The sequence below is a fragment of the Ascaphus truei genome, chromosome 3 (assembly GCF_040206685.1).
Source record: "Ascaphus truei isolate aAscTru1 chromosome 3, aAscTru1.hap1, whole genome shotgun sequence".
Lineage (NCBI taxonomy): Eukaryota > Metazoa > Chordata > Amphibia > Anura > Ascaphidae > Ascaphus > Ascaphus truei.
In genome coordinates this window covers 307796929-307869017 of record NC_134485.1, presented here as the reverse complement: position 1 = coordinate 307869017, position 72089 = coordinate 307796929, and positions in this window count along the sequence as shown.

Here is a 72089-nt window from a genome sequence, read left to right as displayed (position 1 = left end):
CGCAAAGCGTGGGAAGTGTGATGCTGGTGTGAGTGGTAGTGCTACTCGTGCGAGTATGCGTCGGAGTGAACGTACTGTTCAGGGGAGTGATGTTGCTAGGAGTGCGAGTGCTGTTGCTTGGAGTGCGAGTGCTGTTGGTGGGAGTGCGAGTGCTGTTGGTGGGAGTGCGAGTGCTGTTGCTGGGAGTGTGAGTGCTGTTGCTGGGAGTGTGAGTGCTGTTGCTGGGAGTGTGAGTGCTGCTGGTGGCTCAGTTGCTGATGGGGTGTCTGGTGGTTGCGTGCTTGCTGGTGGCCAGCTTTTGGAGTCTCTTCCATTGGAACAAGGAGAGTCCAGTCAGCAGCAGGCAAGCTCTGAGCCTAAACGTGCTCGGAAGAAACGTGTGGAGCATCCACGTAATCCTCGCTTCAATGACCAGGAAAATACAGCTCTTGTCACTGGGATTCTGGAGCACTATGACAGTCTGTATGGACATTTAGTAGGTAAGTGTACCTTTCCATTTATTCTTCAAATACATGTGATCCTAGGTCATGTGAGTTTTGTTAATATGCAAATATGGGTCCATAATATCTTTCAATGTTAATTATTGTGGAAACACATCTTTTTATCATGCGTTACAAGGACAAGAAAACTCAGGCGTTCAATATTAATGCAAGCTTCCTTACATGTCTAGGTTTAGTAGTGAATGTTCATGTGCTTCACATATTACACCTAAAACAGCATGTTTGCTATCTCTTGGAACAGCTAGCAGTGTAGTAAACTGGTGGTTGTATTATTATGAATTAACGTCATATATTTTGTATGTATTTCAAGCGCGGACAAGTTCATCAAGCAAAAAAGAAATGTGGGACACAATAATAATTGGTGTAAGTGCGTGTGGGAATCGTGTCCGGGACAAGATTAATTGTCGCAAGAGATTTGACAATATTAGGGCTAAATTAAAAAAGAAAATACAAGACCAACGCGTGCATGCTTCTGGCACTGGAGGTGGGCTGCCACCACAACGTTTGATCTTAACTCCATTGGAGGAGCTGCTTCGGGGAAAATTACTTCCCGTCATCGTGGAGGGTTTGGCCGGTGACAGGGACATCAGAATTTATCCCTCACAATTTCCACCAGGTGAGAAATGTTACTGTACTAGGCGTGTCGTTGCTTACAATTATTTTACACATTTCCGCTGCTTTTTATACTGTCTTCCCAATATAAGCATACCTATATCTATATATGTATATGTCTGTTTCTCTCTCTCTATATATATATATATCAAAATATACATATATGTTGTAGTCCTACTAAAAGCAGTAACTAATACACCACGTGGCATTGCGTGGTCATTTGCATGTGAATTCCCACAATGCTTTGCTGCAGTGGAAGCAATTTATGGTGGGCGAAGATGGGGAACAACAGGGTAGTACACATGTGTAAGACATGCTAATGAGAAATCATTACTAGGTACTGGTGCAGAACATAAATATATATAATATTAATGTGTATATTATTTATTTAACTCCTACAAACACGACATTACTGGCTATTCAAATCATGCATCGAATATATTGCATGCAACGGCCAACAAACATCACTTGCACTAACAAATGTCTTGTTGTTTATTAAAAGGTCCTTTTTTGCTTTATGTCATATACAGACAGCATAATGAGGCACACGTAGCATATGTTATGTCATTGTGTTCATAACTTGCACACTTCAGACGACTATTTTGCTCCTCTACCATTGTGTTTAAGCAGCTGCAATGAATATGTCATCACAGCATACACGTCAACAGAGGGGGTGGGGTTCAGCACACAGGCCAAATTACAGGGTCATCTGACGGTCAACTTTGTTGACACCATTTTCACCTGCTTGAAGTAATTGAAAGGTCTGGCTGATTACTGTTTTTGGGGGAGGGAATACCGTTCTTACAACCTGACTAGCAAAACAGAAGGTAATCACAGTCATTTGAAAGGTTAACTCTAGGTACTAATTCCCCCAACAAGTCATTAGTTATGAAACCGTACGTCACACATTCGTTCACTCACATCTATAGTTGAACTGATATCAACACCACATTATCACACACTGCATGTGTTGTGTTGTTGAGTGGCAGCCACATTCAGGCGTGCCACAGCTTCTATTAATGTACCACACATATCCTCTACCAAAAATGATTCTTTTTCCAATATGACCACCTTCATGATAACCATTGTGAATGTTCATCTCATGATAGTTATGTACATTATTATAGTGATATGACTACACAACATATGCATTGTATGTACAAAATTAATCATTTTATCCTAACGCATTACTGCAGAAACATAGTATGTTGAATGTTACTGAACTCAAATGTCCTAAGTACACAGGCATGTACATTGTAATTACAACTATTTATGTTCACTTTCACAAACACATTTTCGGTTAAGGAACTGATGCTGTTAGTTAGTCATAAATACTGAACATACAGTAACTCTATGTTCAATATTTACACATGTAAATTAACAACTGATGTTATTGTTATATATAGTTGCCCCTGGAGGACATGTGTCACCTGAGACGGAACAAGTGTCTTCACCTGGGTCATGCAGCTCATCACACCTGGAAGATGAGTGTATGAGGTGGTGGACATATAATATGTTCACTTCTATATGTTATGTTGTCATGTTCATTATTTGTTTTGCACATGTTCTTTAAATAGGATTACTTAGTGTCAGTGAAAATGAAGTTTTTTAAGACAACATGTATTGTGTTTGTGATGTTAAGTATCATGTAGGAGTTGTGAGTTTTGAGCAACTTTTCATTCATTCTTATTTTATACTGAGTCCAAACATAATTCGTAAGTCAAGGTAGTTTTTAATGTGACGTTATAAAACGTATGGAAACATGTTAGGTGTAAGTTTTCACAGAGTATAATTACATAGTAAAACAGCAGAGATTAACATGCCATTTCATAATGTGTACATTTATTTATAGCACATGATGATGATGATGATGCCACCATAGACACAGAAATGCAATCAAGTGACCATGACGAGGTTCCCATTGAAAGAGTTACACAGGCAAATCGTCCATCAAGTAACACATACAATGCAATAGTAGCTTCTGAGGAAAAAATTGTTGAAGCAGAAAATCGTCACCATTCAGATCTGATGTCAGTGCACAAAAGGATGATATCACTGCAGGAAGAAACGATATCACAATTTTCACATCTCCACAGAGTGTTCATTGAAGTGCCTAAACAAATGCAAAAAATTAACACGTCATTAGAAGCAATAGTTGTTCAGCTAACTCAAGCTAATCACTTGAGAATGACTACAGCAGCACACCCATTCAGCTTTACACCATCAGAGGATGGATGTTTACATGCTACTACTTTTTCACCCCAGTCATCTGATGTTCATTCCCCAGGTCGGGATGTTACCGGTAAAGTAGCTGAAAGTTCTGTGCATGTTCCTGACAACATCCTACCGCTGCCATCTGTAGAAATTCTGGAGCTGACACCTACAAAGGAGGTGCCAAAAACAAAAATGCACAAGCAGTTACTACTGACCAGTTTTTGGACACAAACCAAAAAACCCAAACATGAAACGGACCAACCATCAGTTGTGCACTGTGTACCAACTTGGTCACATGTGTCAGTGGGCACAAGCCCTGCCCGTGAACAGTCACTGGCCACAAGCCCTGCCCGTGAACAGTCACTGGCCACAAGCCCTGCCCGTGAACAGTCACTGGCCACAAGCCCTGCCCGTGAACAGTTACTGGCCACAAGCCCTGCCTGTGAAGTGCCACAGGCCACTCAAACTGGCTCTGTTGTGCCTAAAGTTGTAGCTAAACGAAAAAGAAAAATCCAAGAGACAACAAGCAGGCCTGTGACTCACTCTCAAAAGGAAAAAAAATAATAAATGTTATAATTAAGTAAATATGTCTTTGGCCTTGTTTTGTTGACTTCAGATTATCTAATGAATATTGTATGTATGCTGAAGACCTGTTGTTTCCAAACATTCAAGTATGTCCTTTTACACATGAAGTTTTGGAAATGTTAACAGTCCTAATGAATGAATACTGTTATTAATATTTATGTATTAATCATCTGTTCAGTAATGGTCCAACATGACCCAGTTGCTATGTTTAGAGAAGCTGCCATTGACTTACCTGCAAAACATTGTATTTGGGTGTGTTTGATAGTTATTTGATGTAATCATTGCATGTTAATATTATTCACATGCAATTAAAAACAAACATCTATTTAACTGCTAACATCTTTATTCTCCGTGTACAGAAGGATTAAGTGTAAAATATTACTTACCTTCACCTTGCTTGAACATTCGTAATGTTGTCCTTTCATCATGTATGAGTACTGGTTTCAAGAACATATCTGTGAATGTTTAGTAATATATATAGTATGTATGGATATATGTACACACACACAGTGTGTGTGTATATATATATATATATATATATATATATATATATATATATATATATATATGCAAATACAGCTGTATGCTTTATATATATATATATATATATATATATATATATATATATATATATATATATATATATATATATATATATATATATATATATATATATATATATATACATATATATATACATATATATCTATATAGATATATATTCATATTATTTTAAATCTAAACTGGTATAGATGTATTTTCTGAAAACATACACTTCATGCTTCCTTGTGAAAACACAGTATTATAATAATACAGGCCTAATGTTTGTGAAATATACTTACTGTGAGCCTATAACAGTATGGGCCTAAAATAAATATTATTCACATAATTCACTCATGTTTATCACCATTTAAATAGGTTTCATACAAGGCCTACTTACTGCCATCAATATGTTCTGTGTATAACTGGATTACATAGATATATTATTGGTTGTAACACTACAGCCCTTCTAAACTCAAAAAAGGCCTTGTTTGATGGTAAATCACAATTGCACACAGGTGAATGTAATAGGCCATCAAACATAGTAACCCTGTAATATTTTAACCTTTAAATAAATCTGAACAATATAAAAATCCCTCTTTATATAACAGCCCTTAAATATTGTAATATACACACACATTTAAAGGTTGGTTTTAGAGACATATACATATGTATATTGTACTATATATATATATATATATATATATATATATATATATATGTATGTGTTTATAAGATATATATATATCTACATATACACACGTAGTTAAACTCTGTGTTGCAGACAGGGAGTTAACCAGACTGAAAGATACACAGTGAAATGTTGCAACAAAAAAAAACAGACTAAAACATTTGCAGGTGTGTGTGTGTATATCTCATTATATGTCTGTGTAAGCACTATTTTCATAATGCGAACACTGTGTATTTCCTCACCCACATTGTTTTTTAATTAAAATTCTACACTTGTTTTGAGAAAGTAGATAAAAATAGCTTAATGTGCCTTTCACAGTGAAATGGCTATCAGAAACCACAAATGTCTGGCAATTATTTCTACACTATCGAATTGGTGTTTGGAAAAAGGAGTGAAAGATGTAACTTTTTTCCTGACCTTGAATTGAAACACACAAAATAGATAACATTGAAATAGTTTCACATTCTGAACACAGAACATAGAAGTACACTCACATTATTTCTGAAGCTGCAATGGGTGAGGATTTATTTCTGAACAGCCATCCACACAAAGGGTATAAAATTATGATTGCGGAGGCTATCATATCAACTGCGGAAAACAAAGCCAACGTGGGCCAGATCTATGATTTGATTAGAACAAAGTATCCTTATTACCAAGAACCTGGGCGGGCGCGAAATTTTAAATCCTCTGTAAGATTCACTTTATCAACTAATGAATGTTTTGAACGTGTGCAGGATAACCTACATGAAAGGTATGGTTTTTGGCAGATTGCACCGCAATTTAAAATCACCATGGAACACGGCACATATCTTCTGATAAATGGCATATTTATTCCTAATAACAATAGCAATGGATCCGCTACTACTGTTCCGTGTGAATCGATACCTGCTGCAATATCTTTACCCTCCATTCCTGAAACACACATTCTACAAGAACATAACTACTATGATTTTTTACCAAGCCTTTCTGCTGCAAACGCATTCGAATGGGTACCCGAAGAAATGAACGTTCCTCCGGACCAATTGTTTGAAGAAGGCAGTGGCGATTCCTATGAGCGCCTCATGGAGGAGATGTGTGTCATACAGGATTCAGCGGTTGGGTCAACCATGGATGCAAATGCATTGTCTTTCTGGAGCGACCAGTTGCAGGCAGACAAAGTGTTACTTCTACAAGAATGGTAAATATAACAATCGTTATGCGTTGACTCACCGTTAAAAGTTTTTTTTTTTTCTAACCACCATTTTTACTTTAAAAGTGTGGATACAGCGTAACACTGCAGACTGCATAATATGTAGCGATCACAAACACATTGTTTCCTATTACAATATAGTAGAACCAGAAAGATTAGTACACATTGCTCACGGAATAAATATACGTACTTTCCTATCTCTTAAAACATATAATAGCAACATGTTACCATAACTGTAACACACACCTGTTTGTTTATCATGCAACATCTAAAAAAAAAACGTGTCGGCCACGTATGACGTGGGACCCTTGTCATGTGCCAAGGCGTCCTTAAAAAGGATTACGGATGTAAGGCCCGCCCCCAACTGACGTGCCCGCGTCAAAGGCTATTGGCTGTGTCGGTTTGTTATAGTTACGGTTACTGCACTGTGTCATGCGCGCGCCTCTGTGATTGTGGGCGTGCACTGAGCGTTAGCCCAATGTTAATTCTGTGGGAGGAGTGTTTGCGTGCACTTCACGCTGCCTTAACATTACGTCAGACGTATTGGATTCCATCATTGTGTGATCGGACGTTGTTTCAGTCCACACACGTCTGTTTAAAAAGATTATAGAAGTACGCGTTTAGAACGAATGTATTTTGGTCTTCATTGGATTTAAAATAAGTATTATATGGTTCATGGTAGTTACAACATGTATTGAACGCACAACGTACGCATTGTTTAGCGCATGCGCTAACACTTTGTCGACCCAATCGTGAATTGCGTGCGCACACTAAGATGTGCGCACACATTATTATGTATACAGGCAATGTAAAGTTCATATACATAGTTATGCGTGCTACGAAATGAACAAAAGGATACATAATGATGTATACTTGTAAACTTGTACTTCTAACATATAAGTGACTGACATGTGTATATACACAATCATATAGATATGTGTAACGCGTTGTCACGGATACATATATATTAAGGTGCCATCTTTGACCATCATGTGTTTGCTGTATTTCAGAGATGTCAGGGAAGATTCAATCGGATCAATGTATGATTTCTGAAGAGTCTAACGTTTTATGAGATGATTGTGAGGAGGAGCCACCGACTACTATACTACATATGGAACTAATATTATATTGCTTGCAGCGCTTATTAACAAACAATTAAAAATGTGATACCATTATGCCTATATTGCATAAGCACTTAATTAACATAATGATGTTGCTAAACAGTGCAGTTAGAAAATTTATTGAGTGTTCTTTAATTAGTACTAACATTATATGCCATGGTGTGTTTTATATATAACAACCATTCCCACTCTGCAAACACATTTGTGTATTCTATTGTGTAATGGAACGTATGACTGTCGAAACTATGTAAAGGATACTTACAACCAACTAGCCATTTCATGTTAAAAATCGCTTGTAACATGGCTATGTTGATAAAATGGTTTGGGACTGTTGCAAATAATGTTATTGGCAAGATGTTGTGGTCACCTACAATGCATGATGTTATGAATAGTACGTCAACATCATATAATCAAGTACGTTTATGTGTATATTTCATGTACCAAACTAACTATAGTTTACTGTGTTTATTAAACGTTCAACACATACATAGTACAGTCAATATGATGGTATAAGCTACCATAATAAACCTGCTGTTATCATTTGTCGGTGTTATACATGCATCATACACAAATTGATACAGACACAAACAGTTGTCTTAAAAAGTGTGCCTATGCTAATGAGCACGTGATTGACGTTTATATTTTGAGAATACTTGTTAATTATCATCATGATAATGATGAAGTGACGTCAGTGACATTCCAAATATATTAACAACATTGTCATTGTGGGAAATTATTAATGCAAAATTACAGTAACATTTGTGACACAATTGTGTTTTTGTTTACAGTTTGACACTTGTTACATGTAGGTCACATCAACACACATGTGTGACTTATACATACACATGTGACAATGTTTAATTAATGTTGACAAATAATTTATAGCATTAATAATCACCTACATTGCTAAATATAAGATGTACAACGCATTGTTGTGATTACAGGCATTCATGCATGGAGTGTTATGATCAGTCAATTGCATCCGTGATTAATGACCTCCCGTAAGTAAAAAAATATCAACATTTATCCCCTTCTCTCCAAACACCTCTATATTACATTAATGGAATTTATAAGGGAACATACATTAAATGTGATGAAATGGGAGTAATCATTTTATAATACAATGCACATGAAACCTCAATAGTAGCTAAATGCATGTACATGATACAGAAACTACATGTATGTAACATTTATCGTTTACCAATATGTTGGGTTTTTACTTCAATTAATTATACGAATATTGAGGTAGGCACATCTTATGACAGATGTCAGCAAATATACATACCATGATCAGTCATACTGGAGATATACCTATAATACAATGGAACAATATATAAATTGCAAACATTGACATGCCATCTTCAGTACCGTAAGCAACACAGCAAAGTGTGTATTTGGTGTTAAATGTGCAACACCATGTATATTTTATCACATTCAAAATGTAAACCAGCCTGGTGTACACATCATATGGATGTACATGTTACACTGCAACAATAACATTGTATGTAACCATACTGCAAGAATGAATGACTATGGCCATACTATGTGTATTGTGTTTGCATAAGGAAAAACACAATGCTAAAATATTACTGATTTGTTACACCAGTTGTATTCACATACACACAACTAATTTACAATGGAAGAGGGATAATATAACCTGTGCAACAATAACATACCGGTGCCACATCCCTTTGTGCACACAGCAGAGAAAAGAAAGCTGTGCAACCCATATTCATCTGTGTCCTAACAGAAGGTTATATAAAATAAAATTATTGTTAATATATTATAATTAATATATAAAAGTAATACTAGGAACATATGTTTGTATTTACAAGAAAAAAACGAATGTATGAGATTCTGGCGTGTCTGACCACCAGTGGCTGTTTGTTCATTTTCATCAGCGAAATGGGTGGGATGCTCCTCTACCAAAGGCTCAGCTATGTCTGATTGTACATTGTGTCTGAGTGCCACATTGTGCAAAATGCAACAGGCAAGGATAATATCTGACACTTTTTGTGGCTTATATTGAAGAGCCCCACCAGTTCTGTCCAGACACTTAAATCTGGTCTTGAGTATGCCAAATGTCCTCTCTATAACAGATCTTGTAGATATATGGGCTGCTTTGTACCTCTCCTCTGCTTCAGTTTGAGGGTTTAGCACCGGAGTCAAGAGCCACGGCCTAATTCCGTATCCTGAGTCACCTATAATCAATGGAGCACACATAAGCTTACATTAGTTATAAGATTCTACAATGAAAACATTCGTAAACAAATATGTGTTTTGTGTTACAACATCCAAATATGTACTCACCCAGCAGCCAACCATGTTCAAAATGTCCCTCTTTGACAGCATGGAAGACTGAAGAATTCCTCAGGATAGAGGAATCGTGACTGGAACAAGGGAATTTGGGTACCACATGCATTATCCTCATCGTGGCATCACATACCACCTGTACATTCAGTGAATGGTAGTGCTTACGATTGCGGTAAACATGCTCACTCTGACTAGGTGCAATCAAAGCAACATGTGTGCAATCGATTGCACCCAGCACACATGGTATCCCTACTATGTTATAAAAGCCATTCCTGACTTCCAGCCACTCTGTCGCCTCTGTAGGAAAATGAATATAATTCCTAGCGCGTCTATTGAGTGCATAGAGAAACTGGGTAAAGGCCCGCGAGAATGTAGATTGCGAGACCCCGCCAACTATGCCCACAGTTGTCTGGAATGACGCGGAAGCAAGATAATGTAATGAGCACAGCATTTTAACAAGCCCAGGGACTGCACGACCTCTGGCTGTCAAAAAATCTAAATCTCCCCTTATCTCTTCATAAAGAGCTAAGATTGCTGCTGAACTCAAACGATAGCGACTTACTATCTCCTCCTCACTCATCCCATCTAACAGGGTTCTCTCCCTGTACACACGCGGACGAGGCACAACTTGTCTCCTCTGTCTTCTCCTCTGATCTCCTGTCCCTCTACCTCTCCCTCGGCCTGTCCCTCTCCCTGTCCCTGTCATAGCCGCGTGCCTGTCCTTGTCACTGTCCCTGGCTCTGTCCCTCCCTTGCCCTATGTCATTCTCTTGATCAGCAAGCCACTCATGCAAAAGAATGTTCCGACGTCTCCTAAACAATCGCAACATTTTTAAATGAGTAGCTGTGAATGAGCAGGTAATGGGTGTCCTTTAAATAGGTATGTGATGATGTCAGGTGACATAGTAAAATGCAAGGTGTTACATTAACATAGTATGTGTATTCAGCAGGGAATCATGATATTTGACAATGATGTAACGTGAAGCTTTATACAAACATTGTTTGAAAAGTATTAGTGTAATGTGCAATGCATGTAACACTTCTGAATGCAACAGTCAGTCATGTAATTAGACAAAAAGCCTGAGATTGACGTGGAAAAAGTTTGCTGTAACATGTGTAATTAGCCATGTTATTGTCACATGTTCACAACAATGAATTCTCGTGTGCATATGCATACATTTATGTAATGAGGATAGTTGCTATAGAATCAGATTGAAAGGTGTCACAATGATTAAGTAATGTACATGTGTGTACAAGTTAGGTTGAAGTGCTTGTAATGCAACGGTTACAATATGAACATGCAATGTGATTGACTGTCCAATAAGTGACGTCATGAAAAAAGGGAGGACCCAAAGTACATGTAAACATGAGAAGAAAGATGTACATGAACGTTTAAAGATGCGTTACACATTACAAGCATTGTGTAATGTAAAGCAACATGAATATACGGTGGATGTGTTAGATGTGTGACATGTGTAACATCATATAAAGAATTGTCGCTCAGTTCAGTAAAATGTGTGATATGATGTAAGGTTCTCCTTTAAGAGTTGAGTATAGGATTTTCCCTTGACACATCATCACATGATGAGTAATGTGACACGCAAATGATGAAAACATATAAAAGTACAATGTAAATCAAATAATACACGTCAGGTGTGACACAATGCAGTGAATGCCCCCCACACTGTAATGCTAATCACATTTGTATTGTGAGCAATGGAACGTAAACAGTACTATAATGTTATACGTCCCCGCTCCATTGACTCCATTGATGTACAGATGATTTTTTTTTTCTAAGTGCCGTTCCGGCAGCCTTAGCGATCGTTCTCCCCTCCAACTTGCCAACTTTAGTTGGTGGGAGAAATTGGCCATAAAGTCTCAATTTCTTAGTGCCGATCAGCCCCGATAAGCTGATTTTGCTACTTGAATCCAGCCGAATTAAAAAAGTGGCGATAAGTGCCGAAAACAGGCTTATCGGTAGCAGACTGGCCATAACAAAATTATCGGCTACGAAACCTGCCGAAATCAAGCACATATCACACATGTGTGTGTATGTGTGTGTATGTGTGTGTGTGTGTGTGTGTGTGTGTGTGTGTGTGTGTGTGTGTGTGTGTGTGTGTGTGTGTGTATGTGTGTGTATGTGTGTGTATGTGTGTGTATGTGTGTGTGTGTGTGTGTATATACCACACTTATTAAGGTTATGGTGGGTTAAAAAAGTGACAAAAACCCTCCACAGTAAAGCATATAGCAACTGTAAATATTCCTGTATGTTCATTTGCATGTCTTAGACAGGTCTGCAACCCTGTCTTTCACCATTTTCACCCAGCACATAGCGCTTCCAGTGCAGCAAGGGATTCTGGGAAATGACATGCAAATGAGCACACAGTGCCACCTTTTATCTGAAGCTTCTATTACAGAGCAACCCTTAAGCCAAAGTATGCTGCTTTAAACACAGCTTTTAAGCAAAGGCTAGGGTAAGATGCAAAGCCAGTAAACCCACTCACAGACATGTTTCAACCTTGATGGGTATCATCAGTGTGAGGTTGGTTGCTGGCTCTGCTGGTTTGAGATTAAGAGTAAGTATTCACCACACGTAACACACATATTCCCAGATAGCTCAAACTCCTACATCCACCACATCATGAATATATATTTATGCCAAATGAGTGCTACTGAGCATGGCAAATGCATACAACAGAAGACAGGGGTGCCCAATGCTACATCAAATTGACAAAACATATATGGTAATGAGTATAAAGTTTAAATACTTGAATAATAATTACTTGTTTTTTTAGTTAAACCCTTTGACCAAAGCGTCGTAAGTATGAGGGGAAGGAACTGCAGCGAGTCCTGTCCATTCAGCAAGTTGCCAGAACCTCCCAAGTTAAAAAGGTGGGGAGGGACGAGCTCTGGGGGGAGGTGCCACCTAACCTCCATAGACTGTTACCAGTCAGAAATTGATTAACACACATATTCCCAGATAGCTCAAACTCCTACATCCACCACATCATGAATATATATTTATGCCAAAATGAGTGCTACTGAGCTTGGCAAATGCATACAACAGAAGACAGGGGTGCACAATGCTACATCAAATTTGCAAGACACACTGTATATGGTAATGAGTATAAAGTTTAAATACTTGAATAATAATAGTAATTACTTGGTTTTTAAGTTAAACCCTTTGGCCAAAGCGTCATAAGCCTGCATACCAACATCAATGTAAACCAAAAATGCAGGTCCTAACACTAAAACTGTGAACCCTTCCTGTTACCTCTGTACAGTGGCGGCCGATCTGAGTCTAAGTCGGCTAGATCCGCGGTTCTCAGATTATCCCGGTTATGTGCGTTTTTTTGTCATTTTCGCCCGGAATGAACTGCGTTATTTTTACGCTCGTGATATTAGCATTTTATTCTCGCTGTCTGCAATACTGCAATGCCGTGTAAAAACTCAGGGGGGCATTTGCGAGCTGTTGTCTTGGAAGTCTAATACTTTCGCGGTTCAACCTAGGTCAGTACTGTACACAGTCTGTGTGTGCGCGCGCAGTAATTGTAAATTTGCATATTTAAAGTATACATGCATTTGCAGTGCTGTTCTGCAGTATAGTACAGTATGTCTCATTTGAAAATTGTTGAAACGCATAGGCGTGTACTGTACTGTAACAGTGTCACATTTCGGCATATACCGCGCTCTCCCCTCGCTCAGGATAATTAACTGCACTGCAGGGTATTTCAACTTCTTATCTTCTGTGCAATGCAGTACATCTCTCCCACACCATTCCTTTGAACGTGTGTCTGGTTTCAATCACATTCCTGCTTGACAGCAGGAATTTACTGCGCATGCGCCTGTAACTTCGTCCACCACTGCTTGCTTGAGTGAGTGAAAAAAAATTTTTTATTGTAATTTTTTTTCTCCACAAGCCTGCAAAAACCATCTTACTGTCTTACGATATTCAATCTGTGCTGTAGCTTTTGTCTGCGACCCTGTGCGTTTGACTGCACATGGTTGATTTGTGTGCTTTTTACGTAACGTATTTGGGGGTGTATTATTATGATTAACTGCCTTTTGAAATTAAAGAATGTCTTTAGCTTTGAACTTCATGCGGCTGTCTTTAATTTTTTGAATCTTGCCATTGTGTTCTTAATCCGTCCATAGCCGAGCTTCAAAGCCTCACTGCGCCTGCTTATGATCCTTTTTCAGATGGGAGCTATTTAGCAGCTTAGCTGCTTACTGCACATGAGTCACCCAACCCCCCCTCTCCACAGAGTCGTTAATTTTCTGAATCTTGCCATTGTGTTTTTAATCCGTCCATAGCCGAGCTACAGTACAAAGCCTCACTGCGCCTACGTGTAATTCTCTTTGAGACGGGAGCTTTGAGGCTTTGTTTACAGCAACATTTTGGAAAATCCCTTCTCGAATTTTATTTGCACAGAGCATCACCTTGATATTATAATAATAATAATAATAGCATGTTTTTGTATAGCGCTGTTAGTTACAGTATACAGTACGTAGCGTTTTCCAGAGAAATTTTGCAGGCACAGGTCCCTGTCCCGTGGAGCTCACAATCTATGTTTTTGGTGCCTGAGGCACAGGGAGATAAAGTGACTTGCTTTTTATGTACTGTATTTGGGGGTTGTATTGAGGGTTTATTGATCAAATTATTATGATGAACTGCCTTTTGAAATTACTGTACTCTAGTCTACAGTATGTCATTTCTTTGAACTGCTGCACAAATAATCCATCATCCCTCCCCCACGCACACACAAACTCTTTTCGACAGGCACCTCCACAGAGTCATTAATTTTCTGAAGTTAGTCATTGTGTTTTTAATCTGTCCCTGGCCGAGCGCCAATCGCCTCACTGCGCCTGCGTGTATTCTAAGCCTCTTTGAGATGGGAGCTAGCTGCTTACTGTGCATGAGTCACCCAACCCCCCCCCCTCTCCACAGAGTCATTCATTTTCTGAAGTTAGTCATTGTGTTTTTAATCCATTACTGGCCGAGCGTCAATCGCCTCACTGCGCATGCATGTACTCTAAGCCTCTTTGAGATGGGAGCTAGCTGCTTACTGTGCATGAGTCACCAAACCCCCCCTCTCTACAGAGTTATTCATTTTCTGAAGTTAGTCATTGTGTTTTTAATCCATTACTGGCCGAGCGTCAATCGCCTCACTGCGCCTGCGTGTACTCTAAGCCTTTTTGAGATGAGAGATAGCTGATTACTGCGCATGACTCACCCAACCCCCCGCCCCCAACCCTTTGAGGCTTTGTTTACGGTAACGCTTTGAAATATCCCTTCTCGAATTTGAAATGTAAATCTGATTTGCACATCATTGTGAGAATTGAGAGTAAAAAAACCCATTAACTGATTCATGTTGTTTTGTCATTCATTCTTATACTGTAGGGGAGGGGGGGTGGTTGTTGTCAATGATTATGATTATCAGGAATGTGAATAAATATTTATTTAATTTTTTCAGGAACAAAAAAATACAAATAAAAAAATAATCATGAATAATACATAATGCAGTCTTTATTAAGTTCTTCTGGCACATTGAAATTGGATAAACATTTAGAAAACATTTGTAAAACATGGAGAAACAGGAATTATGCACAATTATAAGAATATTATTTAATAATATATACTGTAATGTATAATATATATATATATATATATACTGTATACATAGTAATATCATTTTTTCCGTCTTTATCTTGTTCCTTATTCTGTGTACAGTACAGTAGTTCATTGAGAGAGGAGAGGTTTTGTGTACATCAATACTGCTGTTTATATACTGTACATTTTACTGTACAAACAGATTAGACTGGACACAAAACCCCACCTCCCCCCAGGCCACCCTTTTTTCCTGAAACGACAAGAAAACAAAAAATTAGTGCAGTTATGTGCGTACTGTATTATGGCATTGTGTGATGTGTAGTACTACTGTAGATGGCTGGTGCTGCTTTCTCTGGAAAGAAAAAAATTGAGCAGTTAGTAGGCAGTTACTGTAGTACTGTCAAACTAGTCTATACTGGAACTACTGTATACTCTGACTGCTGTTAAATACTATGTACTGTAACCTGATAACTGGTGCTGCTCTCTCTGTAAAGAAAAAAATGTAAATACTGTATACTCTGACTTTTGGGAAAGAAAAAATCTGTGCCATACTTACCTGTATCATACTGTACTTAGAATACTACAGCACAGTACTACTTTCCTGATGCTTGCCCATTACGCGCGATCACAATGGGCAACACAGTGGCAATATGGTCTATATATTTATTGCAGCATTCCACGATGAGTACATCGTTCCAAAAACTCATTATGCCTTTCAACAACTCGTCCTTTTTGGAGGGTTTCGCCACTTTCCGGATATGGTCCTTCAGCTGATGCCAGACCATTTCGATCGGATTGAAGTCTGGCGATCTGTCATTGGAAAAAAAGGACAATTAGTTTAAGAGATACAGTACAGTACACAGTAAAAACTGTGGGAAACAAATGAGACACGGTTACCGCACTTACTCCGCTGGCGTCTTCACCCAGTTTATACCGCGCTCAAGGATATGCGCTGTTGACGTGGTGTGCTTCGGATCGTTGTCCTGGTAGAAGCGGTGACCATTCGGGAACTCGCGTGTGATGTATTGCACTCAGGGACAATGTTGTCTTGGAAGAAAGCTTTATTCATGATTCCTATAGCAAGAAAAGAAAAGTGCTCAAAAAACTGCACAATAGTACAGTACAGTGCATAAGACTACATTATATTTTATATATTTTACCTTCAAAGATGACAATGCATCCTGGTCCACGCCTAGGGATTCCACCCCACACATGCAGCTTCACGGGGTGTTTTGGCCGCGGCTTCAAAGATATGCGGCCTTTTTTGTGGAATGCAAAGCTTGCAAATCTCTCCAGCGACACAGTAGACTCATCAGTGAAGATGCAATCCTGGAAAGTTTCCCCACTGTCGATCCATGCCTCGGCCTGGACCACTCTTTTGATTTTGTTTGCGTCCCGTATCATGGGGTACGCTCTGTAATGACAAGGAATAAATCATTTTAGCGGGACAGTACAGTTTCCTAAACAACACTTTTACCTCCTGTACTGTCCAGTCCTAACCTCACACGTCCATATTTCCATCCAATGCTGCATCTCATCTTCTTTATGCTGGTCTCGGATACAGCGAGATTGTGATTTTCCTGCAGAGTGTATTTGACCCTTAAGGCACTCCTCTCATCATTCTCCTCATTTATTTTGTCCACCAGAAGAGTTGTCTCCCTACAATGTAAAGAAAATCTATTGTTTTGTTAATATGCAGCAATATAAAAATTATATATACTGTTGTACTGTAATATAAATATAAACAAAATATATACTGTTATATAAATATAAAAAAAATATACTGTTGTAATATAAATATACAAAATATATACTGTACTGATATAAATATAAATATACAAAATATATATACTGTACTGATATAAATATACAAAATATATATACTGTACTGATATAAATATAAATATACAAAATATATATACTGTACTGATATAAATTTCAAAATATATATACTGTTGTAATATAAATATAAATATGTATACTGTTGTAATATAAATAAAAAAAGTATATACTGTTGTAATATAAATGTAAATATACAAAATATATATACTGTTGTAATATAAATATAAATATAAAAAATATATATACTGTTGTAATATAAATATAAATATAAAAAATATATATACTGTTGTAATATAAATATAAATATACAAAATATATATACTGTTGTAATATAAATCAACAGAAATAGCAAAAATATTCGATTTAAATTAAAATTAATTTTTTTTTAAGTTTAATAAATATACTTACGCGTTAGTTACCCTTGGTGCCCTTTTGCGGTTTCTGTTTTTTCCGTGTGCATGATAGCTCACGGTGGTTGCTGGCACAACGAGGCCAGAAGTAGCTAACCAGCGTTGGATAGCAGCAATTCGGTGTCCGCTCGTGTACATCTCCTTAATTCGCATGCTGAGATCCTTGGAAATATTTTTAACAAACATTGCTTTGAGTAGAAAGAAATACAAACACAAGAATGTATATTCGATGTTTAGGCGACGTGTATTCAATGTGCAGTGAATCCACAAAATGGATGGTGTATTTATACGGTAATGACTCACATTAGAGTACGTCCACTTTCAACACCTGTACCTCGCTGCCATGCATAAAAGGTTACACACTTTGCATAGCCCACCACTCGATGATCTTTATCTGAACTTGCCCTTGTCCAGATACTGCATTGTGCCACCTGCTTCCATGGAGCAACCCCGATTCTACGGACGCAGGAACCCACTCGCCCCTGCCGTGCCTGTCATGCAGAAAAAGCAAAAGGCGGTTGCCATTTCCACGCCAAGGCAAAAGCGACAGGCTAAGGCCAATAAAGAAAACCTTCTGCTGACCCCAAAGGCTAAGGGTTTTCATAGACATCAGCCTTATTATGTCAAGAAGATATACGGTGATGTACTTTCGACGCAAAACGATTGGCAGCCAACCCTCTGCCGCCGCTGTCCCGGAAATCTTCAGCCCGTCTTCTCCACCTCTCATCCTCGACGCTGCCGCCACCCTCCCGGAAACCCACTGGCTATCCTCTCCAGTTCTATCCAACGATGCTGCCTCTGAAATCCACGGGTCACTTTCTCCTTTGCTCTTAGACGACTCTGCTTCTCGCCCGGGAATCCAAAGGTCACTTTCTCCATCCCACTTCGACGATGCTGCCGCTTCTTCTCTACCGGATATCCACAGGTCACCTCCTCCACCCTTCTTTGACGTCGCTTCCACTTCTCTCCATGGAACCCCCATCTCATCCTCGGTTGCACCCATCCACCCAGATTTCCAGACACCATGCACAAGAAGCAGCTCGTTAGACCGGATACTGAATGGGATAACTGTGGATCTCCCCGGGAACTCTATTGTGCTGGCAAAGATAGATTTGCTTCTTGAGACCATGCTAAATGTGGAGCAACGGATGATACATATTGATCAACGGATGGATCGAAGGATGGAGAAGATAGAGGCTGACATAGCGGGTATACATTATTTGCATGGTGTTAATGCCCCTGTTTCCCCGACGCTGGAGCAGGGGTGTGACATGGATGTGATGAAAGGGATCTTCGACCCCCTTCCATCACCAAGCGCACCCCCTCCACCAGAAGATGTAGTGTACATGTATGCCGTTGAGGAGGACATGACAACCCCGTCAAGACCACGCCAGGAGACAACACGGCGACCAAGACCGGAGGAAAGCTTCCTCCCAGACAACCTACCATCGCCCGGCGCTTCAAGCACACCCACTCCCAAAAGACCTACATTCGCTCGCATTGATACGGTGCCCGACATCACCCTGTGTGATCTGCCACCGGCGCTCAGGGAGAAGTATAGGGTGAAGAGTGCTGGTGCACCCCACAAGTATGCCTTGTTACTTTTTAAGCACCATGCTCCCTACTCGTTGTACTGCGACTGGGCCTTCAAAGTGAACTACGAAGGAAATCGCATGAAAAAGGCGCTTCCTGCCAATTTAACAAAGTACATTCTGGATGAAATGCGGCGCTTTTATCCAATTACAGATCCTGTAATGAAAGGCATTCGAGACTGCATTAATGGCGTTTTGCGCCATGCAAGGAATCGGCCATGGACGGACAATGTGGAGGACTTTCTGCAAGACCATACTGTTGTGCTGAACTGTATTGTACTGTACTGTACATGTTTTGACCTGCTGTACTTGAATAAAGGAGATGTTGTTGTGTGTTTTTTTACTTGTATTTATACAGAAATGTTTTAACTTGCTGTCCACACACACAGGACCTGCACAATTCCAGTCCCTGAGGGCCGCAAACAGGCACGGTTTTCAAGGTTGTCCTGAAAACCTGCCCTGTTTGCTGCCCTCGAGGACTGTAGTGGTGCAGGTCTGACTGACAGTTTTGCACACCATCCCACTGTACTGTATATGTTTCTTTAATAAAGGAGATGTTTCGTTTGTATACTGTATTTTATGAATAAAGTTTTTTTTGTAATCAAAGGTAAGACCATACAGTTGTGTGGAACTGTATTGTACTCTACATGATTTGACCTGTTGTACTTAAATAAAGGAGATGTTGTTGTGTGTTTTTTAACTTGTATTTATACAGAAATGTTTTAACTTGCTGTACACACACACAGGACCTGCACAATTCCAGTCCCTGAGGGCCGCAAACAGGCACGGTTTTCAAAGGTTACCCTGAAAACCTGCCCTGTTTGCTGCCCTCAAGGACTGTACTGGTGCAGACTGTTTTGCACACCATCCCACTTTACAGTATATGTTTTGACTTGCCGTTCTTTAATAAAGGAGATGTTGCGTTTTGTTTATTTTATGAATAAAGAATTTGTTTTTAAAACATGTGACTGTAAACCATACTGACTGACATAAATGTTTTCACAACTGTAGCAGTAAACCATACACCTGTTGATGTTTTGAATTGCTGTGCACTTAAAATGTTTCTACATTGTACAGTATTTGTAAATAAATGTTTTTGTACTTACTCCACCAATAAAAGAACATGTTTATTTATTTTAGATTGTTTCATTGACTCCTTTGCTACTGTAACAAAATACAGTGTTTCTAGAATGTCGAGGCATACTGCACTGTATACTGTAGGCATGCTCAGTATAAGAGTAGTAAAAAAAATAGAAGACACATACTGTACTGTACTGTATGTACTGGCACTGTAATACATGTAGAATAAATGCATAGTTTTTATTTTTTCAGGTTTATTACACAGTATGCTGTATATAAAAAAGTATTGTATACTGTACGGCCGGAAAACATCAGCATACTGTTTTAGGTACAGTATTCTATCCTTATCAATAACAACGGCCACTAAACTGTAGACTCCGGTACGTGGGTTTTTAAATCTGATTCAGCAATGTGCAGGCATTGTTACACAAAGTGATATTATCCATCGAAATCCCTCCATTAGCCGTTTTCTTTTCTGAGGAAAAACAAAAAGAAAAGTTTTACTGTAATGGTCAGCCCCCTAATGACTCTCCCAGCCAGTCCCACCAATAATTTTCTCGGGGGGCGTCTCCTGTTCACATGCGCACGCGCCTACCGTCGATGTAATGACACGCATATGCGTTTCAAGAAGGTTCCAATGCGCATGCGCCTAGCGTTCCACCAATTGTTCAGTATCTGCAGTACAGTACTGTAGAAGCCGCTCAGCCAATGATATTGCTTACAGGAGAATCGCTTGACTTTCGAATCGCACCGATATTGATACTACATTGTCAAAATAAAAAAAAACACAGAAAATAATACGGCAACAATACTAACAATACTCACCATAGAATTTCCCATTCAGCTGGCACCAGCGCCGGACCACTGCCAGTTCAGTGTTCTTGATCATCCACTTCGATAGTTTGCAGCGGGACTAGTCCACCTGTAGTCAGCTGATGAGGCTGGAAATTGCTTAGTTACATGCAAGCTTGATCGAAACTGCACGCGAAATCCGGCTCAGGCTCAGGGTTGTCACTGGCGGTGGGACCGTCATTGGAAGCCGGGCTGGTGAATTGCTTGGCAGCGACTGTCGTTTCTTAGTTGGTTTTAACACGACCCTTCGCCTTTTGCCATCATCATGATCATAGATACAGGAAAAATCCGTTGATACACACCAATACCCTCCAAAAAATTGTGGCTCAATACGATAAAAACAGGGATCGCTACATAACCTTTTCCTTATTGCACGCTTCCACGTATGAGGAGCTGGCGAAAATTTGTAAAAGTCATAATTTTCGATAAAATACTGATAAATTTGAACAACTGTTGCCATCTTATTCTCTGTTGCATTAATCGCAGCCCATATCAAATACACGTAACTTCTGTCGGGTTTTTGGAAAGCTGGCTGCACGTGAACACTCATGGCGGGCGGCGGGTCTCTGGAGAATACTGTAACCGAAACTGGTCTTTGTCTTTCTTTAATATGAAAAGCCTAAATTGATACATTTTTGCAACCTCTTCCTTCAGTCTCAAGGCCAAGTTACAATAGCACACTGTGGTATCTTTTTTACACGAAACACCTGCAAGTCGACACAGTACTGAAGCGCATGCGCATTACAATTCATGAATATCTGCCATCTGGCGGACACGTGAAGAATTGCAACCTATTAAATCCAAACCATTCACAATAAACGCATCAACCGTGCGTCAACCGCGCATGACCCGTGGCAGAGAACGCCAAATGAATGCGGCATGCTCCAGGTGAAGTGCGTCGCATTCCTGGAAAAATCCAGGGAAAAAACGGTGATGTGTTAGACTCAGATGCACCGCAGCAGTATGAGGGGAAGGAACTGCAGTGAGTCCTGTCCATTCACCACACTTATTAAGGTTATGGTGGGTAAAAAAAGTGATATATAGATATCTATATATAGATATCTATCTATGTGTGTGTGTTTGTGTGTGTCGTTTTTTGAAACCCGCTCAATTCTAGTAGCCCCGAGCAGCTTTTCGCAGCTGATCGCCATTCTTGAATTGAGATTTGCCCAACAATCCGTCCCGGCAACTAAAGTTGCCAAGTGATATATATAAATCTATATATAGATATCTATCTATGTGTGTGTGTATGTGTGTGTCATTTTTTGAAACCCGCTCAATTCTAGTAGCCCCGAGCTGCTTTTCGCAGCTGATCGCCATTCTAGAATTGAGATTTGCCCACAAATCCGTCCCGGCAACTAAAGTTGCCAAGTTGCTGGGGAGAAGTATTTTGGCCTTTGTCCTGCCTCGGATTGATGCCGGGGGAATCCGGAGCTGATACCCATTTATACCAGCACCGGAGCCCCCGGCATGCATCCGAGGCAGGAAAAATGCATTTACAGCCCACTTCATTACTTTACCGTCTAACCGCTAAGGCAATGAAGGGGTTAACCACCGGTGCCAGGTTTATTGTGGCTAGCGGGGGTGGGAGAAGGGGGTATTTGGCCTTTGGTGGGTGTTTAGGGCTTGCGGGGGTTGCGGGTGGACTTAACCCCTTCATTACCTTAGTGGTTAATACCGCTACGGTTATGAAGGGGTTAACCCACCCCCCAGCTACCCACAATAAAAAAAAACTACACACTACAGCCCCACAATAAATATATATATATAAATATATATATATATATATATATATATAGACACCTGCGGGCCACCGCCGGCCTATAGTATCATTGATGTGCATACCAAAAATTAGATATTTGTACTGTATGAAAGGGGGTATAGGGATTGTTGGTGGCACAGGGGGTGTGTTTTGTATATTGCAATGTTGCAATGTTTATTGGGGGCAATTGTCCCCAATAAAAATGGTATTATGCCTTAACCCCTTCATTGCCTTAGCGGATAATGAAGCAGCATTAATGTATTTTTAATAATATTGTGAAGGAAAAGGGGGTCTTCTGAGCTGAACCGCATTGATTTCTGGCTCAGGGAACCCCTGTTTCCCGAGTTACAGGCCCCGGTTTGGGGCATCGGGTGCCAGTGTCGCCGCCATCTTTATAGTGGCCACGTCACGTCTTGGACGCTATAAAGATGGTGGCGACAATGGCACCCGATGCCCTATACCAGGGCCTGTTACTCGGGAAGCAGGGGGTCCCTGAGCCAGAACTCAATGCAGTTCAGCTCAGGAGACCACCTGCTCCTGCACACTAATATTAAAAATAAATTAATGCTGCTTCATTACCATAGCGGATAACCGCTACAGTAATGAATTATTCTTTCTTGATATGTGTGTTTTGACTCTAGTGTAGATGTGCAGGGGGTCTCCGGATGTGAACCGCTTTGGTTTTAGGTCAGGGGATCCCCTAATTCCTGAGATATGGCCCCTATTATGGGGTGCGGGTATCCCTCTGCTATGTTTACATCTGGCGGTCACGTGATCGGGACATTTAAATGCAGAGGGATACCGGCACCCCATAACGGGGCCTGTATCTCGGGAAGCAGGGGGTCCCCAGACCTGAAACCAATGGGTTTCAGCTCCAGAGACCCTTGCACATCTACACTATTAATAAAACATTTTTAAAAGAAATATGTATTTTGGCCGATGTTTGCGCAGAGAGAGGCGAATATCTGCATATGAATATGCAGACAGATCTCAGGAGGAGTTATCGGCAGGCAGACTGTCTCTCCACCGGCAACTTGACATGTTTTCAAATGTTGCTCTCGCAGGGATTCAGGAGGGATTTGGGCCTTCCTGCATACTGCGAGGGCAACACACAAAAAACATGCGGAGTTCAAACCCCTGCTGAGAGTGCTTTTTGGTGCTTACTGCATCGAGCCCTAAGTCCCCTGTTATATGTGTTTGCAATTGATCCTTTTCTAAGACTTTTGGAGTGCAATATAAACATAAAAGGGTTTTTGTTACCAGTCTCTTCTCAGGAAAAAATTAAATGTCTTGCTTATGCAGATGTAGTTACAATATTTGTATAGAATATAAATGCGTGGTGCTAAGGACCGATAACAGAAAATAATATTGAATAAATAAAGAATTCTTGTAGAAGGACCCCCAAGATAAATACTTGATTGAAGACAACAGGCATTGGGTGTAAAATCCTGGATAGTGAACTCACCACATGGTGAGAAATTCACACATTAGCACCAGGAATCATAAGCATATAACTCACCCTAAGGTAATATCAAAATGTCATAGAAATCATAGCCTTTTTTTTCCCCCCATGACAAAATATATTTATTGATCATGAGGACAAGAAAAGGGCAAAAATGCCCCACCAACGTTTCACGCTTCTCAGAGTGCTTTGTCAAGGTATACACAACAAAATTTATTGACACATATATAGAAACACATTAAAATAAAGGACCAATGAACATAGCACAAAAGCAACACACCCTCTATAATAACTAATGATCTCCTGATGTGGGAGAGATCAATCTGAGTATGCGGGTCCAGCAACCGATAGTCCCACCCCTAGCAACCAATCCAGAGTCCGAACAGGTCCAACAACAACTCAGGCTAGGCGCTTGTGCAATGCCTGACTTTGTGTAGATCCATTGGGACAATGGATGCTACTTACAAGGCGGGAGATCGGAGGCATCAGCACGCATTATGTTGCACAAAAATAGCAACATGCACACGCACACGTCAACCCTGCAGGTTCGCAAACCGCATAGCACCCGGTGGCGAGAGGGGACCGGTGCGGTGGGCCAGGGACTGATGGTCCCGCCCCCAGCAACCAATCCGGAGACCTGGCAACCATAACAAACACTCTGTCCTGGCAACCATAACAACCACTCTGAGAAGCGTGAAACGTTGGTGGGGCTTTTTTGCCCTTTTCTTGTCCTCATGAACATTAAATAATTATATTTTTTCATGGGAAACGCACTCTCCTGTTTATTCCTCTATGGACATTTTTTGTAGTCCGCCTCCATTCTCCCTTTTTCTCTTGCCATATCTACACTACCGACACACTTTATTGAAGTGTGGTCGGTACCGCAAGCCGGGAAATCTCCCGGCTTGCTAGTGGCCGCCCCTCGGCGTGCCGCGCGTCATAGACGCGCGGTCACGCGTCATCGGGAGCGTGCGCCCCCTGCACGCGTGTCCAGGGGCTCCCCGAGGGAGCCCTGGTGTCCCGCGATCGCGGGACAGCGGCAGGGGGTTCCGGGGGACCCGGCGGACCCGGCAGCGGTAGGGAGAGCGCCCCGATCGGAGGGCGCTCTTCCGCTGCTTCGGCGTGCGCCCGTCACACTCGGGCGCGCGCCAGGCTACTGCTGCGGCACAGAACGGGCAAATGCTCGAATAAACTGTGCCGCAGCAGTACTGGCCGGAGGCACATCCAAGGACCCCCACTGCTGGATTGCATGGACGTTGCAGCTTCAAAAGTGAGTCACTTGCTTGCTACATGTTCTCCGCGCTCTGAGAAGCGTGAAACGTTGGTGGGGCTTTTTTGCCCTTTTCTTGTCCTCGTGACCAATAAATAATTATATTTTTTCATGGGAAACGCACTCTCCTGTTTATTCCTCTATGGACATTTGTTGTAGTGCTCCACCATTCTCACTTTTTCTCTTACAATATTTGTAACCAGTTCTGAGGAAGTGGAAGAAGTGAGAACTTTAATTGATAAATACGGAATGGTGTCAAATTCAAGGATAAATCATGTGAAATGTGTCTCATTTTGGTTGGGGTCTCCTAACCCTGATTTCCAGTTAGCTGGTGGATTTCCTGAACCACACAATGACCTTAAGATTTTGGGCATCACATTTGGGAAAGAGGACATGAGTGAGCAAAACTGGCAGCCGAAAATGGATATCTGTAACTGGAAAGTCCAAAGGTGGAAGAAGTGGAAAATGAGCTTTGAAAATAGGGTACGAGTCTTAAAGACCTTTCTATTATCACTTTTTGTTTACGTCAATGTGGTTTTCCCACCAACAGATAGAATAATGTTACAGGTTAGCAGTATGTTCTTTCAGTTATTTTGAGGTAATCACCTTAATCCAATTAAAAGAAACATTGTTTACTTAGGAGTTGAACAAGGGGGTAAAAACATGGTGAATGCGGAATTTTTTTTGGTCTACATTTTCCATACCAGAATATAGTTCCTGTAGTCGGCAAGAAAGACACTCTCTTGTGACCAGCAATGCTAATAACAAGGTTTTGGGCTCTAAGAGACTGGTTCACAGGTGGCCTGGCAAGAAGAATAATAACTAAAATGTATAATCCTCCATTTAATATGAAGAAAGTTGTTAAACAAATAAGAGGTTGGAATTTAATTGCGAAAGAACGAATGGACATTCCCAGGAAAGTGTTATATAAAACACTCCTATGTAGGGCCTTCTTAGCACCAGTTGGGTTTTTCCATTGTCCGTCGGTCAGAGCTCAGGAGGCAAGGGGGATTTTTAGGGAGAAGCGAAGCCCTTGGAAAATGAGAGATGTTTTGTGGTTGAAAAGTCATGGGAAGACCATTGTCAGGACAAATGTGAAACACCAGAAGGAGGGGAGCAAGGACTGTCCTAGGGAGAGTTGTGTTGGCCAATGGGAGACCGTAGAGCACCTTATAAAGGATTGTAGCTTCTCACAGGCAGTTTGGGAAAAAGCCGCACACAGACTAGGAATAAAACATTTTCATACACAGACATATGCAGAGTTAGTGCTTGGGTTTGCTTCTAAATACCCTGAGAGTAATTAATGCCACCATTTTGTACCACCTTTGCACATCAAAGGCTTTAGAGTCAGTAAGAAGGAAATAACTTTCTAAAGAGGAAACGCTACAGATTATGGTGGCTCAGATCAGAGGGCAGAAAAAGAGGGAAAAAAGTAGAATAGAAAATAGTAATATGTAATATTTTACAGTGAGTTTTACAGTGAGTTTTTGTATTGTATATATGTTGCCTGTATATATATAAATAAAATTGCTGAGAGAGATGGTGCAGTGACAGAGCTGTGTGTGGGAAAGGGGTCTGAGATCCATCATGGAATCAGCTTCAGGTGGAGTGAGAGGAATAAGACAGCTGAGAAGTGCAGCTAAACCAGGGGTGGGGAACGTCCAGCCCGTATAAGGCCGCAAAATAATTTCGTCTGGCCCTGCCAAGGCAACCTCGATAAATCCCGTCGCCCGGTTACCACTGGGTGACAGGTTTTAGCGCGCTCGCGATGCGCCTGCACAAAGAAAGAAAAAAAACCTCCTCCTCTCCTGATTGGCTGCCGCGTGTTGGCACGCTGCCAAGATTTTTTTTTGTGCCCGCAGCAAGCTCTATCCGAGCTTGCAAGCGAGGCCCGCCTCTTCCTGCATGGAGCAAGGGGTAATTCCCCCCTGCTCCGATCCCCCCCATGCTCCGATTCCCCCCCCCTGGAAAAGCAGTTGCGAGTAGCAAAATCATCAATACTAGCTAACGTCCCACGCCCCACCAAAGAGAAGCAGTTCCAGCCATCACATTAGGGGTAAGTTAAGTAAATGTTTGACAAAATATAGCAGGCTAATTTTTAAGTTGATAATTTTCTATGACCCACGAATGATCTTATAAATATCCAAATGGCCCTTGGCAGAAAACAGGTTCCCCACCCCTGAGCTAAACTAAAGAAAAGTTTGTCTACAGAAACAGAGATGAAAAGAAGACAGTGTTAAGTAAAATGAATAAACAGAAGAAAAAGCCAGCAGGGAGTAGAGCCAGGGAACTGGAAGAGGCCATGAGCATTGAGCCAGATGAGGCACTTGAGAGCCCCAATGCCCAGGCACAGGGGCTGAGCAACTTTCTGGACAGAGGCCCAGAGATCTACCTGAGAGAGGAGAGGTAGGATGACACGGTATGTAACCCCCGCAGTGTCCGCAGGATCCAATACTACTCCCCAAGGAGCAGCAGCTGCAGCAAAGAGTGGGTTTCCCAAACACAGACCCCTGGCTCCAGCAGAGCAGAAATGTAGTCTGAGCAAGGATAGATGCAAACAACAGCAGCTCACACAGCTGAGCATGGAGTTCCAGGTTAAGACAGTGTGTGTGTAATTAGTGAGTCCTCACTAGCTAAGAGCAGTCTGTGTGATGCGAGCATTGATGAGATGGCAATATCAGAGGGCTGCCAGAGTGCAGAAAACACTGCAGAGCTGGCACTATCAGAGGGCAGCCAGAGTGCTGCAAACACAGCAGAAGTGGCACTATCAGAGAGCAGCCTGAGTGATGAAATATTTGCAGAAATGGCACAATCAGAGAGCAGCCAGAGTAATAAATACTTTGAACCTGCACAAGAGCCAGCAAGCAGCACCAAGAAAGCACAACCTGTGCACAGTGCGGGGGAGGGAGTAATGAGAGGAGCTACAGCTGTTACCTGTGCAGCCTCAGGAGAAAACACTACAGAGGAGGTTCCTGCCACCGAGGAGGCAGGCAGCAGCTGTGGAGGAGAGAGACCACAATCAGCCACAGATGGTGCAGCACAGAGGAGCATCCCAGGAGAAGCTGGAGAGAGACCAGAGAGAGCAGAAGGCAGGCAGAGCATGTGGTCCGCATGGAGAGGTGCCGGTCCAAGGTCCAGCAGTTACCCCCAGTTTCCAAGCCCCACAGCCAAATGGATAAATGTGGTGGGACTGCGACATAGAGGTACTGGGGAAATCCCTGATAAATGCTTTATTGGTAAAGTCCTTCTGATGGAATCTATGGGGTTTCAGGCCTCAGACATTTTTGCCTTCATACACATCCCAGGTAACAGGGAGTATGATGTAAGCTTTAAAAGGGGGTGATCTGTTAGAAGCTTTTGGCATAGATTTGAGGACTTGAAACTCACAAACTTGTGGAAAGACTTTGTGGCCATTCCTGTGAGTCGTCCAGCAACTAAAATAGTAACCATTATTTTTCGCAATGAGGCTGTTGCTAAACAGGACATTATATATTGGTTACCGAGACAATGTACTTTACTTTCTGACTTAGAAAAAATAGAGGAGCAAATCTGGGATGGAGGGTGGGTGTGGGCGAGGGGGCTAGAGGTGTAAAGTCAAACTGCGGGAAAACTATGGTATTGCTCACCCTCTCCCAAATTCCCTCTTTATTGGGGGGGACAGAGGGGTCTGTTTCTACAGTGGCCAGCCAAGACTTTGTTTCAAATGTGGATCCAACAGACATTTAAGTGCAAGCTGTGACAAAATTAGGTGCAGTCAATGTGGGGTTCTGGGACATAACCGTTAAGAAAAAGGCCAGGGGCAAAAGCCACACTGTGGAGATATCAGGGATTCCCACTTCTAATGTCTTTGATGTACTGACCTGGGTGGACATTATGGAGGAGGGAGAAGTACCAGAAGCCCCCAAAAGTGAGGGAGAGGAGGAAATACTGTAAGAAAAATATATATCTGCCCACTGACCCCAAGCATCCTTTTCAGGTGACGTTTTGAATAGTAACAGTATTAGTTCTAACTTTCACTGTGGTATTGCAGAGTGGGAGAATATGACTATTTGATATTTTGGATTCGTTTATTTTTTCTGTGAAGTATGCAATATTTGATGTTTTTGTATTGTATATGTTGCATGTATTTCAACAAATAAAATTGCTGAGAGTCGTGCTGAAGCAGTGTAAAGAAGTTGGTAAAGAGTGAGAGCCACTGCCGAGAGAGCCGTGCTGAAGCAGTGACGACTTCACTACGTGGACTAAGATAAGCAAAACCCTTTCTATTGTATGCAAAGACTGTGCTGTTACTTTATTGCCTATGCCAGGGCATGTTTTGGGCTGACAACCGGCTTAGCTGGTTGCCCTGATAATAAGGGCCTGAAGAAGTCAGTTAGTTCCCTGACAGGGATAGGTATTTAATTATGCCTTTTGATTTTGGTTTGGTTTTCTTAAAGGGACGGTGGGCCTGCGAATACGTCACTTAACCCCTATAAATAAACCCCAAATAAATAGAAAAACAGTGTTTCCGACCTTATTTGGGATAAAAGAGACTGCAACATGGATGAATGAACTATGTTCTAACTGTATTTGCGACACAAGGGGGAGCTTCTAGCGCTGTGCCAAGCGCTGATTGAAGAAGTGTGCCTGTGAATAAGTAGCTGCTTTCAAAATAGGTATCAGTTTTTAGACCACAGACGTTGAAACCGCAAAGTCAATTGAATAAGTCGTCTGGTTTAGCTGAAGTGCCTTCTCGATACATAGTATCCTGTCGTCTCGTTATCCACTTGAGTTTAAGTGGTTGCGCGTGTCTGCGGTTACCGATCAAAGCCAGGACGGATACATTGTATGCCGGCTTGTAACCCAGACCGATTATAGGTCAAACTGCAACCCGCATCACAGAGCCCCTTCAATTAAGTGGATAACTTGCATTAGGAAAGAGCTAGCACTCTAATTTTTGGAGTGCAGCTAGGTAAAAAGAAACCATACGCATACATATAAGGTTTATAATTGTTGCATAAGCAGATTATACATTTATAAATAAATTGAATTGTATTGGTGTTTTAAAATGTACAGGCAGGAACCCTTTACTGCCAGACCGGCAATGAATCATTAACATGCCCATATGTTATTGATGAATGAGCTGAGGGATTTTTCATCTCTGCACTTCAATGGGCACACTGCTAAGGTGGTGCCCCAGTGTCTAAAAGAAGTCCGGAGTTGAAAAGCCTCAGAGATCAAAGGTGCTAGGGTGGCCGGGATATTTGTAAGTACCAGATACCGATTTGAAGTATGGGCACTTGACACTTGGTAGCCAAATCCCAGACTTACTGTCGCCAGGTAAGAGGTTGGGCCCGGTATGCTAAGTAGCTCAGGTGTGAGGTTAACGCATACTTTTAGCAGACCAGGAAGCAACTGCTGCCTGTTCTATGAACTCCTGGCAAGTCAGGGATATGTGGGGAAAATTGTTCCCACGAGAGGATTGGTTATGCATGTTAGGAATTGGACCCTTAACCCTATAAAGATGCCTGCAGTGCACTCCCAGTCAGATTCATCTCAGCTTAACCCAGATACGTCCAAGCTACAGCGCCAGTGGTTCCGGAGTGTGAGGGGTTAACTACATCATAACCAAGGATCGTACATTGGTCATTTGAGCTAAGGATTCCCAAACGAATCCTGTAAAGACTATACGAAAGAATTCCTTTTGGCGGAGATATATGCCTGGCAAGTTGCGCCCCTAGCCAAGGACTGTCGCAGGACTCAAATCGCGCACCCACTTGCATGCGTGCAGGTGTGCCCAGAGACTTTGTTTCATTCTGTGGACATTTGATTTCGTTTCCCCATCCCAGTAAGTGTTTTATTGACTGTAATTGTGAATATTGTGTGTTTGTCTTAAAAGAAAATAAATTACAATTTATTTGGCCCATCTTGTGGGCTCAATCCAGAATCCCGGTATTAATGTGTTGGTAAGACCTGGTCTACTGTGACAGCGGTATCCTTGTGGGTATGTGCAACTGCAGCTTCCGTAGTTCGTCGTCACGACCCCTACGTCGCTGCGTATGACCTCACCGCAACACGTTTTGTGTCAGAGCGAAACTTCTTCAGGGGGGTTGGTCTTACGATTCCCAGGCATTGCTTAAATGCCAAAGGTGAATAATCCTTCAACCTATGGGAATCGCACCTTGCTAGTAACCGTCCAATCAGTGTTAATGCAATACAAATGTGCAACACACATGCTTGGTAAAAACATAAAACATTGACAGTGCTGGCTTCAAACTGACATATCATAAAAAGATCATATTGATACTTAAAGCAAACTAACTCATAAAGACATAAAAACAGAATAATGCACAAAATGACAAAAACAAACTAACATTAAAACAATATATAAAGCAACAACTGACTATATCATTACTATCAATTTTAATAAAATGTCTGTTAAGACTGAAAACCTATAAAAAGCTGTAGTAGGTATAGGAATCCATGAATAAACTAACTTTATCCTTGGTTCCATAGAACCAACAGCAATGATAAAAGAGCATACAGGTATGGTTCTTAGATCTAAGTATCTATTGTTGTGATCCATTTTGACAATATTAAATGTCAGAAGGAATTTATATCAATTGATTAGTACTAGTAACAGCTGTAAATGTCTTCATGGGTAACATAGAAAAATATCTTCATAATTAATGAAAGAACATCTTCATTTACAAAAAAGAAAAATGTCTTGATACAAAAACAATTCATTAGGATACCAATAACAAGGACTATCTTCATTAATAGATCCTCATTAATAATGAAAGAGCATTATAATGTACAAAAGAGAATGTCTTAATGCAAAAGCGAATTAGTAGGGTTCCAAAATCAAAGAATAAATTCATATACAATCTAACATATCTTATTGACCCAAGAAAAGTTTGATAAGAACATCAATAAGAATTGTCTTATTATCCTACTGATGTCTTGGTGCGTGCATACCTGTGATGGTCCAGGAGAGCTGAACATCTGAGATGGGGTGGGGACCAGGACAGGATTACAGTGATCCTTATGTTCTTTCCATGGTGATATAGTGCCTCTAGACACTGTAGGCTACAGCAAGGCTGCAGGCAGGCCCTACCATGACAGTTCTTTCTCTCCAATACCTCTGGCTAATAGACCGCAACTCAGCCAGGGGTATATAAGTGAGGTCTTTATTTGTAGCAACCACTGCAGATGGTAAACAGCATTGCATATAGTAGAGAAGGGGTTTCAGATCCCTGAATGGTGCTGGCCAGCAGTTAATGGTTGAGACCTTGCTCTCCCAGCTCCAAGAGGGTGGAGGAGAACTTGACACATGCTCCTCTCCCCAGGAGGGGTGGAGGAGGAGTTGACAATGTTCCTCTCCCCAGGAGGGGTGGAGGAGGACTGACTCTTGTTATTTGGAACACCCTCCCTAATGCAAAAGGGGAGGGCACAGAATCTGCACCAGGATTGGCTGCAACACAGACCCCATGACACCACCTCTCTTGCCACTCAGGGAGGCTGTGTGAGGGCGGCAAACCTCACAGGACAGCCCATCACTGCCTGTAGCTACTTGGACTTTTGGGAAGGAGGGGCAGAAAGATAGCTTGACCAGCCATGGCTACAGTTAGTAAGAATTTGACAGTAGATCATACTAAATGGAGAACAATATACAACGGAGATTCCATAATTGCAGTGCTTTTGGTTGAATATTGTAGTAAAACAGTACATAGAAATGTAATATGCATGTACATATTCCTAAAACAATATTTTTATTTAATAATCTTGTAAACAATATTACAAAATTTTACAATGTTGGAATAAAAATGAAATGTTTGTACAAACAAAAAAAAAATAACATTTTGGAACTCAAATCTAGGACCGTACTTTTAAGGGGTTCAAACATATAGTAGTCAGAGGATGGTATGTAAAATAAATTAGACTATGTGCAGTGTCAAATATAATTTTATATTGAGGAAAAAAGATTTTGAGGTTTGGAAATCTATTGTGCAAACATATTTAATTGAAATAATTATATGATAGTGTAACTAACTTTTGTACTGGATCCCGAAACACATTGCAAATTATGCCTACTAATATTCATCAGCTGAGGGAAGAATTGTTTGCTGACCAGTCGAGTTCAACTTACACTTTTCCAAGTCTGCCATTTTAAAGAAGTCCATTAAAAAGTAACAGTCACATTAGTCAGCTTCAGAAAGTAAAAATTACCTCATGCCTTATTTTATTATAATGTAAATAGAAACTGATTCAACATTCTGAGTGCAATTTATGTTAAGTAAAGATTTGGCAATTTTCTCAGTCCAAGACTGCAAGCTAAAGGCACTTAAGATTATGTAACAAAGGGAAATCTTACTTCAAATTCTAAGAATTATGAAGACAGCAGCTTGAAAGGTCCAGTACTAATTGCAGGACCTTATGAGTTTAATTTTTTACAGAAAGATAATAGCTTATTCCAATTAAAGTTTAAACTTCTTTAATCTTCTTTATTGGGAAAAGGTTATCACATTATAGTAATCCATACTATAAATGTGTGTGAATTTATTTATGTACATTAATACACAAATGCAGCGGCCGTTATTCGAACATTTACCTGGGTAAATGTTGCATTATGCCGCGTGGAGGTTGCAAAATGTTCCGCTGCAGACTATAAAGGCCCATTTGTTAACACAGCAAGGGTCCCTGCTGTGTGAGTCCTACAGGGGTCTGCCTTTCTGTAATAGGCGCATAGTAAGAGATAGGCTGAATTAGTCACACTAAGTGTGCGCCTCTCACAGGCGATCGCAGGGTCTTATTTAATTTTAAACATTGCAATAATGTAGCAGGGGTTCTTATCTAGAACGGATAAACTAGAGAAAGAAGTCAAACTTGCCAAAGAAAAAAAGTTTGCAAGAGACAAGAGAGACTATGAAGATAATAAGCAGAGGAATTGGAAGATAGAAAAAAACATAGAGATTAAAAGCACAATCAGTGCAGATGAAGAAAAAACTGAGGGGGTCAAAAGTGTTAAAGAAAGAAAGAACTCCAATATAATTTAATCCAATTCTAAAACTAGAAAAGAAGGAGGCTTTAAACCTAGACAGAATAGCAATGGAGGGAATTACAATAAAAGTAGAAGAGAGCCACCACGTAACAAACAATATAGGCAACAGAATAGTGAAAGGGATCATGTATTTAAACCTTACCATGAAAGATCTCCCATGAATAGACCTTATATGGTAGAAAAACCGAATATGTGAATTTCAAGTCTAAAAAAACTACACCTTTTTTTTATTTTTTCTCGACATAGGCTTGCATAATAATTTTGACTATTCTGAGATTCAATCACTACTGCAGCTTTTTAATTCTGCACTAGTCATGTCACTAGTCACTAGTCATGTACGTACTGTATGAGGTGGGTGGCATACTGTGACTCTTATCACAAACCCCCAAAATAAAAATATAATCTTTTATTCTATACAGTATATATTTATTCCACAGTGTATGTACAGTATTATATATGTATTGTTTTAATACTGTTTTGATTTAATGCACATGCGTGTATGACTTCTCATTCAATTTGAATTTCAACTTTGAAAAAAACAAACTTTTTTTTCCGTTTCTCGACATGGGCTTGCATAACAATTTTTGATATTCTGAGAATCAATCACTACTGTAGCTTATTAATTCTACACTAGTAGTGGAATACTGTGAATTTTATTTGGGGGTGTGGGGTTCAAAACATTATGATGACCAGTTGAAAATATTTCTTTCAACTAATAATCCCCCCACACACACATACACACACAAGGCTAAAGTATTTCTACTTCTTATCGACACCTCCCCCAAACCATTCATTTGTAATTGGTGGCTTTGTGGCTTAGTTTAACCTTTAAGGCTTTGTTTACAATTATTGTGTCGCACGTGTGATAATCCCTTCTCGAATGACTCCTCCACGCACATACCAAGAGAATTTCAAATTTAAGGGCCGGTGGTAACTGTAGCACCTTCCACCCTCTTCCGAAATGTTACTTTTATGTCTAAAGCACTTATTCCCATGATCTGTTATTTATATTATCTGTTATTTATTTGATTACCCCATGTATTACTACTGTGAAGCGCTATGTACATTAATGGCGCTATATAAATAAAGACATACAATACAATACAATACCCCCACCACTTCACACACAAAGCCTTACAAACAAACCAACGTGAATAGAAATGCTTATCCACACCTCCCCTCCCCACCCCCCAAAACATAGCCATTCATGAAAAACTTTTGAGGCTTTGTTGAGCTGTGTTGTCTCCCCCATTCGCACATACGCATGCACATGCATTTTTGGGCATGGGATGAGTTTAACCGCTGGCCATAAGATTTACAGTATCTGAACCACTAATCCCGCACACACTGCGACTGCAGCACCTAGCCCACCCCCAACCACTTCACACACAAAGCCAAACTTTCCCCAGAGCAATTCACCTATGATAAGCCCTTCATGGAGTATCCCCCACACATTCAAAGTGAATTTCAAGTTTGAAAAAAAAAATCCCTTTTTTAAGGACTAATTTAAATAAACCATAATCTGAATCATATTTTTGATAAATTAACAATTTTTGCCATTCTTTGGGGGTGGGGGTGTTTCAATGATTCTCGTGAATTTAAAGAACATTTTTTTTTATTTTATCTGGATAATAATGGAAGAATGAAAAATACAAATAATCATGAATAATACAAATTTACAGTCTTTGGGGGCTATGCACTAATCAGTGAGCTATTGCGCTGGCCTGAAAAAAAATAAAATGTCCCCTAAAAAGTTAAGCCGGAGGCGCAATTCACTAAGGAAATCAGCCCATTTTGTATCGTACGTGCTCAAATTTGCCATATCGTGCGTGTTGTTTTCCTCCTCCCCTGCTATCGCGCTTAAAGTTTACGTACGATAGCTGATAGGAAAAAAAAGCCGCCTGTAACATTTGCATGGAGATTCTGAATCTCCATGCACGGCTGTTACAGGCGATCGTGCATTAACAATATACCTTTAAATAATAGTGTACATGAGCAGGGAGTCTTATGGGGTGCTGGTATCCCCTACACTTTTAAAGCTTCCGCATCACGTGACTGGGACATTTAAATTTTGCATGGTATACTGGCACCCCATAACGGGGCCTGTATCTCCTGAAGTAAGGGGTCCCCGAGGCTGAAACCATTGCGGTTCAGCTCTGGAGACCCCCCTGCTCATCTACACTACTGTCAAAACACACAATAATAAACAATAATTCATTACCGTAGTGGATAGCCGCTGGTAATGAAACTGCATTAATGTAAATTTTAATAATAGTGTGCGGGAGCATGGGGTCCCCTGAGCTGAACCGCTTTGATTTCTGGCTCAGAGACCCCATGCTTCCTGAGTTACAGGCCCCGGTATGGGGCATCGGATGCCAGTGTTGCCACCATCTTTATAGCGTCCAAGACGCGACGTGGACGCTATAAAGATTGCGGCGACACTGGCATCCGATGCCCCATTCTGGGGCCTGTAACTCAGGAAGCAGGGGGTCTCTGAGCCAGAAATCAAAGCGGTTCAGCTCAGGGGACCCCATGCTCCCGCACACTATTATTAAAATTTACATTAATGCAGTTTCATTACCAGCGGCTATCCACTATGGTAATGAATTATTGTTTATTATTGTGTGTTTTGACAGTAGTGTAGATGAGCAGGGTCTCCAGAGCTAAAAATACATATTGCACTTACCTTTTCCATGCACCCACGATGAAGTCCGTCTTCATCCCCATCCTGCCCATGTCCCCTCCGGGGCTGCAAAACATACACAAGAATACAAATAGCCAATGTAATGTCCCCGAACCCCATAATTACCATAGCGGTTAATAACCGCTATAGTAATTAAGGGGTTAACCTACCCTGGCCCGATACCAACCTTTCACCCATTCATTTGTACAGTGGGTATAATATATATATATATATATATATATATATATATATATATATATATATATATATATATATATATATATATATATCCTGTGGAGGGTTTTTGTCACTTTTTTTACTCACCATAACTTAACTCAGTATTATGATTTAGCCTATCCCATAGCCTCTCTTGTATTCCCAGTAAAATCAACCCCACACTGATGAGACCCATCAAGGTCGAAACGGCTGTCTGTGGGTGGTTTTCTGGGTATGCACCTTAACCCTGGCTGTGCTCAAAGTTGTGACCATGCAGCAAGCTTAAGCCTATAGGGAACCATGTTAAAAATGGTTATTGAGGCAAAAAGTGACACTGTGTGCTCATTTGCATGTCATTTCCCAGAATCCCTTGCTGCAGTGGAAGTGCTGTATGCTGGGTGATAATGGGGAAAGGCGGGGTTGCAGACCTGCCTAAGACATGCAGATGAGCATACAGTTATATTTGCATATATATATATATATATATATATATATATATATATATATATATATATATATATATATACAAATGTAAATACAACTGTGTGCTCATCTTCATGTCTTAGGCAGGTCTGCAACCCTGCCTTTCACCATTATCACCCAGCACACAGCACTTCCACTGCAGCAAGGGATTCTGGGAAATGACATGCAAATGAGCACATATATATATATATATAATAGACATTTATATATATATATATATATATATATATATATATATATATATATATATATATAATAGACAGCGCCTGTTATGGTGACTACCAAATATTGGTCTCCCAAACCCACAACAAAACACCAAAATACTTTGCCAGCACAGATGACCTGTAAAAACCAATGAAATATTATATAATAGCAAAATATGTGTGGTAATGATAGCTATGATGGTTAGTGCAATGTGAGATGTGATAAAAAATAAACAGACAAAAAAATTGTTTTAAAAATTGTGTGTAAAATATAACTGTTCAAATAAAATAAATAAAAAGTCCTTTCACCCAATGATGGGTAAACTTTGTAGGACAGTATTCTTCCTTGGGTTCAACAACCTCCCAACAGATACCTATTTGAAAAACAAGAGGAAATGCACCCGGTCCTTGTGTAAAATCCGATAACAAAGTTTTAATGACATGAATTACGACATATGCACACTCTCAATTTGTCAATGCATATTATGCATTGTATGGGTAAGCCCATGCACCAACATATAGCCGAATCGCTGTCCGGACATCTGTGGGGATCCGTGGACACCTGTGAGGACCCCGGGAAGCCCGCAGGGATCACATGTGGGGTCATCCGGGTACACACACCGGCCTGTTGTATGGATGGTGTGGCTGCAAAAATGTAAACAAAGAAATTTTCTAAGTCCTGATCCTTTTGTGCCTGCCTTGGGCTGCGTGTTTTTTCAAGCGTGTTTTTAAAGAACGATCTCTTAGCGTAGCTTAGAGAATTGCGCAGACTGGCGGAATTCAGCGTATTTAGCTGATCGTACGTGTTTGGTGGACTTAGAAAAATTTCGGCAAAAAAAGCCAGTTTAAGAGCATAAAGTGCCTGTTAGTGCTGCTCTGAGCATCGCGCTGAGCGCAATATCACGTTCTAAAAGTACTTTGCGCTCTTAAAGCCACTTTACAGAGCTTAGTGCATAGCCCCCTTAATTATCTTCATCATGGCCGCATTGCATTCTGTAGTTCATTGAGAGAGGGGGGGGGGTTGTGTTAATTATGACTGTTGCTACACTATACACACAGTTCACTAATTTTACACATGATACCCCCCCCCCCGCCCTTCCATTTTTAGTGCAGCTCTGTCTGAAAAGAAAAGAAAAAATGAGTGCAGTTAAGTGCATTTAATGGCATTGCATACAGTATCACTACTGCATATTGGATTATGCAGTTACTACTGCCAAACTATACTGTACAATACACAGTAATTGTATAACTACTGCACAGTATACTGTACAGTATACTTTATACTGAAATTCTATACTACATTATAACTACTGTATAACTACTTTATAACAAGATGTTTAGTGCAGCAGCTCTGAAAATAAAAGAAATAATGAGTGCAGTAAAGTGCATTTAATGGCATTGCGTACAGTATCAGTACTGCATATTGGACTATGCAGTTACTACTGTCAAACTATACTGTACAGTACACAGTAACTGTATAACTACTGTACAGTATACTGTACAGTATGCTGTATACTGGAACTCTATACTACATTATAACTACTGTATAACTACTTTATGACAAGATTTTTAGTGCAGCAGCTTTGAAAAGAAAAGAAAAAATGAGTGCAGTAAAGTGCATATAAAACAATCTGTGCCATAGTTACCTGTATCATACTTGGTATACCTGTACTTACCATAATACAGTACTGTACTGTACCCTACTACTTTCCTGATGCCTGCCCATTACGCTGGGCAACACAGCCTGATTATATGGCATTATATGGGCAACACAGTCGCAATATGATCTATATATTTATTACATCGTTCTACGGTGAGCATGTTGTTCCAAAAACTCATTATGCCATCCGCCAATTCATCCTTTTTTGACTGTTTCACCACTTTTGTGATATGATCCTTGAGCTGATGCCATACCATTTCGATAGGAGAGAAATATGGTGAACTGGAATTGGAGAGGGGAAAGAAGGAGAATTTGTTAAAGAGATACACAGTAAAGAGTATACAAAAATGAGAAACGTTTACCGTATTTACTCCGCTGGCATCTTAACTCAGTTTATACTGCTGGCAAGCATATGCGCAGTTGACGCGGTGTGTTTCGGATCATTGCCCTGGTAGAACCGGTGACCATCTGGGAATTCATGTGTAATGTATTCAAAATCTCGGGCACTATTTCCTCTTGGAAAAATGCTTTATTCATGATTCCTGTAACAAGAAAAGAAAAGTGCTCCAAATACTGCACACTTGTACAGTACATACAATGCATAAGGCAACAGCATGTGACTTTGTGCATTATTTTACCATCAAAGATGATGATGCATCCTGGTCCACATCTAGAGATGGCACCCCACACATGCAGCTTCACTGGGTGTTTTGGACGTGGCTTCAAATATATGCATCCTTTTTTGTAGAATGCAAAAGTGGCAAATCTCTCAAGCAATACAGTTGACTCATCAGTAAAGAATCAATCCTGAAAAGTCTCGCCACTTTTGATCCATGCCCGTGCATGGTCAACTCTTTTGATAATGTTGGCATCCCTTATCATAGGATATGCTCTGTAATGACAAGGAATAATTTTAGAGGTAATGTACAGTTACTTAAACCACACTTTTACCTACTGTACTGTCCAGTTCTAACCTTATATGTCCATATTTCCATCCCAATCTGTTTCTCATCACTTTGATGCTGCTCCGAGATGCGGTTATATTGTGATTTTGCTCTAGAGCGTACTTGACTCTTGTGGCACACCTCTCATCATTCTCTTCACTTATTTGGTCAACCAGAAGCGTTATCGCCCTACAGTGTAAAGGAAAAACAACTATTAGTTACAGTAGGCCACAAGTACTTATTGGATTACTGGCAGCTATATTCATCTGTGATACTCCATCATTTATGCTCAGGCCTATGGCTTAGACATATTATGATCAGTATGTTTTACACTTTTGTCATGTGTTAATTTGCCTCTCCTTGGTGGGTGAATCATTTGTGTTTTTGTACTGTTTGCCATGTTTTATTTTAGGATAATATTATTATTCATTCCCAGCTGGACAGTGATCGCTGCACTTGGTGCTCAGGGATTACTGTGATCATTACCCTATGATCTAGGTTGTTACATACAGTATAGTGTATGGGGGATACAGTATACTTTATGTACCCGTACAGGTATACACTTTTGCTGCTATATAAATATACTGTAACATTATAATATAATCTTACGTGTACTGTATGTGTGTGTGTGTGTGTCATACTGTATACAGTATACTGTATACTGCATTGGGGGTGGTGAGTGAGTGAGTAATAATGAGTAATAATGAAGTGAGTGATAATTAAGGAAAGAGGTGCAACTCACTTTGAAATACAATGGGTGTCATGGGTGTCTTTAAATTAATTGATTATAAGAATGTAAATCTTGATCAAATATTAAAAACATGCATTTAATCTGTACTGTACAGTAAAGAAAACATACTGTAAATACTTACTCGGTAGTGACTGTTGGTGTCCGCTTGACACTTTTGGCCTTACCATGGGCATGATAGCTCACAGTGGTTGCTGGTACAACGAGGCCCGAAGTATTTAACCAGCGTTGTATCTGTGAAATTTGTTATCCTCTCTTGTACATATCCTGTATTCTCATTCTGCGATCCTTTGAAATCTTTTTAATCGGCATCACTGCGTTAGAAAGAAAGCACAAGCACAAGGATGTATATTCAATGTGTAGTCGATGTATATTCAATGTGCAGTGAATCAACAAAATGGATGGTGTATTTACACTTGAATGTTTCTCAACCTCACTCGACAGGTTTAGTACACAGTATGCCCACTTTTAACACCTGCACCTCGTGTCTATGCCTGTGAAATTTTTTTTAAAAATAGGGACAGTGTATAAAAGGAGACACAAATGGCATAGCCTACCACACGCTTATCTCAATCTGAACTTGCCCTTGTCCAGATACTTCATTGTGCATTATGCCATTTGTTTCCATGGATCAACCCCGATTCTATGGATGCAGGAATCTGCTTGCTTCTGCCGTGCCGACCACAAAAAAGCAAAAGGCGGAAGCCTTTTCCAAACCAAAGGCAAAGGAGAATAAAGAAAAAGTTCTGACAACTCCAAAGGCTAAGAAGCCTGGGCCTTATTATTTCAAGAAGAAATTCGCTGGCGTACAAAGAAAGCAACAGGTTTGGAATCCACCAGCACCCATCCACGACGCTGCTCTCCTGGGAACCCCCAGGTCGCCTGCTCCAGCCCCCATCCCCTAGGATGCTCTGCTGCTGGGAACCCCCAGGTCACTTGTTCTAGCACCCATCCCCTACGATTCTCTGCTGGGAACCCCCAGGTAACATGTTCAAGCACCCATCCACGATGCTGCTCTACCGGGAACCCCAAGGTCACCTGCTCCTACACCTGCACCCATCCACGATGCTGCTCTTCCGGGAACCCCCAGGTTGCCTGCTCCAGCCCCCATCCCCTATGATGCTCTGCTGCTGGGAACCCCCATGTCTCCTGTTCCAGCACCCATCCCCTACGATGCTCTGCTGCAGGGAACCCCTATCTCATCCACTCCAGCACCCACCCACGCAGATGTCAACAGAACTCCTCACACCAGATCCAGCTCGTTCACCCGCATGCTGAATGCTGACAACTCTATGGTGCAAAAGATTGATCTTCTATTAGAGATCATGTTAAATATGGATAGGCATTTGGAGAAGATGGAGAAGAAGATGGAGAACATGGAGAGTAACATAGCGGGGATAAATTCTTTGCTTGGAGCTCCTGCCCCTGTATGTCGGACACAGGAGCAGGATGGTGGCAAGGATGTGACCTTCAGGATTCCATCCCCAAGTGCACCACCTTCGTCTGCAGATTACTTGTGCCTGTATGCCATTGATGAGCATGACATGACAACCCCGGTAAGACCACGACAGGAGATGACAACCCCGATAAGGCCACGACTACAGGAGGAAAGCATCCTCCCAGCCCACCTACCCACGCCCACTGCCAGAAGCACACCCACTGCCAGAAGCACACCTGCTCCCAGAAGCACACACACTTGCATTGAAACAGTGCCAGACATCATCTTGTGCAACCTGCCCCAGCAAGTCATGGAGAAATACAAGATTGCAAGTGCTTTTCTTGCCCAGAAATATGCCTTGTACATCTTTAAACACACGTCAGTTATGAGGTGGACCCACAACGTTAAATACGAAGGGAATAGAATCAAAAGGCTCTGCCAGAAAATGTAAGGAGAACAATTTTTGTGGAAGAGCAGCGTGTTTTTGTTACCGATCATTTAATGAGAACCGTGAGAGACACCATAAATGGCCTTTTGAGGCATAAAAGGGTTCGTCCCTGGAAGGACAGACTTATGGGGATCGACTTTGCTGCTTGATTGTTAAGTCGTTCAAAAGTTATACATATTGTTTTCCTAAAAAAAAATTTTTTTAAAGTTGATTGTTTTAAATTGTTTCATTGTGTCACCTTTTATAAAACATAAGTATAACATTTCATATAATGGTTGGTTAAAATCAGTCAGTCCCTCAAGAAGGTGCAGGATTAGTTAGTAAAAAAAAACGAATGAATGTGTTTGGTGGAGGATTCGTTCCACAGTAAGGGCATATCAGCCTACAAGAATTTTAATTAATGGCTCGGAGGTGGATGTGTGGTGTCTCTTGTTCACATACACCATTGCGCCTAAATGTGATGACACGCATATGTGTTTCAACAAGGTTCCAATGAGACATACACGCATGTGCATAAATGTGATAACACGCTCCGGTAGATTAAACTATTAAACTATGCCACAAAGCCACCCATTACAAATTAATGGTTTGGCCTTGTGTGTGTGGTGGGGGGGGGGGGGAAGGAGGGGGAGACAGCTGTATGCTGGATTATTAGTTCAAATAAATATTTTCAACAAGTAATCATAATGTTTTGAGCCCCACACCCCCAAATAAAAATCACAGTATGCCACCCACCTCATAAAGTATGTACATGACTAGTGTAGAATCTAAAACCTACAGTAGTGATTGATTCTCAGAATATCAAAAATTGTTATGCAAGCCCATGTCGAGAAACGGAAAAAAAAGTTTGTTTTTTTCAAAGTTGAAATTAAATCAAAAAGTATTAAAACAATACATATATAATACTGTACATATACTGTGGAATAAATATATACTGTATAGAATAAAAGCTTATCTTTTTATTTTGGGGGGTTCTAATAAGAGTCACAGTATGCCACCCACCTCATACAGTACGTACTTGACTAGTGACTAGTGACATGACTAGTGCAGAATTAAAAAGCTGCAGTAGTGATTGAATATCAGAATAGCCAAAATGGTTATGCAAGCCTATGTCGAGAAGTCATACACGCATGCGCATGAAATCAAAACAGTATTAAAACAATACATTGATAATACTGTACATATACTGTAGAATAAATACATACTGTATAGAATAAAATAAACTTTTTATTTTCGGGTTTCTTATAAAGTAAACGTGCAAGTGTACTGTGTTACAGTGTGTAAAAAAGTATTGAATATGAAAACAGCAGCATACTGTTTAAGGTTTTCTATAAAGCTCACAATTATTCTATCCTAATCAATAAAAATTGCACTATCATTAAATTGTTGCCTCCATTGCTTGGATTTTCAAATCAGATTCATCAATGTGCAAGCAACATTTAAAAAAAAACAATATTATACTGTAAGTCCGTCGAAATCCCTCCATTTGCCGTTCTCCGCTTGAGGACAATGTTTCTGTTATGCCGGTGCTGCCCGCAGACCATACCCGTCCCCTGTGCTGAGGTGGGACGTAGGGATACACGCACCCACAGCAAAGGGAGCGCGTCCGGAGTGTGGTGTTAGTGTTGCCAGGCCAGGTATAGTAATGAAGACAATACTTGCCGGTACCGGTAGTAGAGGAGGAGTAGTTATTGCCGTTGCCAAGATCAGGGATAGGAGAGTTGTGGATGATCGAAGGTATAAGCCGTGTTACAGGGATGCCAGAAGTCACGAAGTCCAAATAGAGCCGAAGTCGAGAGCCAGAGGGGGTAGTCGTCCAATCCGCGTCAATACATGAGGAGTCACTGAGAGAGTAGTCAAATGCTTCCATACAGAACTATGTCGAGCGACGAGTGATGGGAAGCACAGGCATAATAAAGCTGGGCAGGCCAATGGGAAAAGGGGGCAGGCCTGGAGGACTGCAAGGAGTCCTTCCTGATAGAAGGGAGGTATTACAGGCCAGCTGAGTGTAATCATTGATTTGCATGGAACTGTGTGATGCTTGGGGGCGACGCCTCGCTGCAGGAGCAGTGGTTAAAAGTGCTCTGTTAGGCGTGTGCTCTGTAAGCTGGGAAAGCATGCACATAACATCTGAGGCTGGCGTGCGTGTAGGTGTGCGTGCAGGAGGGCGTGGGCGCGCCCGGCGCTGAGCAGAGGAATCGCCGAGGGGAGTGATCCCGCGATGGGGCAGGGGCGAAGAGCCATGAAAGATGGTAAGGCAGGATTGTTTTGTGGGTCCAGGGGCTCCCTGCGGAGAGGGGGTGCTCTGTGTGGGAAGCGAGGAGAATGCCGATTCCTGACAGTTTCTTTTCTGAGGAAAAATAAAATATTATATATTTCCGTTATTGCTGCTGATTGATTGTTCTGTTTATAAAATAATGTTTTTGCTCCCCAAAAAATAAAAAAAAGTTGAATTTTTAAAATAGTTTCATTGTTTCATTGTGTCACATTTTATAAAACATTCAGTACAGTAAGTACCGTATACCATTTCACATAATGGTTCATGGCTCGGGGGGGGGGGGTGTTGATAAGCGGTTGCATTATTTGTCTTGTTACTATAGTAAGACATTGCGTGTGAGGTGGGTGGAGGGTGGGGATGTGATTATACACATAAGCATTTCAACATGGTACCATGAGACATAAACGCATGCGCCTAGCTGTCCACCAATTGTTCAGTAACTACTGTAGAAACTGCTCAGTCAATCATAGTGCTGAACTACATTTTCTAGAATTATGAATAAAATAATAGAACTACAGCAGCGGCAGCTTTTATTATTACAAATCACCGGCTTTTACCTGGCATGTTCCTGGAATGCCACACTGTTCACCTGGAGCATGCCGCGCTCCTTTTGCCTTCCCAGCCAGGCGCATGCACGGCTGACGCGCGGTTGATGTGTTAATTGATAATGGTATGTAGAAATCCTCAGAGAGGTTGGAGCGGAGCACAGCAGAATGGATGCAGGGGCTAGACACCAAGGTAAGTAAAAATCCTTTATTCCACGATCAACATCATGGTAGTGGATAAATGAAACTCTCTTACGCGTTTCAGGCTTACGCCCTTTATCAAAGATAATGATGATGGTTAAGGATTTACTAGGCTGCAATGCTTCACGTGTCTGCCAGATGGCATAAATTCATGAATTGTAATGCAGTATATATATATATATATATATATATATATATATATATATATATATATATATATATATATATATATATATATATATATATATATATATATATATATATATATTTATATATATATATATATATATATATATATATATATATATATATATATATATATATATATACTGTATAACAACAACCCCTATAACCCCTAACATACAGTACTGTACACATACAGTACTGTATATGCAGATCAATGATACTATGGGCCGGCGGGGGCGAGATGTGTTTGCAGCAGAGAGAGATCGGCTGCTCTCTCTGCGCAAACATCGGCACATTAAAAATTATTTAAAATACATTTTTATTCATAGTGTAGATGTGCAGGGGGTCTCCGGAGCTGAACCGCGTTGGTTTCAGGTCCGGGGACCCCCTGCTCCCCGAGATACAGGCCCCTTTATGAGGTGCCAGTATCCCTCTGCATTTAAAGGTCCCGATCACGTGACCGCGGCATGTACACAAAGCAGAGGGCTACCGGCACCCCCTAAAGGGGCCTGTATCTCGGGGAGCAGGGGGTCCCCGGACCTAAAACCAAAACGTTTCTGCTCCGGAGACCCTCTGCACATGTACAGTATAAATAAAACACATATATAAATCAACACTCGTTCCTTACCTTTGCGGCTATGTGCTATGGTAAGGAAGCAGCATTTCTGTATTTTAATAATATTGTACAGTGAGCAGGGGGTTCCCTGAGCCAGAAATTAATACAGTAAATACTGTAATGCTGCTTCATTACCATAGCTGATAGCCGCTAAGGCAATGAAGGGGTTAACCCACCGTGCCCGCTTTATTGTGGGTAGCGGAGGTGGGTGAAGGGGGTATTTGGCCCTTGGTGTGAGTTTCGGACTTGCGGGGGGGTTGCGGGTGCACTTAACCCCTTCACGGCCGTAGCAGTTAATACCGCTACGGTCATGAAGGGGTTAACCCCTCCCGCTACCCCCCCGCAAGCCCTAAACAAGCACCGTTGGGGCTAATACCCCCTTCACCCACCCCCGCTACCCACAATAAAAAAACTCACACACAGCAGCCGCCCAAAAAATAAATAAATAAATCTAAATAAATAAATACATTTAAAATACATTTTTATTCATAGTGTAGATGTGCAGGGGGTCTCCGGAGCTAAACAGCGTTGGTTTCAGGTCCAGGGACCCACTGCTCCCGAGATACAGGCCCCTTTATGAGGTGCCGGTATCCCTCTGCATTTAAGGCCCCGATCACGTGACCGCGGACTGTAAACCAAGCAGAGGGATACCGGCACCCGCTAAAGGGGCCTGTATCTCGGGGAGCAGGGGGTCCACAGACCTAAAACCAAAGCGGTTCAGCTCCGGAGACCCCCTGCACATCTACACTATGAATAAAAATGTATTTTAAATGTATTTATTTCTATTCATGTATTTATTTATTTAGATTTATTTATTAATTGTGCTGCTGCTGTGTGTGAATTTTTTTTATTGTGGGTAGTGGGGGTGGGTGAAGGGGGTATTAGCCCCAACGGTGGTTGTTTAGGGCTTGCGGGGGGGGTAGCGGGTGCACTTAACCCCTTCACGACCGTAGCGGTATTAACTGTTACAGTCGTGTAGGGGTTAAGTGCACCCGCAACCCCCCCGCAAGTCCTAAACTCACACCAAGGGCCAAACACCCCCTCTTCACCCACCCCCGCTACCCACAATAAAAAAAAATCACGCACAGCAGCCCCACAATTAATAAATAAATCTAAATAAATAAATAAATACATGAATATAAATAAATATATACAGTATGTATATATATATATATATATATATATATATATATATATATATATATATATATATGTATATATATATATATATACAGTATATATATATATATATATATACAGTATATATATATAACAACAATCCCTATACATATATATATACAGATATATATACAGATAGATATATATATACACACACATGATGAACCAATATACAAATTAATGTAGAATGGTTATCAACACCATACTGTCCTACAAATAACACTTCTCCATACAGACACACTACATTACAATGAATTTCCTTTAATAATCCTAACTGATCTTACAATCTAAATCATCAAATGCCAATGAAACACCTCACATTCCAATCAATACATTGCATTAACATTATATAAATGATGCATAAAATCTATGCACCATATACATTCTGCAAATGAATGTGAACAATATCATTGCAAGCTAAATACAAATACTGTACTCCAAATAAGTCAACTATTTTAACCAATCAAGTAAACAAAAATCAATATATAAGTACCAACCAGAAAACAAAATTTAAAACCAAAGCTAACCCTTACAATACCAAGGATTACATCTATCTAATTGTAAAAAACATTATACTGTACACACATTGAAGCATTGCAATAATCAACATACAGTACAGTACATCCCCTGTATCTCCCTGGGAAAGGGGATTGATGTATAATAGCGCTAATGGGGATTACAAACAATTGACCCTACTCTAAGAGTGAGCCCTATGGTCGCAAGGCAGCCTGGTGGTAACCTGACAGTACAATCAGAATAAACAGCAAATAAACAAAAGAGATACCGGCGCCTAATGAGTCCAAAAATAATGGAATCCTGGATATCCAGTAGAAATAGTTCCAGTTCCAAGGAAATCAACAGTCTCTGTATCTTGGGGTATTCAGATATGACTTGATGCAGTGGAAGTAGAACATCCAATGAAAAAAGAAATATTTAGTGCAACACAGTTAAACAATTTATACAGACATAATTGCAACTGGCTGACATAAATGGACAAAACAAACAGACACAACTAGACAAACAACACTTAAACAAAGCTAATGATAAAATGTATTTATTAAACTAGATGATAAAAAGGACAAATGGCTAACAGACCGCTCCGGTGGGTTAAAACCTAGATAACACTCACAGGACGGCTGCTGGTAATTCGCATAGTACCAATGGGGGCTGGTGACCGCGTGTGGGGTATCCGCTGGGTGCCTCAGACGCCTTGTATTCCTTCTGTGTCTCTCTACTGGCAAAAACCGGAAGTGACGCCGTCCTCGTGGCGGACCGGAAATGACGTTGCCGGATGTGACGTCAGAACCTGGCAATCTCCAGTGTAAGATACTGGAAACGGCAATCTGCACCTCTTTGCCCCACAGTCGTTGGAAGAATGCACTCAGCGCTTGTACTGCTTGTAAATATAAGCCACCAAATGTCCTATATATAGATAAAAAATGCCCTACGCGTTTCGTGCGTCTAAACACACTTCCTCAGGGGATATGAAGTGATGGCAGTGATGCTGGTTTATATACCCTCAAACTTTGCTCCGATTGGTCTGTCAATCAGTGCAATCATGGGTGTAGTCCGTTTAGCATATTAAATCACTGCCATTTGATTCAGCTTTGCATACATGAAAATAACCTAACACAACATTTAACATAACATAAAAACAATGAATAAAAATAGTGACTATTTGGCAATGTATATTATACCAATGATATTTGTCAGTACACAGTAAAAAATATAAAAAAAAAACCATAGTGGGAACATAAAAAGATAAAGTGCTGAATAAAAAACTTTCACCTGATGTTTATAGGAAAACTCCTAGCTCAAATTCAATATTTAACCCTCTAGGGGATAAAGTTTTTAACTCATATATCCAGTATGCCTCACGCATACTGCATTTTTGTAATCTATCACCACCTCTTGTGCAAGCAGGGATTGTCTCAATGGCCTGACATTTGAGACCGCTAGGATTTTTGTTGTGATGTGTGAGGAAGTGGTGGGATACGCTATGGGTGATCAATCCTCTTTTAATGTTGTATATGTGTTCATACACTCTCCTTTGATACGTTCTTCCTGTCCTTCCCACATACTGCAGGCCACAAGGACACTGGAGTAGATATATGACATAACACATATGACAGTCAATATGTGACTTGATAGGATATTCCTTTTTAGTGACGTTTGATTTAAAACTTTTTACATTATTACTGTACATACATGCCGTACACTTGGAACACTTAAAAATCCCTTTTTCTATCATAGCTCTATTCTCTTTTTGTTGGATTAGTGGACAGCTTGGGGCAATTCTAGTTTTTAAATTTGATGCCCTAGTGAAAATAATTTGTGGTTTTTGAGGTAAAATTCTTGCTAGAACAGTGTCCCTCATAAGAATCGGCCAATGTTTATTAATTATTTTTTTAATCTTAGGTGCCATGCCATTATATTGCGTAATAAACGGTACCTTCTCTGAAAAACTATTTTTCAAATCTTTTTTCTTATATACAAGAAGATCTTCTCTTCTCAAATTAGTAACCTGATTTATAGCCTCATCCAAAAGATGCTCAGAGTAATTCCTATTAAGAAATTTACACTTCAGGTCCTCAGCCTGAGACTCAAAATCCCTGATATTAGAGCAATTGCGTCTCAGGCGGAGGAACTGACCCCTAGGTATATTCCTGATCCATAATGGATCGTGCGAACTGTCAGCTCTAAGATAAGTATTTGCCTGCACTGGCTTGAAAAATGTTCTAGTATGAAGAGTGTGACTAGTGACATAAATGTGTAAGTCTAAAAAATCAATGTGCTCTGTGCTGTGATTAAAAGTGAACTGAAGATTTTTGTCATTATTGTTTAAATAAGTGAAGAAGTGTTGTAATTTTGTGTCACCGCCGGACCAGATGAAAAGTACGTCATCTATGTAACGTTTCCAGAGCACCAGGTCTGCCCCATATGGACAGTTGTTCCAAATGGACCCTTCTTCCCAACTGTCCATAAAGATGTTTGCATAAATTGGGGCAAACCTGGTGCCCATTGCGGTTCCACAAACCTGATTATAAAACTGTGAGTTAAAAGTGAAATAATTATGTGTTAAAATAAACAGAATACTATCAACCAAAAAATATTTTTTTAGCAGATGTCAATAAGTCAGTAGAATCCAGTTTTTTTAGACACGGCCCTGCAGCCCATTTGATGATCTATAATAGTATACAGTGACTTAACGTCTGCTGTCACTAACATATAATTTGGCTGCCACTCTAGATCTTGAAGAATTTGAAGAACATGGGTCGTGTCTCTCAAATAGGATTTACTCTGAACCACGTGAGGCTGTAAATAATAATCAATGTATTGTGATAAATTAGAAGTTAATGATGATATACCAGAAATAATAGGTCTACCCGGTGGTGCTGTGAGGTGTTTGTGTATTTTGGGTATAAAATAAAATAAAGGTGTGCGTGGATGTGGTATAGATATGTAGGCTAACTCCTCCTCAGTTATAGCTTTATTTTCCAAGCCAGTGCTAAGCAGAGCTTCTAGGTCTTTTTTGTATTGGTCAAGGGAATCGTTACAGAGGGGGAGGTAGGTGGCCCTGTCGTCCAACAATATTTTGAACTCGGCTAAATAATAAGATCTATCCATAACCACTATACCTCCCCCCTTGTCCGCAGGTTTAATGACCAACAATTCATTGGACTCTAATTTCTGTAAGGCTTCTTTTTCTTTTATGTTCAAATTGTCATCTTTGATTTTAAATGATTGACTGGAATCCTCCAGATCCTTAGTGACCATGTCGACAAATTAACTTACTAAGTGCCCTTGAGCAAATTTGGGATAAAAGGTAGATTTCTTTTTGAAAAGGGAGACCAAAAAGCGCACCAGCACAAACGGAGCAGGAAGAACCCAGGACAAAAAAATGATTAAAAGGGCACTTTAATGTGACCCATCCAATGCATTTCGAACGTCGCAGCGTTCTTTTTCAAGGATAAAACACAATTTGATAACATCCATTATATACCCTCTTACCTGTGGGCCGTTTCGCGCCAAAAATCAGAACCTGATGACGTCATAACAGAGCGACTTAGTGCCGATCTAAGGGCAAAAGGAAGTACCAAAGGCAGTGTGGCCATCTTGGATGTGGGCAAACATAGGAACACAATAACAAAGCTTTATTGACCATTCCAGCAGAACAAAATACATTGCTGCTAACTGGACAAGCATATTTAAATGAAATAAAGCTATATTAAACTAAACTAATGCTTAATAAAGGGTACTATTATATCAAGAAAAAACATGAACATGGTGGATTAAAAAACTAGCTGTGTTGCAACTAAGTTATATACAAAAAAAAGTTAAAATTAAAAACCTCTAGACATGATTAAAAAAATGTTCAAGAAAAGTACATTTAAAGACATATTACACATATAACAAAAGACAGATAAAGTGCGCAAATTAATAGTTCTATTGAGTGAACCCTTAACCACCGTGTGTTAGATAAAACAAAATACAACCTCTATTTCGATAGGTGACCTGCAGCTATATGAACAGGGGTAAACCCCTAGGCAACTGAAACACAAAAAAGACAGAAGCGCAAACGCACATAGTGAAGTTTGTAAAAATGGGTGGATATAATTTTAGGGTATAATATCTGCGTACATCAGGTTAGTGGGTATAAAGCATTTCATGTACAATACATGAGTTTACCAACGCCGCACTGCCGCCTCCAGACTTAAGGAATTCTCTCTCACAGCATCCAGGACACGCTGTCTCGGTTATAGTAGGAAACCTCCTCTGTGGTGCTTTGTCTCGGTCAGTCTCCTTCCCCGATCGCTGCCGTTATAGCTGCTCCTTCTCGGGTCTTTTTCCAGCTACCACTGCGTCCCAGCTTACTTCGGCAGTAGGTCACGTGTCCCGCGGGGTTTTCAACCGGCCGCAAAGGGAGGTGATGCCGTAAAGCACGATCTTAGCTTTACTGCAGTTTGCCGAATGCAGTTTTTTTGTGAGAAATCAGTCCAATGCAGGAAAAATCACACAGAGTGTGGGGATACAGTCCTAGGACTTATTAAAATATTTATCCAACGCGTTTCGAAGCATAAGCTTCTTCTTCAGGGATAAATTGAACTGAATTAAGAGCATATTTATACCCATAGTCCGCTACTGATTGGTCACAATCAGAGGTGTCTACACCAATCTGATCCTCACTTTGCACCATCCCACAAGTGTGGGTATTTGAAGTAAGGACTTCTTAAAATGCTCTGGAGGGTTGACCTGTTCAGTGCTGGTCCAGGTGTATAATAAAATCACAATACATTTATTCATTTATTAATACATATTAGCAACTTAAAAAACACTTAAATAAAAATGCCAGTGATTAAGAATATTTCAAAGGCTCTGAAATAAAACAAACAGGTGTTAATTACACGTATAAAAAATGATATTACTTATTTGCTATGAATGGGTATCACCGATGTTGTTCAAATTATATATATAAATAAAACCAAGCACTCAGTTACTCTGAGACATATATACCTGTACGGGGCTTGTTTGTACATATTATTCAGTAGAGACACCAAAGGTCTATATTTTCGTTTAGACCTTTAGGACCTAAAGACTTCAATTGGTGGATCCAATAAGTTTCTTGGATTGATATATCTTTTATTCTGTCTCCACCACGTCTGTTTTGGGGGATGGTTTTAATCCCTTTGAAAGTCAGGGTTGTGGGGTCTTTATTATGGTGGGTTGCGAAGTGACGGCTTACACTATGAGTCTGTAGTGCATGTTTGATATTTCTCACGTGCTCTTGTATACGTGTTTTCAGACATCGTTTTGTGCGGCCTACATATTGCAGGCCGCAGGGGCATTCTAGTAAGTACACTAAGAATCTTGTATTGCAATTGATAAATTCAGTAATGTTGTATACTTTGTTATCTATATTTGATCTAAATGTTTTGCGTTCAGTATGTAGGAGTTTACATATACAGCATCTTCCACAGGGAAAGTTCCCTACTAGATTGTTACTCAACCAGGATTGGGCACCTCTATTTGTTACAGTTTTTCCAATATCACTCGGCACTAATGTGTCTTTTAAACTGCGAGCCTTCCTGTATATAAACTTTGGAGATGTGTTTATGTGTCCACTTAGGATGGGGTCTGTAGAGATAATACCCCAGTGTTTTTTTATGACTCCTTCTATTTGTCTATGCATAGAGTTATAGTTTGTAATGAATGGAACTTCTATTCGGTCCTCATCCGCATCTAAAGAGTTTTTCTTTTTTTGTATTAACAGTTTATTTCGATCTATTTTTCTAACCTTATCTAATTCAAGTCTGAGTTGTTTATAATTATATCCTCTTTCTAAAAATCTTAAGAACAAAAATTGGGCCTGTAGTTCAAAATCTGCCTCATTGCTGCAGTTTCTCTTTATTCTCATGAACTGACCTCCAGGTATGTTGCTAATCCAAGTTTTTTTATGGTTGCTGGAGGCCAGTAAAAGATTATTCGTGTCTACCTTTTTAAAGAAGGTTTTGGTTGTTACCCCTTCTGCCACTGAGGCTGTTAAATCCAGATCTAATAGCTGACATTCTCTGTGTGTGTTACATGGGTGAATACCAGGTTATGGTCATTGTGATTGATGTAGTTCATAAATCTATCTACTGATTCTTCGTCACCCTCCCACACACAGAGAATGTCATCTATATAGCGACGCCATATCACTATATTTTTCAGGAATGGATTTTCCTTCCAGATGAAAATTTCCTCCCAGTTCCCCATATACAGGTTTGCGAAGCTGGGGGCAAACCGTGTGCCCATTGCAGTTCCGCAAACCTGCAAGAAGAACTGGGAAAGAAAAAGAAAATAGTTGTGGCTAAGCACATATTTTATGGCTTCTAATATAAACCATCTGTTTAGATCTGTGATGTTTGATTCTCGTCTCAGGTAATCCTCCACTGCCGCAATGCCCTTAATATGTGGAATGCTGGTGTACAATGCTTGGACGTCACACGTCAGCCATCTATACGAGCTTTTCCATTCGAATTTTGCAAAGAGATTTAATACCGCAGAGGAGTCCTTTAGATATGAAGGTAACTCCCCTACGATTCTTTGCAGGAAGTAATCCACATACTGGGATAAGTTTGCTGTCAGTGAGGATATACCTGAGACTATTGGTCTCCCTGCCGGGTTTATAAGAGACTTGTGCAGCTTTGGTAAGTGGTAGAACACCGGTATTTTTGGTGACTTATTGTAAAGAAACCCATATTCTTTCTCTGTTATTATTGTTTGAGATAATGCGTCATCTAGAAGTTTTTTAAGAGTAATTAGAAATGATGATGTAGGGTCTGAGTTTAGTTTCTTGTAGAAGACAGGGTCACAAATGAGTCGGTGTGCCTCTTGTTCATATGTAGAGCGATCTTGTAGAACCACACCTCCTCCCTTGTCAGCCTGTCTAATAATTAATTTGTTGTTATCCTGCAGAAATTTTAATGCAAGATTTTCAGCCTTGGACATATTTTGTTTAATGTTCCATTTTCCATTGCTATTGTTAATTTTATTTAGATCATATTACACATATACACTACCGACACACTTAATCACACTGCGGCCAGATCCGCAAGCCGGGAGATTTCCCGGCTTGCTAGTGGCCGCCCCTCGACGTGCCGGGCGTCATAGACGCGCGGTCACGCGTCTTCGGGAGCGTGCGCCCCCTGCACGCACGTCCAGGGGCTCCCCGAGGGAGCCCTGGTGTCCCGCGATCACGGGACAGCGGCAGGGGGTTCCGGGGGACCCGGCGGACCCGGCAGCGGTAGGGAGAGCGCCCCGATCGGAGGGCGCTCTTCCGCTGCTTCGGCGCGCGCCCGTCACTCTCGGGCGCGCGCCAGGCTACTGCTGCGGCCAAGAACGGGCAAATGCTCGAATAAACTTGGCCGCAGCAGTATACTGCATAACACAGATTGTGTACCTAAATCATAGGAACCAGGGAAATACAACCATTATAAAATATAAAGTATTATCCACAAGATACATCAAAGAACAATTTAAGCTTACATATTGGCATAATATTTGCATGATAAGGCTTAGGTTCAAAGGTTACTATGATAAGAATATAATGTCCAATATAATGACAATTGTCTTATTTAATCTGTATTACCAACTAATTACACCATAATACGTCTATCACAAAAATGTTTACAAAAAATGTGTTAGTTGCCAGTCAATGTTCAAGCCCATAGGGAAGCGCATTTGGAGAGTGAAGATCCAATACGCCTCCCTACGGTCCAGAAGGTTGATATGATCACCTCCTCTAGATTTAGAAATAACTGATTCAATCCCCCAAAAGGAAAAATTATTAATTCCTCCCTGACCACATTCAGTGAAATGTTTTGAGACTGGATGATTAGTGTCTCTCAATTTTATGAGCCTTAAATGCTCTAACATCCTGACCTTAAGGGCTCTAGTCGTCCTCCCCACATACCTCTTGCCACAACCACATGTTATTAGATAAATCACAAATTGACTTTTACAATTTATAAAACTGTTAATCTTAAATTCCTTATTTGGTAATATATTCACACCATGTGGCGGTGGCAAGGCAAACTGGAAAAAAACATTTGGCAGGCTTCATGTGTTTACATGTACTACAAGAGCCACATTTGAAGGAACCCCTAGTGATAAAAGGTTTTTTGAGACCAGAAGATTTGAGTTCACTTGGTGAAACATGAGATCCAATTGTTCTCGCTCTACGATATACAAAAGTAGGACCAGAATCCACATATTTTTTAAGGACAGGGTCCATGGATAAGACATTCCAATGTTTTGAAATTACAGAGTTTACTTTTCCACTTTGTTTACTAAATTGTGAAATAAAAAGAGGACATTTGTTTTTTAATTCTGTCAGTCCATGTGAGTCCTGTTTAATACCAATTGTCTTAACATTGTTAGCAAGGCGAGAATCTCCAATTGGATGTGTGGGCAACAATGATGCTCTCTCTGTATGTAATGCATTTTCAAATGCAATTGCTAAATGTGATTTGGGGTATCCCCTTTCCAAAAATCTCCTTGTAAGTTCCTCAGACTGAGAAAGGAAACCACTCATAGTGGAACAATTCCTTCTCAGTCTGAGGAACTGTCCCCTTGGTATGGCCTTTATGACATGGGATGGGTGGCAGCTGTCCGCCCTAAGAAAGGTGTTCCTGGCATTTTGCTTCCTATAAACATCTGTTTGGATTTTTTTGTCTATGTCTACAAATAATTGTAGAACCAGAAATTCAATGTGATGGAAATGAAAATTTAATGTAAATCTTAGATTATAAAGATTATTATTAAGATAAGATACCAAAGTGTGAAGTGTAGTGACATCCCCCCTCCAAATAATAATTAGGTCGTCCACAAATCTTTTATAAAAAACAATATTGTGACGAAATAAATTAGTGCTCGAATAAATAAAAAGTGCTTCCCACCATTCCATAAATAAGTTCGCAAAAGAAGGAGCAAAACTTGTACCCATAGCAGTGCCAATAAGTTGCAAATAAAACTTACCATTAAATGTGAAAAAGTTGTGCGTGAGTAAAAAGTGTATCGCGTCCAAAATAAAAGCCGATTGAAAAATTGATATTTCTGGTATCTCAATAAATTGGCGGACCGCTGCCAAACCATGGTCATGTTGTATAACAGAATACAGAGAGGTAACATCAAGTGTTACCCACAGGTAATCATTACCCATTTAACATTTTTGATCTGATCAAGAAGATCACCAGAGTCCCGTATAAATGAGGGCAATTTCCTAACAAATGGCTGAAGAAAACCATTAACATATCTTGACAGGCTTCAGCTATTTTCCATATTGCAATATATACAGGTTGGAGCCGCACATGCATAGGTTTTTTGGAGCTTAATCTTTGAATTTAAAAGGAAGATCCCTAATTTTTATATTTTTGCTTTTTATACACTTTTATAGTTACTTTTTTGTGGCTTCAGTACCCCTTTTGTGTTCCATTATATTGGTATGGAGGAACCAGGGGATAATATGGATGAATTAGAAGATATTTCAGATACTTATTTTTTTCAACACTTGTGATGATACACAGAGAAAAAAACAAGCTTTACGTGTGTTTGATAACATTGTGGATTTGGATACCACTGACATCTCTGATCTCAAAATCCACTTTCAAAAATTGGAAAGTTTATTGATTCATAAGAACCGCTTATGGTGGGACATTATAAGCCTGGAGAACTATGCTAAATGTAAAAGGATCCCAAGAGGACTAAGGGTTAAAAAAGCCCCTCCTTTGGTTTTCCGGATGTGGATTTTGAAAATAGATGGGTGACAGCCCTCAATGACTGCTCTTTTCGTTTGATGGAGTTAATAGTGTTTCAGAAAATGAAGGAGAAAGATCAGCTTGATATTCAAATCACAGAACTGCAAAAAAACCTATACAGTTTCAAAAGTTTAAAGGGTTTTAAGGAATTTGATGTTATTCTCTCCAAAACGGTAAAAAATGTGGAATGTGGTATTATGTCTAAAAAACAAAGTAAATATGATCGGGACAGATATGACTATGAAAAGAACCAGGTTTACCATTGGCAGAGGATAAATTCTATTCAGGAAAGATCAAATAACAAAGATAAATCATTCATTCAGTTTAAATCTACTCCCAATAAGTCCATTTTAAAATCTAAGAATGTGGATTATCAGAGTGGCGAATCTGATGTTTCAGATGCAGAAACTGCCTCTACCTCTCATTCTGTATCTTTTGTCAATACATTTGAGAATGATGATCATCGTGGTCGTGGAGCTCCATCTAGGGGGCGAGGGAGGGGTGGACACACCTTTGGGGTCAACCACCTAGGTCTGATTCTGGTCAGGACCATTCCCAGGATGCTTTTTCTTATCAAAATGTTAATCAACAGAGACAGCAACAGCAACAACCAAAATCTTTCCCTTTATTTCAAAAGGACACAAGAGAATCAGAAGAGGGAAGAGGGGGGGGGGGGAGGAGGAGGGGGCTACAGGTCCGCCTCCAAAAGGAAGAAGTTTTGAATGATATATCTAATGTTATAAATATTTCAGGAACTGCTCTCTCTCCTATAGAGTTGTCACTACTGGATAAAGGCCTAAAATTTTCACCTTCAATGAACTTTAATTTGTTCGAAACCACTATTGATGTGTATAAGTTTGTTCGGAAATTATCCTTGAAAAAGTTTTTTGACAATTTTATTCCAAATGTTACTAGGTCGACCGGAGATGGGGATTGAGATGGGGGGCCATCACACGCTACCGAGAGTGATGTCCCCTCATCCGACTCTGTTCCTCCGGTATCTATTGCTTTACATACATTTAATGATTTTTGTACCCTGCAAGATATGAATGATCTTTTATCTGAACAGACGGTTGATGATGTTAATATTCCTACATTTTCTGAATGGAATTCAGGCCTAAAAAGGAGTTCTGTGTTCTACCCCACTCATGTCAAGGGTCAATTTCTGACTATGTTTGAAAATCTGGTTATAAGGGACCTTCGTCTTCTAGCTCAGGGATTTTCCCTATCCTATATAGATCATGACAATTTGAATCAAAGTGAACGTTTAGCTTTAAAATCTTTGAAAAATAATTCTGCATTGGTCATTAAGAGTGCGGACAAGGGGGGTGCGGTGGTGGTGCAGGGCAGAGACGGTTACATCAGGGAGGCATTACGCCAACTGGATGATGGCCGGTCCTATCGTGTACTATCCGCCGACCCCACACCGCAATTCTTGGAGTTCCTTGTAGAACTGGTTGACTCAGGTGTTATTATGGAAGTTCTGTCGAAGGACGAGGTTAAATTCATTATTCCATCTCATCCCATTATTCCTATCTTCCATCATCTCCCAAAGATCCACAAGACATTGGTCGACCCTCCAGGTCGTCCCATTGTCTCTAGTATTGGATCTTTGGGAGATGGTCTGTCAAGATATGTTAATGGTTTTCTTCAGCCATTTGTTAGGAAATTGCCCTCATTTATACGGGACTCTGGTGATCTTCTTGATCAGATCAAAAATGTTAAATGGGGTAATGATTACCTGTGGGTAACACTTGATGTTACCTCTCTGTATTCTGTTATACAACATGACCATGGTTTGGCAGCGGTCCGCCAATTTATTGAGATACCAGAAATATCAATTTTTCAATCGACTTTTATTTTGGACGCGATACACTTTTTACTCACGCACAACTTTTTCACATTTAATGGTAAGTTTTATTTGCAACTTATTGGCACTGCTATGGGTACAAGTTTTGCTCCTTCTTTTGCGAACTTATTTATGGGATGGTGGGAAGCACTTTTTATTTATTCGAGCACTAATTTATTTTGTCACAATATTGTTTTTTATAAAAGATTTGTGGACGACCTAATTATTATTTGGAGGGGGGATGTCACTACACTTCACACTTTGGTATCTTATCTTAATAATAATCTTTATAATCTAAGATTAACATTAAATTTTCATTTCCATCACATTGAATTTCTGGATCTACAATTATTTGTAGACATAGACAAAAAAATCCAAACGGATGTTTATAGGAAGCAAAATGCCAGGAACACCTTTCTTAGGGCGGACAGCTGCCACCCATCCCATGTCATAAAGGCCATACCAAGGGGACAGTTCCTCAGACTGAGAAGGAATTGTTCCACTATGAGTGGTTTCCTTTCTCAGTCTGAGGAACTTACAAGGAGATTTTTGGAAAGGGGATACCCCAAATCACATTTAGCAATTGCATTTGAAAATGCATTACATACAGAGAGAGCATCATTGTTGCCCACACATCCAATTGGAGATTCTCGCCTTGCTAACAATGTTAAGACAATTGGTATTAAACAGGACTCACATGGACTGACAGAATTAAAAAACAAATGTCCTCTTTTTATTTCACAATTTAGTAAACAAAGTGGAAAAGTAAACTAGGTAATTTCAAAACATTGGAATGTCTTATCCATGGACCGTGTCCTTAAAAAATATGTGGATTCTGGTCCTACTTTTGTATATCGTAGAGCGAGAACAATTGGATCTCATGTTTCACCAAGTGAACTCAAATCTTCTGGTCTCAAAAAAACTTTTATCACTAGGGGTTCCTTCAAATGTGGCTCTTGTAGTGCATGTAAACACATGAAGCCTGCCAAAAGTTTTTTCCAGTTTGCCTTGCCACCGCCACATGATGTGAATATATTACCAAATAAGGAATTTAAGATTAACAGTTTTATAAATTGTAAAAGTCAATTTGTGATTTATCTAATAACATATGGTTGTGGCAAGAGGTATGTGGGGAGGACGACTAGAGCCCTTAAGGTCAGGATGTTAGAGCATTTAAGGCTCATAAAATTGAGAGACACTAATCATCCAGTCTCAAAACATTTCACTGAATGTGGTCAGGGAGGAATTAATAATTTTTCCTTTTTGGGGATTGAATCAGTTATTTCTAAATCTAGAGGAGGTGATCATATCAACCTTCTGGACCGTAGGGAGGCGTATTGGATCTTCACTCTCCAAATGCGCTTCCCTATGGGCTTGAACATTGACTGGCAACTAACACATTTTTTGTAAACATTTTTGTGATAGACGTATTATGGTGTAATTAGTTGGTAATACAGATTAAATAAGACAATTGTCATTATATTGGACATTATATTCTTATCATTATAACCTTTGAACCTAAGCCTTATCATGCCAATATTATGCCAATATGTAAGCTTAAATTGTTCTTTGATGTATCTTGTGGATAATACTTTATATTATATAATGGTTGTATTTCCCTGGTTCCTATGATTTAGGTACACAATCTGTGTTATGCAGTATATATGTGTAATATGTCTTTAAATGTACTATTCTTGCACATTTTTTTAATCATGTCTAGAGGTTTTTAATTTTAACTTTTTTTTGTATATAACTTAGTTGCAACACAGCTAGTTTTTTAATCCACCTTGTTCATGTTTTTTCTTGATATAATAGTACCCTTTATTAAGCATTAGTTTAATTTAATATAGCTTTATTTCGTTTAAATATGCTTGTCCAGTTAGCAGCAATGTATTTTGTTCTGCTGGAATGGTCAATAAAGCTTTGTTATTGTGTTCCTATGTTTGCCCACATCCAAGATGGCCACACTAACTTTGGTACTTCCTTTTGCCCTTAGATCGGCACTGAGTCGCTCTGTTATGACGTCATCAGGTTCTGATTTTTTGCGCGAAACGGCCCACAGGTAAGAAGGTATATAATGGATGTTATCACATTGTGTTTTATCCTTGAAAAAGAACGCTGCGGCGTTCGAAATGCATTGGATGGGTCTTTTGTCACATTAAACTGCCCTTTTAATCATTTTTTTGTCCTGGGTTCTTCCTGCTCCGTTTGTGCTGGTGCGCTTTTTGGTCTCCCTTTTCCCTGTATTGCATTGAGTAGCTGCACAGCCTGCCTGCCTGCCCTACCAGGATGTGAGTACTTGTATATTTTTCAGGGGAACCTGCCAATGAGACTGATGGTGAGTGGGTTGCACCACACACACCTGTCTTCAGGAGGATAGTACCCATTATATGACACAATAGGTACTATATCAATTGTTAGTACCCTGGTACAGTGGTCTGGCTTATTATCATTTTGAGATATACCTGCATTTGAGCGCTTCAGCTATTTTCCAGATTTCTTTTTGAAGCTACTAGATGCTGGTGAATCTATTATCACCTCTTGATTGGTACCGATTTGACTGGAAATGGCATCCTTAATAAAATATTTTTTTAAGGCCAGTTTTCTTGCAAATTTGTGGACATCTATATACAGGTTAAAACTATTAGGTCCGCATACTGGAGCAAAGGTGAGTCCTTACCCTAGGACACGTCTTTCCACATTACTCAAAGTATGCTGGCTAATATTGAAGATATTAGATTCTTGTTTGCGCCTGCTTAGTCTAGTTCTACCAATACCTCCTCTCCTTCCTCTGGCCCTGTTTTTCTTTTCTTGAAGTTTAGGGGTCGGATAGGGTCCACATGAGGTTTGATGATTTCTAACTCTGGGAAAATGTGGTCCCTCTCCTTCCTCCACTCTAAAAAAGAAAAATTGGTTTTGTTAGCAGGGGTAGGTAGGGGTGTATATGAGACACTATCTGTCTCACTTCCTGACTCTAAATCCATTAAGACAGTATATTTAGGCACTTGTTGTGTCTTTGTTATTAGATCATACCGTTCTTTGGCTTTCTTTTGTTGAAGATAAAGGTTTTTGTTGTGTGTAGGTAATGGAACTTGAATTGTTTGGCTTGGGACTAGAATGTTACTGCTAGATGTTTGTAAAACAGTAGCATTATTTCTTAAAGCTGTTTTGGCCTTATGTGTCCTTGTGTTTTTGTTTTCTTGCATTGACGGAACGTGTCTATGTTCTGTTGTTCTATTACTTTTAGTGTTAGTGTTAGAATGTTCTTTTAATTTCTTATTCCATGTACGTTGACATCCTGTGTCATAATCTGTTTTATCTCTGAAAAATTTCCTTTGTTTGGTTTGGACTATCTCTAGTTCCATTTGGTCTACTCTTTTTTTGATAGTAGGTTCCAGTAAAAGTAGCTCATTGCTATCTTTGAATGGTTCTAATTGATTCTCTAAATCTGATATCTGCTGATCTAACAAAATTAAAGACTTTTTACGGTAATAGATCAATAATTTCATCAAGGAAAATGAACATGAGTCCAAAGTCTCGTTCCATTCCTTCATGAAAGCAGTATTCTCCTTATCAGAAGTTGGTGACTTTGACACCCTTAAACCTCTTGGAATGCGGTGATTCTCCAAATATTTACTCAGTGTGGTTACCTCCCACCACTGTTTACTTTCAATGGTGAGAGCCTGTTCCAACTGTGTCAATATTGGATGAAAATCTCCCTTACCATTCTCTGTGGTATGTATGGAATTTGGGTCATTAAAAATATGATCCACATTAGCACTCCTACATGCTCTAAAGGAAAATAGAGAGCTCATTATAGAGCAAAATGATAAATGTGCAAATAATAAATAATAATTATTAATACAGAAAGCAGCTTACATCAATATATACAAAAATACAAGATGGGAAAGGGGAGTGATGTATAATAGCGCTATTGGGGATTACAAACAATTGACCCTACTCTAAGGGTGAGCCCTATGGTCGCAAGGCAGCCTGGTGGTAACCTGACAGTACAATCAGAATAAACAGCAAATAAACAAAAGAGATACCGGTGCCTAATGAGTCCAAAAATAATGGAATCCTGGATATCCAGTAGAAATAGTTCCAGTTCCAAGGAAATCAACAGTCTCTGTATCTTGGGGTATTCAGATATGACTTGATGCAGTGGAAGTACTGCTGCGGCCAAGTTTATTCGAGCATTTGCCCGTTCTTGGCCGCAGCAGTAGCCTGGCGCGCGCCCGAGAGTGACGGGCGCGCGCCGAAGCAGCAGAAGAGCGCCCTCCGATCGGGGCGCTCTCCCTACCGCTGCCGGGTCCGCCGGGTCCCCCGGAACCCCCTGCCGCTGTCCCGCTCCCTCGGGGAGCCCCTGGACGCGCGTGCAGGGGGCGCACGCTCCCGAAGACGCGTGACCGCGCGTCTATGACGCGCGGCACGCCGAGGGGCGGCCACTAGCAAGCCGGGAAATCTCCCGGCTTGCGGATCTGGCCGCAGTGTGATAAAGTGTGTCGGTAGTGTAGAACATGCAATGAAAAAAGAAATATTTAGTGCAACACAGTTAAACAATTTATACAGACATAATTGCAACTGGCTGACATAAACGGACAAAACAAACAGAAACAACTAGACAAACAACACTTAAGCAAAGCTAATGATAAAAGTTTTTTATTAAACTAGATGATAAATAACTTTTATCATTAGCTTTGCTTAAGTGTTGTTTGTCTAGTTGTGTCTGTTTGTTTTGTCCATTTATGTCAGCCAGTTGCAATTATGTCTGTATAAATTGTTTAACTGTGTTGCACTAAATATTTCTTTTTTCATTGCATGTTCTACTTCCACTGCCTCAAGTCATATCTGAATACCCCAAGATACAGAGACTGTTGATTTCCTTGGAACTGGAACTATTTCTACTGGATACCCTGTATCTCCCTCCCTTGTGTGTAATCTGTGTAAAGCCCCCTCCCCCCTAATGTTTCTGTTAAATCTCCCTGCCTTGAGTGTAATCTATTTAAAGCCCATTCCCCCCTAATGTTTCTGTTAAATCTCCCTGGCTTGAGTGTAATCTGTATAAAGCCCCCTCCCCCTATTGTGTATGTTAAATCTCCCTGCCTGTGTTGCTGTGAGTGCAGTGTATGTAAATGTGGGGAGGGGGGAGGGGGACCCGATGTGCATACTGTGAGGTCTAACCACCCTCACCCACTACCCGCATACCGTTACCCTCCCCCATCCTGGCCATGGCCCCTCCGCTTCTGCAAAACAGACACAAAAATTAAAAAATCCAAAGTAATGTCCCCTAACCCCTTAATCACCATAGCGGTTATTAAACGCTACAGTCATTAAGGGGTTAACCCACCCTCAACCACCACTCGGGATGCATACATACCCTCCCACACTACCCCCCCCCCCCCGTGAGGCCTAACCACCCTCACCCAGTACCCACAAGGGAGGCCTACCCACATACCGTTGGGGAAACACCCCCCCCCCCTCAACCCCCAGTACCCACTAAAAATAACACAGTGACCCACAATAAACATCATTCTATTCATTAAATACATTACCACCCCCTGTGCCCCCCATAAATACATGATTTATTCTTTTAAAAACAGGGTTCATAACCCAGCCCCACGCGAGTCCCCGGTGGGCTGGCGGGGCACCTGGACAGACCTACAGGGTACCAGCAGCCCTTTTCAAACAGGTTCTGAAGGCCTGCTGGTGGATCCCGCCAGCACCATGGCCCCCAGGTGGTCTCCTTGGGTCACCATGGGCCAAAATTGGGTCCCCACAGTAGGCCCAAGGTTGTCTGGGAGCCCCGTCAGACCCACAGGTGTCTGCGGGGCCTCGGGTGGTTCCCACTGGGGTCTGGGGAACTCACGGGTGCTCACTACAGGTCTGCGGTGCCCCCACAGAAGTGGGACCACACATCATCATCCCCGCACCTACGGGTCTGCAGTGCCCCAACAGAAGTGGGACCACACAGCTTCATCCCCGCAGACTACAGGTCGGCGCTGCCCCCACAGATGTGATGCCACCGCTTCATCCTCACATGTGTCACCCGTGGAACCACAAGCCTGGTACCCGTGAGATACCCGAGGAAACCACAGGTGGTCTCCAGAGGTCTCACGCGGAACCATTGAACAAACCCTGAATGTAAAAAAAATAAACCTGGCCTATACATTCAATACATACACACCCCCCCCCCCAACACTATTATCCAGATATGGATAATTGATTAATTGCCCATTATTAAAAACATTAACTAGCATATTCAATTAAATAAAGTACTGTCGCGGCCGAGTTTATTCTTACCTTTACCCGGTCTCGGCCGCGACAGTAACCGGGCGCGCGCCGGGGTGTCCCGTGCGCGCGCCGAAGCCTCGGAGGAGCGGTCCTCTGATCGGGGCTTCCCCCTCCCCTCTCCGGGTCCGCCGGGTCCCCCGGAATCCCCCACCGCCGTCCCCCACATCGCGGGACACCAGGGCTCCCTCGGGGAGCCCTGGGCACGCGTGAATGGGGCGCAGGCACCCGATGAAGCGTGACCGCGCATCGGTGACGCGCGGCACGCCGAGGGGATTTGGCTAGCAAGCCGGGAAATCTCCCGGCTTGCGGAACTAGCCAACGAAGAATTAAACGTGTCGCCACTGTACTACTGACCTCATCAATACGAAGTGTCCATCGCCAGCAACATCCTTGTCTTGTCCACAAAATACATTGCCAAAACAAAGCCAATACATTGCAATTACATTCAGATATCAATAACCCTTAAACACATTATGAGATAATAACCGCAAAGGTAATTAAGGGCTTAAGCCACACTGGCCCGATACCCACCCTTCACCCATGAATTTGTACAGTGGCTTCATCATGCAACTACAGTATATATACAGTATATATATATATATATTTACAGTATATACACACACATGATGAACCAATATACAAATAAATGTAGAAGGGTTATCAAAACCATTCTGTCCTACAAATAACACTTCTCCATACAGACACACTACATTAAAATGAATTTCCTTTAATAATCCTAACTGATCTTACAATCTAAATCATCAAATGCCAATGAAACACCTCACATTCCAATCAATACATTGCATTTACATTGTATAAATGATGCATAAAATCTATGCACCATATACATTCTGCAAATGAATGTGAACAATATTATTGCAAGCTAAATACAAATACTGTACTCCAAACAAGTCAACTATTTTAACCAATGAAGTAAACAAAAATCAATTAGCAATCATTATTTACATCCCTAAACAATTGACAGTCCATCCCGAACAATGAAACAATTAACTAATTCACGCCTCGAGCAGAACAATTCAGCATGTGAAAAAATATACAAAGTACCAACCGGAATACAAACTTTAAAACCAAGGCTAGCCCTGACCTCCCTCAAACACACAATACAATATCAACAATTACATCTATCTAATTTTAAAATACTTTAAATTCACAATAAAGCATAGCAGCATAGACAAATTAATTTAAAACACATTAAATCAAGCTTTTAAAACAACATCATTTCTTACCCTGTATGTATATATCTCTCTAGACATATATACATACATACATACTGTGGCAAGAAATGATATACCACAAAAAAAAAATACACATGTTTAAAAAGCTTTTAAAAAAATTAACAAGTTAAATAAAATACATTTCTTTAGTTCACTTACCATTACTTGCCCCCACCGACTCCCGTTGCGCAGCTTACTCACGAACCAATCCACCAGGCACAGGAACCCATAAAATAAAAAACCATAAAATAATAAACATTAAACTAAAAATCCAAATCAATCCACTGGTCTTCTATTTGTAATCCATCTTTATCTTCATCTGTATTCTTCTTTCTTCTATCTTTTTCCGGGTGGGGCGGGGTCTTATTTCCATCTTCGGCCACGCCCTTGTCTTCTTTCTTGTCCGGAGGTCCTTCCTCACGTCTGGCTTCAAAATGAGACGACATAGGTTTTTAAAGGCCTATGACGTCACATTTTCGTTATATGGTTCCCACGGCCCTGATTGGGCCGTGAAATCCATGTGTTTTGGCCGATAAAAATAAAAATGATGACGTCACATAAAGGCAATGAAAGCACAGCCAATCAGAATGGCTTTGCTTCAATTGCCTTTAAGATGACGTCATGAAAAGACACATGGCCGCTCTCACATGGTATGGTAGCCAATCAGAGTGTGGGAACACCATCCCTACTCTGATTGGCTCTAGTATACCATGTGACAGAGGCTTTGGGTGGAAAAAGGATGTGACGTACTACAGCCAATCAGAGTAGGGATGGAGTTCCCACGCTCTGATTGGCTCTAGTACCATGAGACAAGCTTTCAATGACGTCACATCCTTTTCCCCCCCAAGCCTCTGTCACATGGTATACTAGAGCCAATCAGAGTAGGGATGGAGTTCCCACGCTCTGATTGGCTACCATACCATGTGAGGGCGGCCATGTGTCTTTTCATGACGTCATCTTAAAGGCAATTGAAGCAAAGCCAATCTGATTGGCTGTGCTTTCATTGCCTTTAAGTGACATCATCATTTTTATTTTTATCGGCCAAAACACATGTTTTTCACGGCCCAAACAGGGCCGTGGGAACTATATGACGAAAATGTGACGTCATAGGCCTATAAAAGCCTATGTCGTCTCATTTTGAAGCCAGACGTCGCTGAGGAAGGACCTCCGGACAAGAAAGAAGACAAGGGCGTGGCCGAAGATGGAAATAAGACCCCGCCCCGCCCGGAAGAAGATAGAAGAAAGAAGAATACAGATGAAGATAAAGATGGATTACAAATAGAAGACCCGTGGATTGATTTGGATTTTTAGTTTATTGTTTATTATTTTATGGGTTCCTGTGCCTGGTGGATTGGTTCGTGAGTAAGCTGCGCAACGGGAGTCGGTGGGGGCAAGTAATGGTAAGTGAACTAATGAAATTTATTTTATTTAACTTGTTAATTTTTTTAAAAGCTTTTTTAACATGTGTATTTTTTTTGTGGTATATCATTTCTTGTCACTGTATGAATGTATGTATATATGTCTAGAGAGGTAAGAAATGATGTTGTTTTAAAAGCTTGATTTGATGTGTTTTAAATTAATTTGTCTATGCTGCTATGCTTTATTGTGAGTTTAAAGTATTTTAAAATTAGATAGATGTAATTGTTGATATTGTATTGTGTGTTTCAGGAAGGTCAGGGCTAGCCTTGGTTTTAAAGTTTGTATTCCGATTGGTACTTTGTATATTTTTTCACATGCTGAATTTTTCTGCTCGAGGCGTGAATTAGTTAATTGTTTCATTGTTCGGGATGGACTGTCAATTGTTTAGGGATGTAAATAATGATTGCTAATTGATTTTTGTTTACTTGATTGGTTAAAATAGTTGACTTGTTTGGAGTACAGTATTTGTATTTAGCTTGCAATGATATTGTTCACATTCATTTGCAGAATGTATATGGTGCATAGATTTTATGCATCATTTATACAATGTAAATGCAATGTATTGATTGGAATGTGAGGTGTTTCATTGGCATTTGATGATTTAGATTGTAAGATCAGTTAGGATTATTAAAGGAAATTCATTGTAATGTAGTGTGTCTGTATGGAGAAGTGTTATATGTAGGACAGTATGGTTTTGATAACCCTTCTACATTTATTTGTATATTGGTTCATCATGTGTGTGTATATACTGTATATATATATATATATATATATATATATATATAGGGATTGTTGTTTTATATATATATATATATATATATATATATATATACTACATATATATATACATATATATACATGCTGTATATATTTATTTATATTCATATATTTATTTATTTATTTAGATTTATTTATTAATTGTGGGGCTGCTGTGCGTGATTTTTTTTTATTGTGGGTAGCGGGGGTGGGTTAAGGGGGTGTTTGGCCCTTGGTGTGAGTTTAGGACTTGCGGGGGGGTTGCGGGTGCACTTAACCCCTTCAGGACCGTAGCAGTTAATACCGCTATGGTCGTGAAGGGGTTAAGTGCACCCGCTACCCCCCCGCAAGCCCTAAAAAAACACCGTTGGGACTAATACCCCCTTTACCCACCCCCACTACCCACAATAAAAAAATTCACACACAGCAGCAGCACAATTAATAAATAAATCTAAATAAATAAATAAATACATGAATAGAAATAAATACATTTAAAATACATTTTTATTCATAGTGTAGATGTGCAGGAGGTCTCCGGAGCTGAACCGCTGTGGTTTCAGGTCCGGGGACCCCCTGCTCCCCGAGATATAGGCCCCTTTAAGGGGTGCCGGTATCCCTCTGCTTGGTTTACAGGTCGCGTTCACGTGATCGGGACCTTTAAATGCAGAGGTATACCGGCACCTCATAAAGGGGCCTGTATCTCTGGGAGCAGGGGGTCCCAGGACCTGAAACCAACGCGGTTCAGCTCCGGAGACCCCCTGCACATCTACACTATGAATAAAAATGTATTTTAAATGTATTTATTTATATTCATATATTTATTTATTTATTTAGATTTATTTATTTATTGTGCTGCTGCTGTGTGTGAATTTTTTTTATATTGGGTAGTGGGTAGTGGGTGTTTGTGTGGTTATTTACACGGGATCCCCCTCCCCACATTTACATACAGTACACTGCACTCACAGAAACACATGCAGGGAGATTTAACTGACACAATAGGTGGAGGGTTTTTTACATAGATTACAGTCAAGTCAGGGAAGTTTAACACACGCATTAAAAATATGTATTTAATGTATTTATTGTTTATTCTGCCTTAACCCTTCATTGCCTTAGTGGCTATCAGCTATGGTAATGAAGCAGCATTTCTGTATTTTTAATAATATTGTGCAGGAGCAGGGGGTCCCCTGAGCATTAATTTCTGGCTCAGGGGACCCCCTGCTCACTGTACAATATTATTAAAAATACAGAAATGCTGCTTCATTACCATAGCACATAGCCGCAAAGGTAAAGAACGATTCTTTATTGATGTGTGTTTTTTATTCATACTGTAGATGTGCAGAGGTTTTCCGGAGCAGAAACGTTTTGGTTTTAGGTCTGGGGACCCTACGCTCCCCGAGATACAGGCCCCTTTAGGGGGTGCCGGTATCCCTCTGCTTAGTTTACAGGCCGTGGTCACGTGATCGGGACCTTCAAATGCAGAGGGATACCGGCACCTCATAAAGGGGCCTGTATCTCGGGGAGCAGGGGGTCCCCGGACCTAAAACAAAAGCGGTTCAGCTCCGGAGACCCCCTGCACATCTACACTATGAATAAAAATGTATTTTAAATGTATTTATTTATATTCATATATTTATTTATTTATTTAGATTTATTTATTTATTGAGCTGCTGCTGTGTGTGAATTTTTTTTATATTGGGTAGTGGGTAGTGGGTGTGGGTGTGGTTA